At 54.2% G+C, this 70,640-nt stretch overlaps 1 protein-coding gene, 1 non-coding gene and 1 pseudogene across 3 annotated transcripts; 1 reads left to right on the top strand and 2 right to left on the bottom strand.

Moving 5' to 3' along the window:
* Positions 1-1,496: 1,496 nt before the first annotated feature.
* LOC115802954 (small nucleolar RNA SNORD112) lies at positions 1,497-1,573 on the bottom strand. Its single transcript, XR_004023542.1, has one exon. It is a non-coding gene; the product is annotated as a small nucleolar RNA SNORD112 (small nucleolar RNA).
* Positions 1,574-13,717: 12,144 nt separating this feature from the next.
* RTL1 (retrotransposon Gag like 1) lies at positions 13,718-17,807 on the top strand. Its single transcript, XM_022576075.3, has one exon. The coding sequence runs from the start codon at positions 13,718-13,720 to the stop codon at positions 17,738-17,740; it is 4,023 nt and encodes a 1,340-aa protein (XP_022431783.3). The 3' UTR covers positions 17,741-17,807.
* A 19,469-nt stretch (positions 17,808-37,276) lies between these two features.
* LOC149750361 (uncharacterized) lies at positions 37,277-68,701 on the bottom strand (annotated as a pseudogene). Its single transcript, XR_016391830.1, has 7 exons — positions 68,601-68,701; positions 65,902-68,382; positions 61,387-61,590; positions 61,173-61,294; positions 52,544-52,672; positions 52,153-52,219; positions 37,277-37,401 (listed from the first exon to the last, which is right to left on the bottom strand). The product of XR_016391830.1 is annotated as an uncharacterized LOC149750361 (transcript).
* Positions 68,702-70,640: the final 1,939 nt, after the last annotated feature.

Genomic DNA, 70,640 nt, shown 5'->3' with positions numbered 1-70,640 from the left:
CCCCTCCCCAGGGCATCACCATCACCCCAGCTGGTGGCCCTGCTGTCACATGCTACGTCATGCTCCCTCTCATGTTCCAGAACCCCCTTTTCTCTCTGGCAAGGAGCAGGTCACAGAAGATGCAATCGACCGTTTCCAGGATATAATTATGTTCTGAAAACCCATCACTGGCACTCCACCCCTGAGACGTAGCACCCCAGCCCATGCACCCCAGGACACAGGGTTCCAGGGCCTGGGGGAGCCTGGCGTGCGCACCCAGGAGGGTGGGACAGAGCGGCCCCGGGCGGTGGGGATGCCAGCCTGGCCTCCCGGGTATGCATCTGCAGTGTGACGGCGTTCTGAGGACTCACCCAGCGCCACAGAGCATACAGCTCAGTCCTCTGAAGCTGCCCATGAGCCCGGGGGAATATGAGGCGGTTTTCAGTTAGGGGAAGTTGGATCCAGGCGACATGGGAGCCAAGGGCACTGGAAAGGGACAAAGGAAAGGGGGTGATTAACATGTGGCCAGTTTCACGAATTCGAGAAAAATGTAAAACATTCTCCTAGACGAGGCAAATGTGTCAATGAGTCATCACGATTCCACAGACTATGCTTTGCTGAACTTTAGCATGAGGTGTTGGGGGGCAGCGGTGCCTCTAAATTTGGGTTCACCCTAGCGAACATTTCAAGCCTTGTCTTAAGCTCCGAGGGGAAGCTGGCTGGGACGGCTTGGCCGGAGCCCTGAAGGGTAAAAGGCAGGGCACGCACAGAGAGGAGAGGGTAGCTGGTAGGGGCTGCCGTGTGCCTAGCACACATATGTGTGCGTGCGTGTGTGTGTGTGTGTGTGTGCATGGGGAGGGGGCACGAGGCTGGGGAGCTTCCAGCCAGACCCTGAAGGGTCTTACATGCCAGGCTAAGGCTCTTGGACCACGTCCCAGACACTCCGGGAAGTCAGATGGAGGATTTAAAGCAAGACAGCGACAAGGTCAAAACGGCATGTTACAAAGATCACTCAGTGAAAATAAACTTTGCTGCAAACCATTTAATCTAGCTATCCCACCTCTAAGAAGCCGGACTAAAAGAACAGTCAGGGACGTGTTTACAGATTCAGCTACAAGAATGCTCACTGCAGGGTCGTTAGCAATAACAACAACAAAAATAAAACAGGACGGCTTAGATCTTTTTTAGCAGGCGTCAGTTCAGCAAAATCATATTAATTAAAACCTCGGTTCGTGACATGCTCTCCTCATTTATCTATGCCAGGACCTCTTTTATTTTATGTTATCTTTCTTATTTATTTTCTTAAATAATATAACGAGCACACATGGACCCGTGACCCACCCCGATGACTAGGACTTTGACCAAAGCATCTATAGGCTCACACTGGCCTACCCCAGCAGACTTACAGCTGGGATTTTCAACAATAGAGGAAGCTCTAATCAACAATGGTGCAAACACACCCCGGAATATTAAACAGCTCTTAAAAAGAATGAAACAGCCGAGACCTATTGTCTTTTAATGGACCTCAGTATTCTGCGCAGAACTGGATTAATCACGATCCTTTGTTCACAAACACTTTCTCATCATTGGTCCAGGCATGTCCTGCTTTTATTTTGCTAATTTATGCATTCATATATTCATTTGTAATAATGTCATAAACACTTGTGAGCCCACTCCTCAAATCCAGACCTTGGCAATTACTTACACCTGCTTCCACAAGCCAGCCCCGCCGGGGAAGGACCCGGAGCTTTAGTGACAGCAACAAGGTGGTGAACTCAACTTCAGTGTGTACAGATTACAGGCTACTAAGGTGTTGTTATAAGGAATGGTGTTTATCTTTTATGATCTCCAAGCACATTCTTGAGTGAAGAGAAACAAGCTGTGCAAAAAGAAATGTACATGGTGATATAGTTTACGTTAAAAAAAAATCATATATTGGAGAGGTCTATTTAGATACATATGCAAATGCACAGGGAAAAAAAAAAAAAGTCTGGAACCAGACACCTGACTCTGAAAACAGGAGTTAAAATGGTGGTGATTGCGGGGGGGGGGGGGGGGGCTACTGGGATGGAGGAAGGAGTTGACGATGGCTTTAGCTTTTATCCGCAGTGTTTGATTTTCCGTAATGAGTGTATTAATTATCAATGCATTTCTTGCATAATTAAAATAAACATTTTGTGTGTGGGTTTTGTTTTGCTTTGCTGTGTTTGTGTGTGGGGTTTCTGTTAGCTTTTAGCTTTTTCTTTTTCAACAAATACAAAAGGAAGAGCATTTTGACTGTTGGATCAGGAGTGAGCATATCTCCCCCAGACAAGGTCTGCAGACATGAGGGATTTATTGTATCTCCCAGATCATTCTTTTCAGAATTTTCTATGTTCTAAAACTGGAGCCCTGGGCCTCCAAGTGGCGTGTCAGTGACATGAGGCCAGCAGGTGTGTGCCTGCTGGCTGTGACTGCTCCACCCACAGGCCCCAAAACCCTCCAGAGCCACGGGGCGGGTGTCTGCAAGGCACCCATCGGGGAGGACTTTCCTTTCTGGTCTTTAAGAGGCCCTAAAGCTAATGCCCTGGTCCGTGTTCTCAGGGATTAGCTAATTAGAATGAGGACTCAGGAGAATGTGACACAAGACAGTCCTGGGCGAAGGGTACACGGGATCCTCTGGGGAGCAGCAGCCCTGTGGCCCACGTGCACCGGCAGCCTCCCAGCCGGGCGGAACCCACAGCTGTCACATTGCCCACGCCCTAGTTCTAACCAACAGGGGGTGTGGCTAACATGTCAGCTCCCTGAGAATGGGGTGCAAACTTGCAGGTCCTTGCCTGCCCCCCTTCACGTCCCGGGTAGCACACCGCACCCCGACTTCCCATCAGAACCCCTTCTGTCCCCCAGGCACCCCAACCCCTGCTTGCACAGTAAGCTTCAGACCCGGCTCCCCAGGTCCCCTCCAGCTGTCGCAGGCACAAACTAAGTGTGCGACTGGGAAGACCCTTTATCCGCAGATCAAGACATCAAGGCTCGGCGAGCCCAAGAACACAAAACTAAGCCAACTTGAAACCCAAAGCAGCCTGAAATCAGGTTTTGTCCTGGCCTCCCTGTGCACAGATGGACTGACTAGTTAGCTGGTTAATGTCTCCCCCTCCCTAAGCTAACACAGGCAGGACCTTCTGAGTTCTCTCCCCTCTGCCAGGCAGACACTTATTTTCAACCACGACTTTGGGCGGAAGAAATGTGAGTACAGGTTAGCCAGCCCTCTGCCGGCGCTTAATCACCTTTCCCGCACGTGAGCCTCCACTATTTATTACATGGTGTTTTATCTCAGACAGGGTTTGGTCCTGGTGAATGCTTTGAGATGCTTGTCATAGTTTTGCAGCTACAAAAGATTTTTATGATAAATAAAAATAAAATACAGCAGTACCCAGGTTACCTGTATCTGCCTCCGGACCGAGGTAATTCCACCTGCAGACGTTCGTTCCTCAGAAAGGCTACATAAATCCCACAACGCCAATAAAGTTACAGGGTTGACTCAAGAAAAGGCCCTCTGTACCCAACGCTGACCTGTCTAACCCTCCCTGTTCCCCTCTGGACTCTACAAAAATGAGAAGGGCTTTCAAAGGGACAGTTAGGGGACAGATCCACCTGAAAGAAGAACCATTTTTGCATATGCTGAGCACCTACTATGTGCCAGGCATTTTATATTTGACTTCATTAAAAGCATCAAGGCGACACTTGAAGATGGCTGTCCCCATCCTACCAGAGCAGGCGAGGGGAATTATAGTCCAAGGCCACCCACCTCCTCCCAGGGCAGCCCACCCTCTCTGCCCCCCGAGCAGACCCCTTAAGCCCCCATCACAGACACCCCAGCTGTAGGCATCCCTCTGTATTACGGTGAGAGATTTTAACACCTCCCTGGGGGGATGTATAACGGACAGACAAGAGTAACAGTGTCGTCCTGGATTTTTAATTATATTACTATCTTAATATAGGGCCCCCAGTCTTTGAGGGCCCTACCTCCCAAAGAGGCTGTCAGTGTGACAGAGCAGGGCATACGTACCTGGTCTGCTTCAAGGTCAGCCTAGGAGGGCCTCACACTCCTCTGGGCAAGTGTGCCATCCTGGGGGCCAGGGCTGGGCCACACCCTGGCCTCGGGAACGCACCGACTCACTGCCCACCGGGGGCAGTGAGCCTCAGCTGCAGAACAAAGGGCTTGAGTTAGTTCCCTCCTGAGGACTCTACACATTTACAAATTGTTCAAATGTACAAATCAGGGATTAAAAAATATCATTTTTCAGACCTTTCTATTCGATCCTGGGTCAGGCATCTACTCCCTTCCTGGAGAAAGCCGCCATCTCACCTCTCTGCCACCTGGGAGGGGAGAAGAGAAAATGCCCACCAGGTCCCCTGGCAGAGGCGCAGGCCACCTCTCTGAGCCGCTGCCCCGGGCCTCGCCTGCTGCCGGCGGCCCTACTCTGCTGTGTGCTAAGGGGGAGGGGTGAAGCAAGGAGTAGGCAGTGCAGACTGACATCAGGGGCAGAACAAAACACTACAGGGGTCCAGCAAGAACAGGGGGCTTGCCGAGAGCTGAGGTGTCACAGAGCAAAGGCAGGACCCAAGTGCCGCCAGTGTGGACCTTAGCTGGGTTGACATGCGGGCCCTGAGACCGATGAGATGTGCGGCCTGGGTCAGTCCCAGTTACAGAAGTGAGATCGACCCATAGGCTCTGAGGTTTGTCTCTGGGCCTCAGGCTCCTCTTCTGCAAAATGGGGATAATAACTAACACCTTGACAGGGTATTCTGAGGATTAGAGGAATGAAAACAGTGCCTGGCACATAGTAAGTACTCAAGAAATATCATGGAGGGACCCAAACGTAGCGATGGGGGCACTGTATCACATGACGTGATACAGTCCCATGAAAAAAGCAGGACAGAGGCTGTGAGTGGACTGTGGTTGCTACTGTGGAGAGCGCATGCACCTCCCAAACCTAGGCTTTCATACTTAAAGAAACCCATTTATCCAATAACTTTCTAGAAAGAAGCGAAGTTCCAGTTGACGGGACAGGAGCAGAGCCACTGATCGCTTGCATCAAAGGTAAGACTTGGGGTGGGGACCTCATGCTGACCTCCCCCTGGGGGGCCTGGGCAATGAACGGGGCCTGGGCCAGCGCTCAGGAAGAGAGGTTAAAGGGTTTGCTTGCCTGCAAGAAAAAACCATGACATGGAGGACTCCATAGCTCTGCTCAAATACTTGAGCGGCTATAATTAGCAGGTCCTGGGCCAGCTGTCCTGTCCCTCTGCCCACGACCAAATCAGCCAAAATGAGTCGGGGATGACCGCGTGAGTGAGATTTTCGAGGAGACGGAGGGGAGACACCGAGGTCCCCATTCCTTTGGTCTGGGCTCCCGTCGGGCCATGAAACGCAAGTGGCCCCTCCAGTCCTCAGGGGCCCCAAATGGCCACTGCCCACTGCACCCAGGGCATCGGCTCCTGCCCCTCAGTCCGCCAGTGCAGGGAAGAAAGCCTAAGCCTGGCTGTGAACACTGCCTCTGCCTCCTCCTTCCTGATCCGAGCTCTCTGAATCCCGGTTAAAGCTGTGAGACCAGAACACGCCCACCCGATAAGGAACAAAGTCAGTATTAGGGGCCCCGTGCCCAGGGTCGTGCCTGACACAGAGCAGACACTCGGGAAACACCCATTTTAATAAATAAGCGCTAATTACCCCCATCTGGAGGACACATGCCTCTGCACCCTACACCGCCCCCCCGCCCCCCATCCCTCAGTAGCTCCAGTCACGGGCGGCTTATTGCTGGGGCCGTTCAATGACCTGGATCCGAGAGCCTTCGTCCCCGCTAATTACGGCTCCTGGGCAAACCGCTCCACCCTCTGGACTCTGGTTCACACACTTGCAAGGCAGGGCGTCATCACCTCTCAGGGTTAATGGGAAAATTAAAGTTGACACCATGCGTGAAAACACTGTCTGAGTCTGTCTGACCATTCCAATTATAGCGGGTGTTCTAAAAGTAATAATCATAAGAGTCCTAATGAAAATAACAGGCCCCGACTCGTTGGTAGCATTTCACAGTTTACAAAGGGCTTGCTGCGCCCACCTCCCCTGGGAAGGCCGTGCTCCTTCCATTATGTAAATGGGGAGACTGAGGCCAGCCTCGGCCTCCCACTCCAGCCCAAGATGCCCTGCACGCCCCCAGACCCCATGCTCCTAGGCCTGAAGCCACAGCACACCAGGCACAGAGGGAGCCCACCAGAGATGCAGAAAAATCCACCGAGACCCCTCCCAGCCCAGCTGTCAAACCTGGACCAACACTGAAAGAAGCCACCCAGCCTGTGTCCCCAACTGTGGAACTAGTACGAGAGCCCCCAGTTTGTAAGAGTGGCTGGTGGAGCTACCTTCCGCCTGCCAGGGTCACCCCTCGAGCTCCTCTCAGGACCCCAGAACTACAGGAGCCAAGTGAGAAGACCACAGCCCAAGCCTCCCTGCAGATGTGGGGAAACTGAGGGCCCAGGGGGAGAAGGGCAGGCTGCAAGTCAGCGTGGGCCCCAGGCTGGCAGCTGGTACGGGCTCCTTCCCCTGCCCACTTGCCTTGAAAGGCAAGAGCAGCCTCAGGACCAACTGATTGGCCCAGCCGATTGGGGCAGCCCAAAGAAGGAGGCCACTCTCCCCGTGACCCTCTCCCGGCCCCGCCCGCAGGTGGCACTCTCCCCCTCCCCGGGTTATTCTGGGCAGAGGGATCCAGCTGCCCCCGGAGCTGTCAGTCAAGCGGTGGCAGGACAGGCACTCTGCATCGGAGGGAACACTGCTGGGTCAGGGGCACTGCCCTTCACCTCGACGGCCTGGGGAGGCGAGGGGCTGCAGGAACCCTCTCCAGGAGACCTCCACCTAGCCCAGGATGGAGGTGGAGGTGAAGCCCAGGGGACAGCCCCAGCTCTGCCATAACTCGCTGTCTTCCTGAGTCACCGTTTCCCCCTTCTAGTGTCCCCAGTTATGTCTGAGGCCCGGTGCGGCCTGACAGTCAAGGACCTCTGTCCAGGCCCCAGGGGAAGAAAGGGGAGTTAACAGAGACTAGCTGTTCTGGGCCAGGGTGAGAAGGGTCTCCTATCTGTAAGGCCCAAGTGGTCTTTAGCACAAGTCAGGGAGTTGAGTGCCAAGGCAGGGTCTCGGAAGGGAGGGACCCCCAACTTGAGCTCTGCCAGGCCAGCAGCCCCTGAAGTTCCCATGGTCCACTGGGACCCGGGACCCAACCCCAGCTACTCTTGGGACCCTCAGGGAGCCACCCTCAGAAGTCCCACCACCCTTCTCCTCTGCTCCCAACTAGCAAGCTGAATGCGGAGAGGGACCACGCCACTGGTCCACACCAGGGGAATCAAGAAGGACCCCCAGCCTCAGCCTGCTAAGGGCACAACTTGACCTTGACATTAGTTTAACAGAATAACTAACGACAGCCTGTGGCCCTCCCAGCGCCCCTGTGCGCCCACCCGCATCGTGATGCCCCATTCCATCCATGCCACCAGCAAGACTGGGGCTGTGCAGGGAGCAGCACATGAAAGACACTCATTTCCAGACGACCGAGCCCCCAAGACCCGGCAGTTGTGTCCCTCGAACCCAACTGGTTCTGAGCACAGCCTTGAGGCGGCGCAAGGCAGAGAGGGGTCTTCACCTGACAACAGCCCTGGTGCCCACCTGACGGCCTCGAAAGCCAGGGGGCTCCAGGTGTGACAGCCAGCGTCTGGGAGGCCGGAAAAGGGGAACACGAGAAGCCCTCCTTCCCCTTCCCCCCTCACCCCTCCTCTTTCTCGCTGTCCTACCTTCTCCCCAGCAACTTGGGCCTCCGCCCCCCTCCCCTGTCCTAACCTCTCCCCTAATTCCTCCACCTCCGCCCCCCGCCCCAGGCTCAACCCCGCTCCTAAACATCCTCTCAGCTCCTCTTCCAAGCTCTATTTTTAAAATCAGATTTCCTTTACTGTGCAAGTGAGCTGACGGGGAGAGGTATTCGCTGAGGGATTGGCGCCCCCCCGGCTCCCCGCACCCAACCCTTCATAGACACACGTTGGCAGCCCTGACCCAATGGGCCACTTGCTCAGAGGCGAGCGAGGAGCTGACCTGACCGAGAAGGCTCCAGGCACTGAAGGTGGTGAGGCTGGGCTGTCTGTGTATGAGGGTCGGGAGGGCAAGAAAGAGGGTCCAACCCAAAGAACCCAAACCAGGTGCACTAAATCATCCTGGATTTTGGAGGGTTTTTTTTTTTTTTTTTTTTGGTAAGGTTAAGAATTTCCAAATCAGTAGACATTTCTGAAAGAAATTTTTGTGAAGTTTGAGACTTCAACCTGTATCCAGCTTCATTCGTAGGACTGCGAATTCTACTTCCGGAGAGCCCAGAGGAGAGGCAGGGGCAGCCCCTGGGCTGCATGGGGCTGCGGTGGGTGGGCCCGTGGAGGACAGGAGTCAGAAGGAAGCCCATAGTGGTTGTCCAAAGCGGTACGTGGGTCTCCGACGATGCCCGAAGCCCTTGCAAAGGGGCAAACAGCTGAGCCCAGTGGAGCTTCAAGGGGGCGCTCGCAGGAGTACAGGGAAACCCCCGCCCTGCCCCTCCAGGACCCCGAGCTCACCTCCGGCACAGTATTGAACACAGGGGTGTGGTTCTCATCTCTTTGCTGGTGACGTTCTGCAAGGTTGCCTCCATTCCTTTATCTTGGAGATCTAGCGTAATGCCTGGTCCGGAAAAAAAGAATCAGGACATGCTGCATGAATTAATGAATCACAGGTAGAGAGATGAGTTTTAAAAAATAAAAGGACCTGGGACAATGAAATCAAGATGTGTTTGGGGGGCAAGAAGTAAGAAACCCAGTCTTTGAGGAGTGAAGGGTGAAAGGAATAAGAAACTGAAGCTAAGAATCGTAGATGGTGCAAAATGTTGGTTTTGTGCAAATTTAGGCTTTACACCCTAAGTAATAAAGAGCAATGTGAAGACTTTTCAGTATAACCAACACTTGGTCCAATTTGCATTTCATGCTCAGGCAATTGGATTGTATGTTATGGACATGCATGTGGAGGGTTTTAAACTGAGGAAACCATGATTAAATTTGGGAGCCATGCTAAGACAGGGAGACATTTTGTTAGTGATGAAAATTCATTAAAAAGATTTTAAGTGGGGGGTTTCATGAATAGATTTGGGGTTTGGGGGGAAGAAATTTGGACTTTATTTTGAGAAGTGACAGGGTCAAACCTTTATAATCATGCTAAGGAGTTTGGATTCTTGCCAGTGGGTTTGAAGAAATGTGATGGGGAGATTTTTGCTTGTGGGAGGTAAGTCTGCAAAAAAACATCAAATATGTTTTAAGGCTTTGGACTTTATATTACAGGCAATGAGGGAACATTGGAAAATTGTACAGAGAAAAGTAAGAGGCACACATTTAAGTATCATGCTAAAACATCTGGACTTTACATGTTGAAGGGTGCCAAAGTCTGACTTTAAGAGCACACCAAGGAGATCTGGTTGGTGCTGACAGTAAGGCTGAAAGGCTTTGATCAGAGGAGTTACATGATCGACATTGGGAACACGCACAGAAACGTGGAATTTATTTTGAGGCCCTGACATGATGAGCTTTGTTGTATTAGATAAAGAGTATGCAGTGACATTACAAAATAATTCACATATGATGCTAAGATTTTGGATTTCTTTTCCATAATTCCACAATCAAGAGACACTGTGAGATTTTAAGTGCAGTGACAAGATCAAACTTTATCGACCGTGCTAGAAAGCGCGAATTTTATTTTAAGGGATGACAAGATCAAATTTTTATATCATGCTAATAAGTTTGGATTTAAGCCAATAAAGGGTTTCAAAGAATGACGGGGTGAGATGTGGGGATGTTTTTATAGACCAGTCCGAGGATAAATTACATGGCAAAACGCTGTATTTTACAATGAGTAGTTGGGACTTTATGTTACAGGCTATGAAGAAACCTTGAAAAGTTTTAAACTGGGGAGTTACACGATCAAACGTACACATTTCAGCAGAGCTACGAGAGTGGATTTTTATGGTAAAGACAATATGATCAGATTTTTATAACATGCCAAGGAGATGTGATTTTATGTGAGAGTTGAAGGCATTCAAGCGTCTCATTCGGGGGAGGGATATGAGCTCATTTTTGAACCCTCATGCAGAGGCATTTGGATTTTAGCCAGTGAAGGGTCTTTAGGAATGACTGATGAGACTTTTTTCTCCAGGGGAATTAGCTGGTAAAATATATTTTATGCTAAGGTGTCTGGATTTGATGAACCAGACAATGAAGGCACATCGACAGCTCAGGGGAGGCACCCCTTGGTACAAGCGCACGCTGTCTGTACTTTATGCTGAGGGATTGGAGCATTTATGGCAAGTAATATAGAGGCAGGGCAGGACTTTACGCTTATACAGAGGTTATATGATTGAATTTGCACGGCATGCTAAGAAGTTTGGACACTATTTTGAGGAACAACAGGATCACTTTTTTGTGTCGGGCTAAGGAATCTGGATGTCAGCCATTAAAGAGGTTTTAAGAAAAGTTTCTGTGTTTGATAAGAGCAGTGTGCAGAGAAATTGTATAGTAGAATGCGTATTTTCTGCTAAGGAGTTTAGATCCTATCTCACAGGTGACTAGAGACATTGTAAGATTTGAAGCAGAAGTTACAAGACCAAATTCACGCATCTGGCAAGGAAATGTGACCTTTCATGACATGGTCAAATTTTGATATCATGCCTAATTTAGAGGTTTGGAATGAAGCCAATAACAAGTTTAAGAAGTGACCTGGTGAGATGTGGGGTTTTATATCCATGAGTTTGCAGATAAATTACATGATAAAAATTTTAATTTTATGCTAAGTGATTGGGACTTCATATGATAGGCAATGAAAAGAAAGTTTTGTAAGCTTTAAATAGAGAAGTTATGGATAACTTTTATGCCTCTTGCTAAAAGTTTAAACGTTGATGTGAAAGAGTAGCAAGAGCAAGTTTTCACAACACGCCAAGGATATCAGGTTGTAGGGTGAAGTCGAGAAAGCTGAAGGATTTAGTCAGGTACCTCATCAAATTTATAAATATGTTGAGAGTCTCGGCTTTTTATTTATTTATTTCTCTATTTATTTATTTAAACTGAGCGCCAGGTCTTCGTTGTAGCACGCAGGATCTTTAGTTGGGGTGTGCGGAATCTTTCAGTTGTGACATGCGGGCCCCTAGCTGCAGCATATGCAGGACCTAGTTCCCTGACCAGCGATCAAACCCCGGACCCCCTGCATTGGGAGCGCAGAGTCTTAACCGTTGGACCCCCCAGAGAAGTCCCAAGAGTGTAAACTTTATATTAAGAAGGGGATAATCTAGTTTTGAAATCATCTTGCTAAGGTGTTCAGATTTTAGCTAATTAAAGGTTTTAAGAGACATAACTGAGATTGTGTATTTTCCATTTTAGCCAATTTCAATTTTTCAATTGTAAATTTTAGCCAATAAAGGATTTTAAGGGTAGTAAGAGACCTACTGAGATTTTATATTTTAAATTTCAGCCAATTTAAAATTTTTAATTTTAAAATTCAAATTTTAGCCAATTTAATTTTTTTAGTTTTCAATTTTGGCCAGTAAAGCACTCTAAGGGTTTTTAAAGACATACTGAGATTTTATATTTCAAATTTTAGTCAATTTAAAATTTTAGCCAATAAAGGGTTTTAAGGGTTGTCGGTGACATACGGAGATTTTATGTTCTAAATTTTAAATGTTCGCCAATTTAAATTTTTATTTTAAAATTCAAATTTTAGCCAATTTAAATTTTCAATTTTTAAATTTTAGCCACTAAAGTGTTTTAAGGGTTTTAAGAGACATACTGAGATTTTTATTTCTAATAGATGAGTCTGCAGGTGAATTACTGTGTCAAATTTTGTATTTCAATTAGAGACTTGGAATTTTATAATAATACACAGTTAACAGGACTTTTATGAAGAGGAAATGAGTTAATTTATGCAATGTGCTATATACATAGTCTCATAACGGAGACGATGGTGATGGTGATGATTTTACCTAAAAAAATGTAATCTCTGCCTTGAGGGAATGACATGATCAGAATTTTCTATTATTCTAAGGCCTTAAATTTTAGCCAGAAAAAGATTTCGGTGAGTTTACGTGTCAGGAATGTTTATGCTAACAGGTTTGGATTTAATATCGTAGACAGCAAATAAACAGCGAAAGGTTTTAATCAGAGGGACTGCAGGATCAAATTTAACTGTCATGCTAACAAGAATGTATTTAATTTTGAGAAACGGCAGATCAGAATTTCGTATCGTGTTGGAAAGTCTGGATTTTAGCCAATGAGGAGTTTTACACAAGGGAATGCATTTTTTTTCTAATAGATTGGCCCGGTGGCTAAAAAGAAAACTGGGAAGCAACAAAAAGCGTTAAATGCATAAAGAGCGGTAACTGTAGAGCTAATTGATTGGAGAGCCAGAACTCAATCCGCTCTGGCCCAGCACAGAAGGGTACAAATAACCCCAACCAAAACATCTCTGTAAATTCAGCCTTGGCCCACTAAAACCACCCATGATCAGATTTTCAAAAATCCATCCTGAGTCACTCAGATGTCAAAGTTATCTGATGCCCTCCGCACACCCCGACCCCTTACTGAACATCCCAGCTCTACTAGATATACCGTGATGCTGGCGGGGAAACCAGCCAGCAACGGAGAAGGGGCATCTGCTAGAGCAAAGAGATTGCAGGGGCATACGAAGATTTTTGCGCAAGCGGAATGGAGGCCAAATGTTTGACGTTCCTCAGCCCCCACAGACAGCGAGGGCAATCTCGGGAGAGTGCAGGTTTTAGGAGGGGTGGGCAAATGATTTGCAGGTCTCCTCGACAGCTCAGAGCTAGGGAGAATGCTGCACTGGAAGTTGGTGAAAGACAGGAAATCAGCAAAAACTCCGAGTCAGAATCAAGTCACAAATGCACAAGTCTCTGGCACACAGTAGGTGTTTTATAAACATTTCTGGAGAAAAAAGAAAAGCTAGAATCCAGATCACTACTTCTGCCTGCCCCCGATGTCTGCTTCGAACCTGGGAGAGGAAAGAAGAGCTATTTTGGGCGTCTGAGCCAACCGACGGGATAGCAGCCAAGTGCCCATGTTCTCCTCTTGCCCTGGACTTGTTAAACAGTAGGCATCTCTGCTGGAGATCCACACCTCAGAAGCGAGGGGGCCCAGCCTGCCAGGGGCGGCTTTGGACGGCACTGAGATGTGACCTCTGTGACTCTCTGGTGACCAAGGAAGGGAAGGGAGGCTGACCAGGCCTGTGTGCCAGGGTTGAAATGAAGCAGCTAACGCACCCTGCCAGGTGCCTGCCTGCCACGGCGGCCACTCCGGGCCCATCAACTCCACAGAATTTATGGGCTGTGAATTTCTTACAGCCACGGGGGAGTAGTCAGGCCAGACAGGCAGAGTAAGCCTGGGAGAGTAGGCGGGAAGGTCAGGGGTTTGCAGATTTTTCTCTCCATGGGATGCCCCAAGTTGGACCCAGGGAGGCTTTCCCCAGCTTCTCTCTGCTCTGCCAAGTTGGGCATCTGATTTGTCCTGGAGACCCTGACCTCGTGAGACCCTAAACCACTGCCTTTCCTCGCACCCCCTCCCCACCCCCAGGTTCTGACCTCTGCCATCCCAGTCACTGACCGGACGCGTCACAACCTTACCAGTCTTCAGAGAAAACTCCTTCCCATCCGACGAAATGATAGAACCCTCTGAAGACTCATTTGAGACGATGATGGAGCGTAAGAATCCATCATCAAAACAAATGGAGTCCTCCGAGGGCTCATCCAACACCACCGTGGAGACACCAGGGAGCAGAGTGGAGGCGGCGGCAGCGGCGGCAGGGCTGGCCAGTGGCCTGGCCCGGGAAATGGAAGAGCTGCCCATTGATCTCCTCCAAGACATGGAGGAGCCATCCAGTGGCCCACATAGGGAAATAAAGGATCCACCCAATGACCTACTCCAAGACCTGGAGGAGTCACGCGATGGTTCACATCTGGAAGTGGGGGGTCCCTTTGGTGGGGCACCTGGCAGAATGGAAGAGGCATCAGTCAACCCAGGGGGAGCCCAGGAAGAGCAAGACAACTACACTGACCTGGCTGGGTGGAAAGAGGCGCATCCCGAGGAGCCGGCGGACAGCATGACCGCAGAAATCACGGGCATGGTGAGGTCCATCATCTCTCTGTACTTCCGGGTGCAGGACCTCAGAGAGCAGCAGAGGGTGGCGGAAGAGATCTTGACGAAAGGGATCAGCGCCGGCCAGCTGCCGATCCCAGGCAAATTCTCGGGCGATCGCAGAGAATACCACGAGTTCATCGTGCTCTGCCAGCTGATCTTACAGAGCTGCCCCAGAATGCTCTACGATGACCGCCTGCGGGTGGGCTACGTCATCGGCCACCTCTCGGGCCTGGCCTTGGAGTGGGCCAAAGATCTGGTGGAGAGAGAAAGCCCCCTGATTGACGACTTCCCAGCCTTCCTGGAGGCCATGTCCGATACGTTCCAGTACCGCCAGGCCCTGCGGGTGGCGGAAGAGGCCATGTTCAACCTCAGGCAGGGGGATCGCGCCGCCATCGAATACATCAACGAGTTCCAGGGCCTGGTGCCCACCCTGGGCTGGCCAGACGAAGTCCTGCAGGCCCACCTGTGCCAGGGGCTCAAGGAGGAGATCAGGCACTATTTGTTCCGCGTCCCTCAGCCGGATTCGCTGGACAGTCTGATTCTGCTGGTCCTGCAGATAGAAGAGAAGCTGGCAGAGAGAAGGGCGATGCTCAGGCTGCCCCCGGAGGCCCGCCCGCGGAACCTGACCTGGATCGACTCGCCTGCTCCGGAGAGGTGGGTGGTGAGCAGCTGGCTGCCCTGCGAGGCCCACCCCGCCATCAACCGCGACCACCTGTTCCTGCTGCTCATGGTGAGGGTGAACCCCTACCACAGCGTGGCGGTTCAGGCCCTGGTCGACTCGGGGGTGGGCGGCAACTTCATGGATGAGAGGTTCGCCCAAGAACACTACGTCGAGCTCTACAAGAAGCCCTGCCCGCGGTCGGTCCCGTCCGTGGACGGCTCGCTGGTCGGCCACGAGCCCGTCTGGCTCTACACCGAACCCCTGGTGTGCATCCACCAGAGCCACCACGAGTCCCTGCAATTCGACATCATTCCGTCTCCCAACTTCTCCGTGATACTAGGCATCGACTGGCTCCGAGTCCACGCCCCAGAGGTCGACTGGGTCAAAGGCCGCTGCACCTTCCACTCTCCCTACTGCCTGAAGAACTGCTTCCGCCCGCCCCCACCATGCATCGCTCTGGAAAGACATGCCATAAGCTTGCTGCCCGGACTGCCGCCCCTGTACTCCGACCTGGCCGACGTGTTTAACCCGAAGGAAGCAGAAGAGGAGACTTCCGACCAGCCAAGCTCAGACGGATCCGATGATCTTTCTGAATCAGAGCCCTCTGAGCTTCAGCAGGCTGGAGACAGTGATCACAGCGAGACCTATCACGAGTGTCCCTCCACCGCGCCGTGGGAACCTGTGGGAGCCGGGATGCAAGAAAGGGCCAGGCGGGAGGAATACTGGGACCCGCAGGACATGCTGACCAGCAGACACGACTACGTACAGATGATTCCAGAACTGTTTGACCAGTTACACGGAGCCACGTGGTTCACAAAGCTGGAGCTGCGCGGCACCATCGTGGAGGAAAGCATGAACATACACCAAACGGAAGATGTGTGGAAAGCAGCGTTCGGTTTGGAGCTTCAAGAGATGACGAGCTACCGGCCCTTCCTGATCTGCGCAGACCCTATCATCCCTCAGGGCGTGATTCACTTTATCCTAAAGGACATGCTCGGTTTCTTTGTCCTCTCATACGGGCAGCACGTCCTGGTCTACTCAATGAGCCAGGAGGAGCACCTCCACCACGTCCGCCAGGTGCTGGCCCGCTTCCGCTACCATCACGTCTACTGCTCCCTGGACAGGAGCCAGTTCCACCGACACACTGCCGAATTCCTGGGATTCGTCATGACCCCCAAAGGGGTGAAACTCAACAAGAGCATCGTGACCACCATAACAGGGTACCCCATCCCTGGCTCTAAGAAGTCCCTGCGAAACCTCATCGAATTCGCCTTCCCGTACCGGCACTTCGTGGAGCGCTTCGCCGTCATCACGGAGCCCCTGGTGCGCCAGCTACTGAGCGACCGGCCCTTCTGCTGGGGGCACGAGGAACAGGAGGCCTTCGAGTGCCTGAAGTGGGCTTTCCGCAAGGCGCCCCTCCTCCACCACCCCAAGCCCCAGAACCCGTTCTACTTGGAAACGGGCGTCACCAAGACGGCCCTGCACGCCTCCCTGATCCAAGTCGACGACCAAACCGGCAAGCGAGTCTGCTGCGCTTTCTATTCTCGAAACATCTCCCCAATCGAGGTGGAGGCCTCGCCAGCGGAGATGAAGACCCTTCCAGTACGGGCTGCCTTCGTGGTGTGGTGTCGCTACCTGGAGAACACCGAGGAGCCTATCATGATCCTTCTCAACACAGAGGATCTGGCCTCTCTGAATAATGACAGGCTCACCGTACTTCTCCCCGGGCATTGGGTCTTCTTCTTCTCCCACTTCCACTTTGACGTCATGGAGCGGCCAGAACAAAAGGGTGGCCGGCCCCCGCCGCCCATGCGGAAATGTCTCCGGAGAAGAGCCTTCCAGCAGCGTGCTGCCACTCGGCCAAGGATGCTTTTTGCTACGGGAGGGTCCCCCAGGGCTCAGTCCCCAGAATCGGGGGACGAAGAGGAGAATGAAGATGCCCTTCATCAGGACGAGCCGAATGGGCAGCACCTCCGGCAGGAGCTCCTGGCTCTGATACCAGCAGACCAAATACTCAACAGCTTCCTTGCCCATTTCAGCATGGCCCAGATCAGGGCAGTCATTCTGCACTTCTTCCGAGGCCTCCTGTTCTGGAAGAACCTCCTGGCCGTGGCCGCCCTCCTTGTGCTGCTGAGGTTCAGGACGCCCCTCGCCCTGCCGCCCGCACCCACCTCGGACACCGCCCGGCCGCCGCTGCGGCGCTCTCTGTGCCTGCTGCTGGACTCGTCCCTCATCGCTGGCAGCGGCATCGCCCCCGCCGTCACCCAGCTGTTCACCCAGATGCCCCCGCTCACGGGCGCCAACGCCATCCCAGCCGAGGAACCGGCCGAGCTGTTCCTGGGCCCTGGCCAGTGGCGGCGCGACGCCCTGCTGGGCCTGCGACTCACGCCCGAGTTCTGGCAGATGCTGTGCGAGCTCTTCGCCGTCAGAGTCACCCCCCGTGAGGGGACCCACCCCCACCCGCGCCCGAACCGCTACCTGGAGCTGCACGTCGTCGACGATGAGGGTGTCGTCTTGCGAGAAGCCCTGCAAGACGACCTGCAACGTTACCGTCAGTGTGGCCTGCATGACGGCCTGCAAGACACCTCGCAGGACGAGCAGGAGAACGACGTGCAGGAGAGCCTGAGCCCCGACGCCTCGGGCGCCCTCGGGCCCCGCCAGCACCTCCCCAGCGACACCGACGTCCGCCGCCTGCTCTATATCCGCAGCGCCCGACGGGGGTCCATCGCGATCAACAGGCAGCTGGCAGCCAGGGCCCTGACCCACTTCCTGACCGCCATCTACACCCAGTCTACATCCACCCTCGTCGGGGTGAGCCCCCCCGGGGAAGGAGCAACGCTGGAGGAGCTGCCCGGAGAAGAGCAGGACGCGGACCTCGACTGAAAACGCCTCCTCTCCTCCGCCCCGCCACCCCACAGACCCTCCCTCCAGCCTCCCCGTGCCTCAGCCGGCTTCGCTCGGACCCCAGGCCCCCTTCCTGCCGCTCCTGACCCAAGGGGGAAACACTTGAGAAGGGCAAACAATCGACTCATCGACCAGCAACAGTATCCGTGCCAACAGGCTACCCAGTGGACCGTCCAACCATCAGAGACCCAGAGTCGGCTCAGGGCTACCCAACTCCGTCTTAATTCTCCAGGTCCCAGGCCTGCAACTGGGCGTGAGATCAACGAGGGGAGACAGCAGTGATGAGCAGGAGATGACCCCATGACCCAAGGCTGGGTGAAGAACCAGCACAGCAGACGCAGCCAAGCAAGCAGAGGCCAGGGACCGCCCCCCCCTGGAGCGACGAGTGGCCACCTTGGGCCACCCTGGGACACTGACCTCGGCTGCTTCACTGACATCTACCTCCACCAGCGGTGCCCCCGCGCCCCCGACCCCGACCCCGACCTCCCACGCCTCGTGGGGTGCTGGGGGGCCTCCCCCGCCCCACCTCCCTGCCAAGCTGCACCCGCGCCCCCGTCTGGTCCAGTGCCCTCGACATTGACTGTCTGACCCTGAGCTCTGGCTCTCACCTGGATGGTGCTGCTACAGAGGGGCCTGCCGTGCCAGTACTCACCGGTTTCGCAGCCTCAGGCGTCCCTGCGACCGTCCAGGACACTGACGGGGTGACCTCACCCGGGGGGGCTCCCTCCCCACCCCAACACTGACAGCACAGGGGCCTGAGGCCCGAGACAAGGGGAGGGGCTCCAAGAGAGACTGAGAGAGGCCCGAGAAGCCAAGTAGCTGAGAATGCTCCTACCAGGCCACCGCTCTCTGCCACGCCTGCGCTCCTCACCGCCTCCCACCCCCAAAATAAAGTAGAGTTAAAAGATGATCTGACTCTGTGGCTTGTTCTGAAGGTGGAGGGTGGGGACAGGCGGGGTGGAGGGCCGGCAGGTGGAGTGGGGGAGGGGCGGGGTGGGGCTCCCCCTGGACCACGCCCACCAGGCGCCTGGCACGCAAGCTGGGGGGGTGGGGGGGCGGGGGGGTGGGTGTGGGGGGGTGGGGGGGCGGGGGAGGAGGGCAACACGGGGAGCTGCCTCTTCCGGAGGGTCCGGATCAGGGACCCCAGAAATCCAAGTCCCAATTCGTCCCACACGAGAAATGGGGGTGGGCGGGCTGTGCCCTGCCCCCCTAACTCAGAGGGTCTTTGAACCAAGGAACCTCGGCTTCAGCAATTCCCCCACCACCACCCCTAGTGGAGAAGGCCAAGGTCCCACCATCCTAAAAGTGGCAGAAAAGCTGTTCTGAGGGTGCACTGCCCTGGGAAGGCAGAGGGCGTCCCGGGGAGGGAGGACAGCGGTGACCGGGCACTCAGGCACTCAGGGCTCACTCAGCCCACAGCCCAGTCCATGCTGACCGAGGGTCCCTCTGCCTGGCCTCAGGGCCCACCCATCCGGCAGCGGCCTTGGACCTCCCAGATCCGCCACCCCTCCACATGGGACCACTCCTTGCGGGGGACCTAGAACCTCCACTTGGGGGGGCTCCAACACGGATGTCCATGCACGTGGGCCCTCACACACCATGGCATGGGCCTTAAGTCTGCCCTCTGGGGCACAGAATCTGCCCCTGACAGTGGCACCATGAGACCACCAAGCAGATCTCAGGTTCAAAAGTCAGGGGCTCTGCAGGGGCCTGACTCCCTACCCCCTCACAGGCCTGCCCCTCCCCACCCCTAAGGAAAGTCGTGTCCCTCACGGATCCCCCAGAGTTCCGTGCCCTCTCCGGCCCCACCCGGCGTTATGCCCGGTGCCCTCACTGGTCCCCAGGAGCGACCGACTGTCGCTCACCACCCACCCGTCTGTCTGAGGCATCTACCCCCGACGGCAGCACCGCGAGATCATGGTCAGGATCCCCAGGTTCAAAGCCGGGGGCTCGGCTACACCTCCGGGCTTCTCACCGTCCCCCTGGCCCCCTGCTGACCGGCTGCACCCCCTCTCCCAGCCTCCTCTCCTCCGTCGCTCCGAGCCATCGGAGCTCCTGTCACAAAGGAAGTCACACTCGGAGTCCCTGCCCTCCACCGCCCCCCATGCGTGGACTTCTCAGGCAGCTTATTCAGGAGAAACTTGGGAAACCGAGGCCCAGAGAGGGCAGTTGACCTGATGCTGGCTGAGAAGGGGTCAAGAACAGAGCCGGGACTGGGGTCCTCCCCGGTGGCCTCCGCCCTCTCACCCTGGGCCCCTCCATCCCCGCCACGCCCTGCACACCTGCAGTCACGGACCCAGGAACGACGCCCACAAACAGCCACCATCACTGAGGCCCCAGGAGCCAAGGGCACACTACCTGTCTGTCTGTCCACCCACTGGCAGCAACTCCAAGAAGCCATGGGCAAGCCGCGTGGGTCGAGGTCAGGGGCTCATCTCCAAGCACCCCAAGACCCCCTTAGCGGCCCTGACTCCAACTTGCTGGGTGACCCTGGCTAGCAGCTGTCTGGTCTTCAGGGCCGTTTTCCTATCATCAAATGGGGGGTGTGGTTAGAGGGGAGGGGAGTTTCAGGGGCAATGAGACACAATCTCCAAGGGCCTCTGATTCCTAAAATCCCCTCTGTTCCCAGATGACACTCTTCTGGGGGTTCCCGAACCCCTTGGCATGAGCTCCCCTGGAGCAGAGCCTTGGGGTCATGGTGGGGATGCCACGCCCAGCACTGGCCCCTCGCCCAGCCCACCCTCGGGGGGTCTTACAGGCTGAACCTCCAGGGCAAACCTGCTTGGTAGGGGCTGCCCTGGGCGATGGGATGGACGATGACCCCTCCCATCCCTGCAGCACAGGACCTGCCAGGAGAGCCACTCTTTCCAGCCAGGCCTGTGCAGGTGGAGGGGCAACGGGACGACCTCTCGGCTAAGGTCGAACAGAATTCGCCACCAAACAACCAGCCCTGCCCTACAGTGGGGAGCCCAGACGCCCAGCAAGGTGCACACACTTATCCACGGTGACACGCCTGCACACTCACACACACGTAGAGCAGTGGGGCTGCCAGTACAACAGTGCGTCTGGACACAGTGGACGGCGGGGCACTGGTCTAACTGGGTCCCCTGCCCCCGTCCAGCCAGAAGGGGCTTTATCCCCATTTACAGACAAGAGAGGCAGCTCCCAGGCCAAGGAGGACAAACTCCTGACAGGGCAAAAAAACACTGGGTGATGGTGTCCCCACCTTCCTAGAAAAAGAGGTTAGAGAACACAATACAAACCTTTTTTCTCCTGAAAGCAAGAAAAAAGTCAGTACTGAATGAGGTGCTGGGTTATGACATCATGGCACCACAACAAAGGTGGAAACTCAAGACAAAAGACAGGTTACACAACCGCCTGTGCCCAGGTCGCCCCTCCCTCCCCAAGACCACTGCCATCCAGTGAGCTCTGACAGCATCCAGGGACACAGGGGAGCCCCGGATTCCAACCAGGTGAGGCTGCCAGCCTCTCTGCCACCCCCCTGCCCTTCCCAGCCCACCCCAGCCCCGCCAGCCCACCCATGGCCAAGAGCTCCAGCCTCCAGGCCTGGTACACATGGGCCTGTTTCTGGAAACATGTAACAATACACACTCCCCGGCAGCTGGTGGTTACTCACCACTCGGATCCTGATATGCCCATCCCTCCTGCAGGCAGCCACAGGTCCAGCCTCTGTCAGGCCCCCCGACACAGGCTCCCATGTTAGGGGGTGTGACAGGAGCTTGAAATCCCCTCCCTGCCCACCAGGGCGGTGCCTGCCTGCGCCCAAAGTGAGCAAGAAGCCAGCATCACACAGAGCCCATCCCCACAGCCCGGCCCCCACTCCACCCATCCACCAAGCAGCACATGCTGTCCACTCCTCAGAGCTCTGGTTTCTATCCAAGGTCCTGAGCGGGAGGAGGCCTTTCCTCGGCCAACATCGAGGCCTCTCGCGATGGGACCTCGATCTTCCCCGTGCCACATCTCACTCCAACACACTGCACCTGACAGAGGCAACCATGACACTCCCACCACCATCTGAAGGCCCCGCCTTTGCTCAAGCGGTCCCCTGGCCAGGAGGGCCTTCCTGACCTCAACAAGGACGTCCTGAAGCTGCCAAGTGGGGAAACGTGCAAAGCTGGGCGGAGGCAGGGGAGGATGGCGGAAGGCCCTCCTGTCCTGGCTGGAGGCCTTGGCTGCCTCGTGGGCAAATGACTAGTCACACAGGGGCTCAGTGTGGTCTCCTCCCGCCACGCGTGGGACCTAAGTTAGCGGGACAGTCAAAGTCAGCAGCCAGGGCCCAGGGGGACATGAGTCTAGTGCCCTTGGGCACCAAGCTTGGACAAGGAGGAGAAGGGGGCACCTGCTGACAGCTTCCAGCCGAGAGACACGGGACCCAGGGTTAGGAATAGTGGGGGAGCCAGGGATGTCTCCAGACGGGGTTTAAGGAGAGAGTAGGAAGCAGCTACCTGTGAGGGGCCTCAGCCCCCTGGTCATGAAAGAGTCCTGGGCAGAGGCTAAGGCCCCTCGAGGAGACCCTCCTCCAGGGCAGTAAGAAGGGGCAGGCCTAGGAAAAAAGGGCACTGTCTCTCCGACGTCCACCTGTCTGTCCTAGGAGCTGGGTCCTCTCAGAGGGCTCCCTACAGGAGCACAGCCACTGCCCCATCAGTGGGAGAAGCCCCAGGGCAGGCCCTGTCTCCACCTCTGGCCTGGGCCCACCCCTGGGGAGTGTCCCACCGGGGGCATAACTTTCCCCTCCAAGGAGGAGATCTCAGAGATGGCCCAGCCATAGGCCCTCCCCTCCGGGAACTTGAGGACTGCAGACCAGAAAGAAGACCATGCCAGGAAGAGGCTGGCGGGGCAGCAACAAGCTTGAGGACACGCCCCCGTGCAGCCAGGGGCTCAGAGGATGGCTGGGGAATGGACTCCACAAAATACATGAACGAGTGAGGGACTTAGCATGCCACATGGGGGAGGGGCTCGTTGTAAAGCACGGGTGGAAGGTGGGCTCCATGTCACACACGAGTGGGTGAGTAACTCAATCTGACACATGAAAGAAGGGGCTCGGTGGGACGCATGAGGGGGAAGGGGCTCAGTGGGACACATGTATGTTGCAGGCTCTCAGTGTAACGTACAGGTAGGGGAGGGACTGGTGTGACACATGAGCAAGGGAGTTTAGTGTGACACACAGGTGGAACAGAGCTCTACTGGCACGGGAGTGGAGAAGGGGCCTAGGTGACTCATACGTAGCAGGAAAAGCTCAGTGTCCAGTGTCATACCTGAGGCAGGAAGGGACTCGGTGTCACACATGAGCAGCAAATGATCCGTGTGACTCAATAATGGGGGAAGGACTCAGTGTGACAATGAGTGGGGAGATTCGGTGTGACGTGTGGAGGAGGGGCTCCATGTGACAAATGGGCAGGGGAGGGGCTCAGGGTACACATGAAAGGGTTGCGGGGCACAAAGCGACACAGTGAATGGAGGAGCAATGTGACACAAGCGCATTAAGGGTCTAAATATGACACATGAGTGGAGGAGGGGCTCTGTGTGAAACATGAGTGGAGGAGGCGTTCTGTGTGACACATGAGTGGAAGAGAGGCTCTGTGTGACACTGATTGGAGGAGGGGCTCTGTGTGACACAAGAGTGGAGGAGGGGGTCTGTGCGACACCTGAATGCAGGAGCGGCTCTGTGTGACACGTCAGTGCAGGAGGGGTTCTGTGTGACACCTGAGTGGAAGAGGGGGTCTGTGTGACACCTGAGTGCAGGAGGGGCTCTGTGTGACACACGAGTGGAGGAGGCGCTCTGTGTGACACATGAGTGGAAGAGGGGATCTGTGTGACACTGATTGGAGGAGGGGCTCTGTGTGACACATGAGTGCAGGAGGGGGTCTGTGTGACACCTGAGTGGAGGAGGGGGTCTGTGTGACACCTGAGTGGAGGAGGGGGTCTGTGTGACACATGAGTGAAGAAAGGGATCTGTGTGACTCTTGAGTGCAGGAGGGGCTCTGTGTGACACATGAGTGGAGGACGGGGTCTCTGTGACACCTGAGTGAAAGAGGGGGTCTGTGTGACACATGAGTGAAGGAGGGAATCTGTGTGACACGAGTGGAGGAGGGGCTCTGTGTGACACATGAGTAGAGGAGGGAGTCTGTGTGACACATGAGTGGAGGAGGGGCTCTGTGTGACACCTGAGTGGAGGAGGGGGTCTGTGGGACACCTGAGTGGAGGAGGGTGTCTGTGTGACACATGAAGGCAGGAGGGGCTCTGTGTGACACATGAGTGGAGGAGGGGGCCTGTGTGACACCTGAGTGGAGGAGGGGGTCTGTGTGACACCTGAGTGCAGGAGGGGCTCTGTGTGACACATTAGTGAAAGAGGGGGTCTCTGTGACACTGATGGGAGGAGGGGCTCTGTGTGACACATGAGTGCAGGACGGGTTCTGTGTGACACATGAGTGCAGAAGTGGGTCGGTGTGACACATGACTGCATGGGGAGGTCTGTGTGACACATGAGTTCAGGAGGGCATCTGTGTGACACTGAGTGGAGGAGGGGCTATGTGTGACACGTGAGTGGAGGAGGGGGTCTGTGTCACACATGAGTGCATGAGATATTCTGTGTAACACATGAGTGCAGGAGGGGGTCTATTTGACACTGAATGGAGGAGGGGGTCTGTGTGACACATGAGTGGTGGATGGGGTTCTGTGTGACACCTGAGTGGAGGAGTGGGTCTGTGTGACACTTGAGTGGAGGAGGGTGTTCGGTGTGACACCTGAGTGGAGGAGGGGGTCTGTGTGACACATGAGTGCAGGAGTGGGTCTGTGTGACACCCGAGTGAAAGACGCGGTCTCTGTGACTCATGAGGCGAGAGGGGGTCTGTGTGACACCTGAGTGAAGGAGGGGGTCGTCGTGACACCTGAGTGGAGGAGGGGGTCTTCATGACACCTGAGTGGAGGAGGGTGTTGGTGTGACACCTGAGTGGAGGAGGGGGTCTCTGTGACACCTGAGTGCAGGAGGGGGTCTGTGTGACACCTGAGTGCAGGAGGGGGTCTGTGTGACACCTGAGTGCAGGAGGGGGTCTGTGTAACACCTGAGTGGAGGAGGGGGTCTTCATGACACCTGAGTGGAGGAGGGTGTTGGTGTGACACCTGATTGGAGGATGGGGTCTGCGTGACACCTGAGTGAAGGAGGGGTCTGCATGACGTCTGAGTGCAGGAGGGTGTCTCTGTGACACCTGAGTGGAGGAGTGGGTCTTTGTGACATCCGAGTGCAGGAGCGGATGTGTGTGAGAAATGAGTGCAGGAGGGTGTGTGTGTGACACATGAGTGTAGGAGCGGGTCTGTGTGAGACCTGAGTAAAGGAGGGAATCTGTGTGACAAATGAGTGCAGGAAGGTGTCTGTGTGACACATGAGTGCAGGAGGGCATCTGTGTGACACCTGAGTGGAGGAGGGTGTCTGTGTGACATCTCAGTGGAGGAGTGGGTCTCGTGACACCTGATTGGAGGATGGGGCCTGCGTGACACCTGAGTGGAGGAGAGGGTCTGTGTAACACCTGAGTGCAGGAGGGTGTCTGTGTGACACCAGAGTGTAGGAGGGCCTCTGTGTGACAACTGAGTGGAGGAGGGCGTGTGTGTGACACGAGTGGAGGAGGTGATCTGTGTGACAACTGAGTGTGGGAGGGGATCTGTTTGACACCTGAGTGGAGAAGGGGGTCTGTGTGACACCTGAGTTGACGAGGGGGTCTGTGTTACACCTGACGGGAGGAGGGGGTTCTGTGACACATGTGTGGAGTAGGGGGACTGTGTGACACATGAGGGTAGGAAGCGGTCTGTGTGACACCGGAGAGTAGGAGTCGGTCTATGTGAAGACTGAGTAAAGGAAGGGGTCTGTGTAACACCTGAGTGGAGGAAGGGGTCTGTGTGACTCATGAGTGGAGGAGAGGGTCTGTGTGACACATGAGTGAATGAGGGGCTCTGTGTGACACCTGAGTGGAGGACGGGGTCTGTTTGACACCTGAGTGCAGAAGGGAGTCTGTGTGACACCTGAGTGCAGGAGTGGGTCTGTGTCACACCTGAGTGGAGGAGGGGTTCTGTGTGACACGTAAGTGGAGGACGGTGTCTGTTTGACCCCTGAGTGGAGGAGGGGTGTCTGTGTTACACCTGAGTGGAGGAGTGGGTCTGTGTGACACATGAGTATAGGAAGGGGTCTGTGTCACACATGAGTGGAGAAGGGGTTCTGTGTGACACCTGAGTTGAGGAGGGGGTCTGTGTGACACATGAGTGGAGCAGTGGGTCTGTGTGACACCTGAGTAGAGGAGGGGGTCTGTGTGACACCTGAGTGGATGAGGGGCTCTGAGTGACACATGAGTGAAGGAGGGGGTCTGTGTGACACGTGAGTGGAGAAGGGGGTCTGTGTGACACCTGAGTGAAGGAGGGGTCTGTGTGACACATGAGTGCAGGAGGGCGTTCTGTGTGACACATGAGTGGAGAAGGGGATCTATGTGACACTTGAGTTCACAAGGGGGTCTGTGTGACACATAAGTGGAGCAGGGCGTCTGTGTGACACCTGAGTAGAGTGGGGGTCTCTCTGACACCTGAGTGGAGGAGGGGGTCTGTGTGACACATGGGTGGAGTAGGAGGTTGTCTGTGTGACACCTGAGTTCAGGAATAGGTCTGTGTGACACATGGGTACAGGAGGGGGTCTGTGTGACACCTCAGTGGAGGAGGTGGTCTGTGTGACACCTGAGTGGAGGAGGGGGCCTCTGTGACACCTGAGTGGAGGAAGGGGTCTGTTTGACACCTGAGTAGAGAAGGGGGTCTGTGTGACACCTGAGTGTAGGAAGGGGTCTGTGTGACACCTGAGTGCAGGAGGGAGTCTGTGTGACACATGAGTGCAGGAGTGGGTCTGTGTCACACCTGTGTGGAGGAGGGGGTCTGTGTGACACCTGAGTGGAGGAGGGGTTCTGTGTGACACCTGAGTGGAGGACGGGGTCTGTTTGAAACCTGAGTGGAGGTGGGGGTCTGTGTTACACCTGAGTGGAGGAGGGGTGTCTGTGTTACACCTGAGTTGAGAAGGGGTCTGTGTTACACCTGACTGGAGGACGGGGTCTGTGTGACACATGAGTATAGGAAGGGGTCTGTGTCACACATGAGTGGAGGAGGGGGACTGTGTGACACATGAGTGTAGCAGGGGGTCTGTGTGACAAGTGAGTGGAGGCGGGGATCTCTGTGACATCTGAGTGGAGGAGTGTGTCTGTGTAACACCTGAGTGAAGGAGGGGTTTTGTGTGACACCTGAGTGCAGGTGAGGTTCAGTGTGACAACTGAGTGGAGGAGAGGGTCTGTGTGACACCTGAGTGTAGGAAGGGGTCTATGTGACACCTAAGTGAAGGAGAGGGTCTGTGTGACATCTGAGTGTAGGAGGGTGTCTGTGTGACACCAGAGTGAAGGAGGGGGTCAGTGTGACACCTGAGTGTACGAGGCGGTCTGTGTGACACCTGAGTGTAGGAGCAGGTCAGTGTGACACCTGAGTGGAGGAGGGGGTCTCTGTGACCCCTGAGTGAAGGAAGGGTTCTGTGTGACACCTGAGTGCAGGAGTGGGTCTGTGTGACACATGAGTGCAAGTGGGGTTCTGTGTGACACCTGAGTGGAGGACGGGGTCTGTTTGAAACGGGAGTGGAGGTGGGGGTCTGTGTTACACCTGAGTGGAGGAGGGGTGTCTGTGTTACATCTGAGTTGAGAAGGGGTCTGTGTTACACCTGACTGGAGGACGGGGTCTGTGTGACACATGAGTATAGGAAGGGGTCTGTGTCACACATGAGTGGAGGAGGGGGAATGTGTGACACATGAGTGTAGCAGGGGGTCTGTGTGACAAGTGAGTGGAGGCGGGGATCTCTGTGACATCTGAGTGGAGGAGTGTGTCTGTGTAACACCTGAGTGAAGGAGGGGGTCTGTGTGACACCTGAGTGCAGGTGAGGTTCAGTGTGACAACTGAGTGGAGGAGAGGGTCTGTGTGACACCTGAGTGTAGGAAGGGGTCTGTGTGACACCTAAGTGAAGGAGAGGGTCTGTGTGACATCTGAGTGTAGGAGGGTGTCTCTGTGACACCAGAATGAAGGAGGGGGTCAGTGTGACACCTGAGTGGAAGAGGGGGTGTCTATGACACCTGAGTGCAGGAGTGGGTCTGTGTGACACCTGAGTGAAGTAGGGGGTCTGTTTGACACCTGAGTGTAGGAGGGGGTCTGTGTGACACCTGAGTGGACGAGGGGGTCTGTGTGACACCTGAGTGGAGGAAGGGGTCAGTGTGACACCTGAGTGAAGTAGGGGGTCTGTGTGACACCTGAGTGGAGGAGGGGGTCAGTGTGACACCTGAGTGAAGTAGGGGGTCTGTGTGACACCTGAGTGGAGGAGGGGCTCTGTGTGACACCTGAGTGGAGGAGGGGCTCTGTGTGACACCTGAGTGGAGGAGGGGGTGTGTATGACACATGAGTGTAGGAGGGTGTCTGTGTGACACCTGAGTGTACGAGGCGGTCTGTGTGACACTTGAGTGTAGGAGCAGGTCAGTGTGACACCTGAGTGGAGGAGGGGGTCTGTGTGACACCGGAGGGCAGGAAGGTGTCTGTGTGACACCTGAGTGGAGGAGGGGGTCTCTGTGACCCCTGAGTGAAGGAAGGGTTCTGTGTGACACCTGAGTGCAGGAGTGGGTCTGTGTGTCACATGAGTGCAAGTGGGGGTCTGTGTGACACCTGAGTGGAAGAGGGGGTCTGTATGACACCTGAGTTCAAGAGTGGGTCTGTGTGACACCTGAGTGGAGGAGGGGGTCTCTGTTACACATGAGTGCAGGAGGGGATCTGTATGACACCTGAGTGTAGCAGGGGGTCTCTGTGACACCTGAGTGGAGGAGGGCGTCTGTGTGACACCTGAGTGAAGGAGGGGGTCTTTGTGACACCTGAGTGCAGGAGTGGGTTTGTGTGACACCTGAGTTGAGGGGGTCTGTGCGACACCTGAGTCGAGGTGGTGATGTGTGTGACACCTGAGTGGAGGAGGGGGTGTGTGTGACACATGTGTGTAGGAGGGTGTCTGTGTGACACCTGAGTGGAGGAGGGGGTTGTGTGACACCTGAGTGGAGGAGGGGGTGTGTATGACACATGTGTGTAGGAGGGTGTCTGTGTGACACCTGAGTGCAGGAGGGGGTCTGTGTGACACCTGAGTGGGGATAGGCATAGCTGTTGCATGAACCTAGCAGTGCTTTTCAGCCTCCAACTGCCATGAAGTGCAGCCCCACCCTGCGAGATGATGGACATTCTCAGGTCAAAGCGGAAACCCATGGGACCACCTCATACCTACAGACCCCCAGGCAGTATGCACATGCCACACCAATTCTGGTTCAGATTCAGAGTCTAACAGGCAATTTAAGGATCGTCAACGTTACAGAAGTTCCTTCTCCAAGGGGAGAACTCCAAATAACCAAACCTAAAACATCTGATGACTGACACCCAAGGTCCCCTAAAACTGAGTCCACTCCAGGACTTGCAGAGGACCTTGAAGACATCCGCCATCACTCCCCACAAGCCGGTGCCCCTCCCCCAGCACATCCACAGGGTCCTGGTGGACACTAGAGGGTCCCAGTTTCTGACCCTCAAGACCTGGAAAATGCCCAGATGGATATCTGACAACCACCACCTGGCCAAGCAAAGACATTCAAGTCAATAGACCAAACCATCCTTGACCACCATGATGTGAGAGAACAGAAGTGCATTGTAACAGACCAAACTACAAGGACACAGCTCAGAATCTTACAATGAAATAAATTTTGCTTTACAAGAAATTCACTGCCTTGTCCACCATTGTCTGGTTTTACCCTAACCCTAACCCTCCATCACAGACTTGGCTGCCCCTCCCTGACCCCTTGTGACCCCCCGTCCTCCAATGTGGTCTAACTCTGCCTTGAAGCCACTCCAAGGCTGAGAAGTCCAATCTTCCCCACCACCCACCTCCTTTCTCTTACGTCATCAATTCATTCGTTCATTCATTCGTTCTTTCATTCATTTCAACTTTGGTGGAAAGAGCACAAAATTTAGTCCTTAACCCTCCCTCCAAGTCCTGACATGTGACACTCAGGGACCCAGTCTGAGCATCAGTTTACCATCTAAAACGTGGAAATATGTGACCAACATCGAAGGATCTGGGCAGGACTGGGTGATCCCCAACAAAGGGGACAGCAAGGAGGCTGAGTCAGAGAACAGGGTGCACAGTGCAAGGAGCCCAGGCTGCCAGAGGGGCTGGACTTGTGCCAGGGGCCTGGGAGCAAGGACCCTGCAGGCAGGCTGGGAGGGCCTGGGCTCCTGGTGCCAGTTTTGAGATGCCGGCCACCAGCAGGGAAGAAAGTGGGCACAGGTAGGCTCCCCTTGCAGAACTCACTCAGCAGGACCTGGGCTGAACGTCCCCACCGCCATGCAGTCAGACCCGCCCTTCTCTGCACCACGTCCCCAAGCCGCCCTGGCCCAGGCTCTGTGCCATCCGCCGGCTCTCGTGCGTCTCCCCGAGGTGTGCACTCCCACGGGCCACGTCCATTTACTTGCTGCCTGGCACAGGGCCTGGCACACAGTAGACCTTCACCGAATGTGCAAACGAATGAATGAAAGCCTACCATGTACAAGGCCCTGGGGGCCAGAGTGAGCCCCGAAGCGAGGATGATGGAGGTGAGGCAGAGGATGGATGGGTGATGGCCAGGTCCACAGTGACAGAGGTGAGATGCTGCGCTCAGGATGACAGAGGCCAGGTGGAGGTGATGGGAGCCCGAGATGGCCAGCCCACGGGGAAGGATGGGCCAGGCCCCGGGACCCGGTAGTTGCAGGGTATGGTGAAGTGGTGATGATGGGTGCCAGGATGATGGAGCCCACAGTGACAGACATGCGTGAGATGGACCCCAAAGACTAGAGGTGGGTGGAGGAGGAACCCAGGACCCCACGAACTGGGTGTGGAAATCTCTGAGGCTCAAGACCTGGGCGTCCTGCTCTACACCCCCGCCCACTTGCATTAACAGAATACCCATCGTGTGCAAAGCTCAGAGAGCAACTACCAAGCTGACAGCCTTGCCAGTGAGGAACAGTGGATGCCCTAGACTGGGGGTCAGCAAACATTTTTGCTTGCAGACACCATTAAGGAATTTTGCAAAGCCATCCCGCCTTCCCCCAGCCCCTTTTTAAATTGGCACCAAAGCTTTCATGCCAAGCTTACAGAGTTGCAATGATATAACCTCCTGGGTATCGCATACTAGATGTGTAACATGTAGATATACATCTGTCAAAAGCACAGAGCTCATTGGACTCATCCACTCTCAACCTCGCTGGCAAACCAATCGGACAAAACAGACTTTCATCAGCGAGCCTGTCACTTTTAGCACTTTTCACTCCAGGCCAATGCGTTCTATGCATCGCGACGACAAACGTTGCCCCTCTGGGTTCTGAGTCTCAGGTAGGCGCGTCACCTGGGTGAGAAGCGGGTGGGGCACCGTGGGGCAGGCGGGAACTGACCTGGATGGTGCAGCATCTGGGCTGAGTGCCATGGGGGCGCAGGCATACTCCGGGTCCGAGGCTCTGTGGAGGGCACAGTGCAGCTGCCAAGGTCTGGCTCCAGAGGTCCCGGCCAGCGCCCGTGGGTGGCAGCCGCTCCCAGGCGGTGGCCAGGGAGGCTGGGCAGGCTGCGGAGACCGGCACAAGACCCAGTGCACCTTGCTCAAGCCATCCTTGTCCCTCCATCCAGGAAGTGGCTGAACGTGTCCTGCGAGCTGCCGGGGAAGCTGGGGTCTGGGACCTGGCGTGGGGGAGCTGAGCAGAACCCCAGGTGGGTGGGGAGGAGGTGGGGGGCTGCGGCAGGGAAGGCACCACTCCGGGACACTGGGCAGAGCTGGTGAGTGGGTGTGTCAGCAACTCACCGGCGCAAGGTCCCCCCCACCTGTGGGCGCATCGCCAAGGAGAGGCAATGTGGGGGGGGGGTCACAGAAGGGTAAGGGGTGAGGGCCAAGGCTGCCACTTTTCTACTTGCTGTGGCTGCAGTGGACGCACAGACGGGCTGGTGGAAAGCTACGGGGGGCACGTGGCAGGGGTGGCTGCGGGGAGTGGGTCTAGAGGAGAGTGGACGTGGAATCCACAGTCAGGGCGTCTGGCATTAGGGAGAGACCCACTGTCTCTCATCTCCAGTCACTCTCCACCCTGTGTCTCTCTTTCATACGCATGCACGTGTGCACGCGCACACACTCGCACATGCGCACACACACCCAGGCGCACACACCCGTGCACACCCAGGCACACACAGGCAGGCTCAGGCTCACATCTGTCCCCACCCCGGGCCAGGACCCCCTGCATCCTGAGCACCGTCCCCCAGGGCTGGGACAGCACTTGAGCCTAACCTGGGGCAGCCACGCGACACCAACCGGGCACCTATCTGGCACTGGGGGCAGTGCAGGAGCTGTGGTGAAGGGATGCAGACTAATCCCTGGATCAGGGGTCCCAGGTTGCAGAAACCTCCAGAAGCAGCACCCGTGCAAGGTGGCAGGAGCCCAGGCTGCATGGGAGGTTTGATAAGACCCTTTGGAGTCACAGTCAATTCTAAAGAGGCAAGTTCCAGCCTGGGTAATTAATCCCAGACGGCCAAGCAGGGGTGCCCTGGGCGCTTTCTTCCTAGCAGAGTGGCCTCTGATTGCTGTGCACTGAGGCCCCGGCCAGGACATCGCAGAAAAGGCCGCTCCTGGCCCCATCGCCCCTACGGACATGTGAGTATCCTGTCTCTGAGCCCAAGGTCTCCACCGTGACATGGGGGGGCCCGAGGAGCACCCAGCCCCTGACAGGCACACATCCATCCACTCCTTCCACCATCAGCCACCACCAAGCAAACAGATAAAGTGCTTTGTGAAGTGCAGGTATATAGGTAACATTCCACAACGCCCTGCCAGCCCCTCCGGACCCTCACCCAGCCCCCCCGAGGGCAACTCGGAGTCCAGGGGAGCTCTGGCCTCGGAGCCTCCTCAGCCGCAGAAGACAGCTCCGGGACTGTGGGCTGTCTGGGAAGCACAAAGCTATCAAGTTAGCCTAAAAAATGTCTCCCTGGAGTAGGGACTCCCCCTCGTTGCTGTCGCATTTGGCTGGAATTTGGCCCGACTCTAGACCACTTGGCTGTTGTGTTACCCCTTACTGCCTGCCATCTGTCCTCCCAACCCACCTCCACCCACCCCCTGGGCGGGCCCAGCCTCTGCAGAGAGTTTTGGCCACTACTGGGACTGGCTTCCCCAGAGACCCGACATGACGGCTGAGTGCAGGAGTAGGGGCAGAGCACAAACTGTCTCCTGAGATGTACAGGGAGGGCCCCATGGGAGAATACCCCTCCACGTGAAGGGAGCTGGAGAGAAAGCTTTCCACGGGCCGCCTGCCCCTGCCTCGCTCCGGCTGCCAGCTCCAAAACGATGGCCACCAGTGTGGATAAGTGGGGAAGATTACAATCTGCTGGGAGAAAACTGCAGCCCAAGGCATCTTCATTCCCTGCTTCCTCTAGGAGCTGAGCTGGGAGTGTCTGTGAAATCTGAGGCATGGCCCGACCCCTCCTGGGAAGGAAGAAGGCCATGATTTTCCTCTCCCTCAGTACTCGTCTGCCTCTTTGCCACGAAGCCGTTTCACCCAGTGGCCACTTCTGACAAAGCGGGAGTGGGAAATCCCACCAGAGAATGTCCCTCCAAAAAGCGGGAGGAGGACAGCGTGAGTGATGGGGAAACTAAAGCCCCGAGGGAGAGTCAGAGGCCAACAGTGGCCGGGCCTGGCTCCCTAGACTCCCGGACGGGGGTCCTCCTGTGCCATCCCCCCCACCCCCCAACCCCGAGCATCCTCACTCCCTCTGGCCTGGTCTTCCAGGATGGCGCTGGGGCTGGGCTCTTGGAGAACGGGTACACAGTCACTCCGGCGCCAAGCCTTCCTACTTCTCTCGATGGGTCTTTGTGGGCAATCCACTCAGCCTTCTGGGCTCTTCCTGAATCTCAGTACCATCAGAGGCTGCCTGGGGTAGGGAACGTTGACCTCCAGAGAGGTCTGGTCTTAATGGACATTGAGTAACCAATCTTTCTCCCAGCCTCAGTGTCCTCATCTGTAAAGTGGGAGCTGACTGGGAGACCACGACGGCCGGCCATCCAGCCCTGCCCAAAGGGCAGCCCTCTACACTGAGACCACAGCAGCAGTAGCACCTGGAATTTGGTCTTTTGCACTTGGAGGGCAGGGGCTGAATCAAATTCATCTCTTCCTCCAGAGTCTCAGCACAATACCTAGCACACTCCAGAAAATCTTAAGAGTTCGGCAACCTTCCCGGGAGGGGCTGTATCATAATCTCTGACCTCTGTTAAGTCAGGAGATCCAGAAGTTCCATCTGTCCTTATTTCCACTACTGTGGTTCTACTTTGAGCCTCGCCCCCTGAAGCTGATGGTGTCATGGAGTGGTTTCACATTTTCTTCACAAACATTACAAGCCCGCTGGCTCACCCATTTTTCATTTGGCTTCAGAATTTGTTGTGGAAACTTCTAGGAAATCAGCAACGGGTGATTCTAATAATTGCTTGTTCTTGGAAATCTCCTAAAATAACTTGGCCAAATGAGAGTGTGGGGGGTGGGAGGGGGGAGGGGGGCAGGGCAGTCCTCTAAGAGGACATTTCTCCTCCATTCCATCCCAGGTCTCGAGTTCCAGTTACTCATAAAAGAAGTTTTTGTGTGCATAGTTTCAAATTCGAATGAATTTCCAGGAAATATCACCAAAATGATGTTGGCATCGTTAGGATGTGTTTTTCAGGAACGCTTGCTAGCTGCTCCCTTTTCCTGCAGACTCCAACTGCAGAAAATAAGTCCGTTTCTGGGATATATTATTGTAGCTATGTCTGAATGGCATAAATGATGATATCAGATCCTCAGAACCTCCCAGTCTAAAGATTTCAAAGTCAGCACATCCAGGCTCACGCTCAGCGTTCTCTCCTCCCAATGTTGACACTTTTCATCACTTCAACTGTGTCAACCCACGACGTTCTTACGGTTTCTGAACAAGGCGATGTTTTCAGCCTTATTTCATTCGTTGCCATCTCTCTCCAGTTTAGTGGACAGTCTGGTGTCAACCCAATGTCTGAAGGGCCACAGTGACCTTCAAGGTGCTCGGGGCAGGGTCCCAGCCCAGAATGCAGCTGCATCTGGGAAGCTGCCATCGTGTCCCTGTGTACTGGGGGGCCTCCTTTGCCGTCCATGCCATCTGCACCACCCATCGCGATGGCCTGGCCCCGTCTCAGTCCCAACCTCAGTGAACTTCCGTTGCTGGAAAGAGGCAATCAGATCTGACCAGCCCCGAGGTGTGGCTTCATGCCGGGCTGGCGAGTGGGTGTTTAGCACCTTCCCCTGGGAGAGGAGCTAAGCCGCAGAAACGAGCTTGGGTTACATTCCAGGGTCCAGCCAACTTGGCAGCCCCGTGGGTCAAGTCTGGTGTGCAGCCAGCCGTGAGTCCGGCACAACTAAAAGGCATAAAACGGCATTTTGCTGCCGAGATACGCACTCACGGGCAGGCTCCGTCAGCAGGGCCCTGCCCGCAATCCATGACTTCCGCTGTCAGGCTCTTCCTAACACGCTTCCTCCGGCCAGCAGCCCCTGCTCCACGTCTCTCCTTATGTATCTGGAACCCAGCTTCCTGCGGGCTTCAGTACCTCCAGTGTCGCTAGTGAAGAGAGCTGCAGGCCATGCGTGGAGAGCAGAGTCTCCTCTGCCACCTCCCGTCAAGTCAAACCTTGGCCACACCCAGTCGTGCCCAGGCAAGCCCATGGCCTTGAGGCTTTCTCAGCAGTTCTGCACGTCTGAGCTTCATCAGAGGCTGGAGCTGGGGTCTCAGTTCTGAAATATCAAGGGGGCCCTCATTCTGGAGGCTCAAGGTTCACTGGAGGCCAGAGCTGGAGTCTCAGTTCTGGAACATCAGTGGGGCCCCTCATCGTGGGCATCTGAGCTTCATCAGAGGCTGGAGCTGGGGTCTCCGCTCTGGAACATCAAGGGAACTTTCATTTGGACACACAGGCTTCATCAGAGGCTGGGGGCCCACCGCATGCAGGACTCTCCCGGACTCTCGGCTGCCCCCTGGCTGGCCATGGACTCATCCAGCTGAGCACACTTGGAGGCTGTCTTCTTCTCATCTCAGTGCGGCCTGGACCCTCACTCAGCACCATCCGTGTCTCCATCTTGATCAGGGACTGGGCTCAGGTCTCCTTGGCTGAGATGTGCCCACGGTCCCCCGAGGTGGTTCTTTCTTTCTGCAAAGGAGCCATGCTCAGCCCCGTGCAGTCATGGCTGGACTTGCCTGTAGTTCCCTTGAGGCACCTCCCTGTGGGGAGGGGAGGGGAGGAGGGAGGAAGGGGGGAGGGAGAAGGAGGAAGGTGGAAAAAGAAAGAGGAGGAGGTGGCCATAGTGGTGGTGGTTGTCACGGCTTTGGCGTTGACCATGGCATTGACGGTGGCAGTGGCAGCGGTCAGCCTCTCTCTCCCACTGGTTGCGTGTCCAGCTCATCTGCTCCGGCAAAGCCAGGTGCGCTGACCCCAGGACTCCTCATGGACTCAAGTCCGAAGCTCCCTTGCCCTTGCTCCCCTCTGTCCCCATTCGGCCCCAGCCACACACTGCTGGCCAACGGCCTGAGCTTCCTTGAGCTGGGCGGCACCCGGCCAGTGGGGCAGGGGCTGCATCTTGGGCTCTACCTCTGCGGTCCCTCAGGGCCTGCTCAGTAGCCAACATGTGGAATGAGTGTTGGCCCCAGGTCGCAGCCAGGCTGGAGCGGAACAGCTCGGCCGTCCGCTCCCCTTTAGTTTAAGCAAGATGACTGCTCTACCAGGCCCCCACCAGGGCCCTGGGAATATGTGAGGAGCGGGGCGGGGGCGGGAAGAGTCGCGGCTCTGGGGGCGGCCCCTCCGGGGCTCCAGGGACCAGCGCGGACTTCCTCCACCTCCTGTCTGTATTCCTTTCTGGAAAGAAGCCTGGCTTCCTAAAACCATTAGAAGAAGGGGGACCTGCCCAGGTTAGTTCATCCAAACGTGCATCCACCTCAGGATCCCCCCAGGCCAGCTCTGCTTCTGGTCATCCCATCACCCTTGAGTATCCAGTGGGCAGGGGACAGGTGGCTTCCTGGGACTGGAGCTGGCTCCCCTGCCCCTCCCATCAGACGGGCCCGAGAGGAGGAGAAGCCCCCAGCCAGATAGCATCCCGACGTTCACCCCTCCTCAGATTAGTAGCACATCCATCACTGTTTTTGTTAAGGCAAGAAACACATTTATTGAGACACAACAGGGTGTGCCAAGCCCCCGGGAGGGCACTTTGCGACCGCGTCACATGCCCCTCACAACAGCCCTGTGAGGTAGGCGTCCGATCCCATTTCACAGATGCAGACAGCGAGGCTCGGCGCTCCCCCAAGTCTCAGGGTTCATGAGGGGTGGGGAGGGGTCCAGCCCGCGTGTCTGACACTCAAATCAGTGAAGTCCATCAGTCAGAGGGTGGGGAGGCGGGGTGGACGCGCCCCTCCATGCAGGGGAGTGGCCCGGGTCCAGAGTCTTTGGGTCCGGCCTGTCCCACGGGAACGCGTGCAGGTATCCCCGTGGCTGTGGAGGCTGAGAGAGACACAGGTGCTGATGAAGGCCACCCGCTCCTGGGCTCACTGGCGGACACGAGTTCTCATGCACACAGGCACGTTGGAGGCAAGGAGCAGAGAGAGGGTTAGGAGACGGGTCGCTCAGGGGCCTGGACCACACGGGGAGAGGGCCCTGGCCCCCAGCAGCCATGGGGGCGAGGTGAGCACCCAGCCACTAGCCCATGCCCTCTACCTGCTGCCCCTCAACTCTGGCACCCCACACCTGGTCTCCTCCTCCCGGAGAGAGTTCCAGAAGCATCACACCCCCCTGCACCAGGAACCTCTGATGGTCCTCCACTCACTAACCCAAATCTAGGATGCTAGGCCTTGCTAAAACCCACGCCAGCTCTCCTGTGCAACCCGTTGCCAATTAAACTTGGGTGTTCTCTAAACTACCAGCTTCCTCCTCTTTCTAAAACTTCTCCCTGATCCTGCGCACTTGGACCTCAATCCCGTCCCCTCTGAAGCTGCTACATCTCTGTACTGAAAAGCAAACCCTTCCTTCCCTCGCTGCCCTCCAAAGCTGGCCGGGTGCTCCCCTGACGCCCTCCACTCCACCCTGCAGCCCCCTTTTGGCAGTTCCAGAAAGCCCAGGGCTTCCGCGACCAGGGCCCACAGGCTGCAGGGTGCTGTGGCCAGCCCCAACTGGGAGGCCGGGTAACGAAGCATTTATTTTCACATGAACAATCTCATTGAATCCAACAGTAACCACGCCAGGTAGATGTGACTATTTCCGGATTACAGGTGAGCAAACTCATCCAGGCCACACACACGTAAAGGTGCTTAGGTGGCTTCGAGCCCCAGACCTTGATCTCAGAGCCAGTATATATGGAGTGCAGCAAGGCACTGAGCCAGCAACCCCAGAGCGGACACTGTCATTATGTACCCATTCTACAGGGGTGAAAACCAAGGCTCGGGGTGGTCCAAGTAACCCTCCCAAGGCCACTAAGCTGGCAAATGGTGATGCCAGAACCAGAACTCAAATGGGTAAGTGTCCCGCCCCTCAGCTTGAGGGGGTGGAGAGGAGGGCGAGAGGAGGAGAAAGGAATCAAGGTCTGGGGTCCGATCCCCACCTCATTTGCTGGCTGACCAGGGCTGCATCCCAGACTGGGCATGTGCCTTACAGGTTAATGCTGATTGTCACCAATGGTGAGGACAGACAAAGACTTTTCAGGTAAAAGACCTCCCCTCCCCAAGGCGAGGGCTCCCGAGGCCCAGAGAGGGCATGGGCGGGGCCAGGACACCTCCCACTTGGGAACTGCCGAATGCCACGTCATCAAAATCGCTTGGACCACCCACCGTACAGCACAGGGAACTATGGTCAATATCCTGTGATAAACCATAATGGAAAAGAATATGAAAAAGAACATATATATGTACACGTGAGTCACTTTGCTGTACAGAAGAAATTAACACAATATTGTAAATCGACTATACTTAATAAAAAAAAAAAAAAATCACTTGGACCACTACACATAGGAGTACATTTTAGCCCAAATAAAGTTTTATTCTAGACATAAATATTTCCAACAATGTTCAGAAGACAGCTATTTCCATCAGGAGGGTCCGTCCGGCGGCCGCCCCCTGGGGTGAGCCCCCAGCGCAGACAAAGACCCTCAGGCTTTGCCCTGAAGAGTCTTTGCCAAGAAAACACACCTTCTTCTCTTACAGAAACGCATGCAGATTCAACGTGTACATCAGCCAACAGTCAATTCAGCTTTTCACATCCACTAAAACCCTGCCTTACCAGTCAGCGAGCGCCTATTACGCACCTACTAGTGTAGACAGCAGGGCTGTTAGGCAGGGTCAGAGAAGCGTAGGTCTCAGGGTCAGGGAGGGGGTGTAGGGTCAGAGAAGCGTAGGTCTCAGGGTCAGGGAGGGGGTGTAGGGTCAGAGAAGCGTAGGTCTCAGGGTCAGGGAGGGGGTGTAGGGTCAGAGAAGCGTAGGTCTCAGGGTCAGGGAGGGAGTCTAAGAGCTGCTTAGACACGACCTCACTGAGCTTCGACTTCTTACCTGCCCTCCAGAGGCAGGGACCCAGGCCTGCCCCCCTCAAGAGGACAAGGCCCTGAAAACACCAGGCACCTGAGAAAGTCCCTCCCCCTGGGTCACACAGGACCGAGGTCCATCAGGGAGCAGACACCTACACACAGACCCACAGTCTACGGAGAGGAGGACCCTACCAACCTGTCCCTACAGTGGGGCCCGCCCCTCGGGAGCTTCGGACAAGTTCTCAAGGACATGGGGTGGCCGTGGTGCAGACAGAGCCCACTGAAGCTGTGAAAGGCAGAGGCCAAACCAGGAGGGTGGTGAGGCTTCCACAGAGGGAGGGGCCGGGAGGGAGGGACTCAACAAGATCCCCAGCTCAAGCCCACCTGGGATGGAATCTGGGATGTTCTAGCAGAACACTGATGTCCCACACACGTGAGACAAGGGCCAGGAAAGGAATTCCATGGTCACGTGGAGACCCCCGATCCAAAATGACCCCTGCAGGGGTGCCTCCTGGGACTTCCTCCAGAGCAGGGCAGAGCTCTGGAGAGCGTGGCCTCCACGGGAGCACTGCCAGGCACGTGATGGGGACAGAGACACACTGGGGCACATTTGGGCTGACAGAGGCTGGCCACGGTAACCGGGAGGGCTTGTCTGGCCAAGTGGAAAGAGTGCCCCACGGCTTTTCATGGAAGACTGTTCAGTCCTGGCCCTGACGCTCCGCGGTCCCCGATTCTCAACTTGCTCATCTGTAAAATGGGCCCACACGCCAATCAAGCAGGGAGCTCGTGGGCGTGGAACAGCCCCAAGTTTGGTTCCAGGCCCATGGAGGGGGCTGAAGACTCAATTTATTTACCTTACAGTCAGGGAAAGAAGGAAGGGGGTGGAGGAAATTAGGAGCACGGGCCTCTCCCTTAAAAGGCAGAAGAAAGTGTTTTAGTCCCTAAAGATGTTACCCAGGAACCTGCTCGGGCTCTCTCGAAACTGTCCCCCCGCCTTCCTCCCTAAGAAACACCCCGGGGCACCCACAGACGTCTGCAGAAGCCCCTCCACGGACCAGGCAGCGACAGGTAGGGCAAACCCAGAGCAGCCACCCTGCACGCGACAAGCAGCAGCTCAGGAGGCGAGGGGAGAGGAAGGCAGGCTCCGAGGAAGGGAAAGAGCCATCACTCATGAACCAAACCAATATTTACCCTGGGCCCACATCGCTACACGCTTGCAAACTGCTGGGCCTCTGCCTTACACATCCCACTGACTGTTGGAAATCCAATCTTAGCATAAGATCAAGGCTGACTTTTTATTCACTTGGAACTAGGAAAGGCTTCCCTGTTCCCTTCCAGACAGCCCCCAACACACGACCATTCTCAGTGACAGCCAGCATTTCATTAGCAGCCCTGGGCCCTCACAACAACCCTGTGAGGTAATAAGCTTTCTGGTGACCCACGGCTTAGAGAAAAGGAGACCGAGGGTCAGAGAGGAAGGAGGAGTGACTTGCCCAACACCACACAGTTAGTTAAGCGCCCCCCAGATTCTCATTTCTAACACAAAACACTGACTCGTTAATCACACAGCGAAAGTTCCATCAAGTGACGCCAGAGGCAAGAGTCCTGGTTTTCGAACAACACACATCATACAAAAGTCCGTGAGATACAACAACTGTTAACAGGTTAATTAGGAACAAAATACAATCTCTTAGTAAAGGTTATAAACAACCGTCGCTTGCACTGGGTTACAATTTTGTTATTTGACCATCTACCTATCCATCCTTTCAACAGAAATGGAAGGTGACCCCTACCACTGGCCTGGCACTGTGTTAGGCACCCAGGCTGCTGACATGTGAGCCCAAATGTTGTGAATGGGGCGAGGGGACATTAGTGGGGAGAGGTACAGTGTCTTTGACAGTTGGTGCCTAATATTTTGGGGGGAGGACACTGCTGGGAGGGGTCTCTCGTGGAGTATAAGTGCCGCCCACAGGCCAGACACAGCGGTAGGCAAGACACAGATGGGGCCTTCCAACCGATTCCGATTCCGGAGACAGGTGTGAACGCGTACCCCAGGGGGTCCAGGGCATTGCCCAAAGGGGTCGTCAGTACCCAGCATGAAGGTTCCTGCCCAAATTACAACCATCTAACCTTCGAACGCCATACAAATTTAGCGTTCGTTCCCACAATACCCACTGCATGTTTGACAAAAAGATTTCCCACTAACCTGCCCAAATCAGGCTGCCCCTCCTGGCCTGTCAACCCACCCCCAACCCACCCCTGGGGGCACGCGCACACCCTTTCAGAATCGCAGTTCAAGATCCTAGTTACATCAAGCCTCACAACAGCCCTGCGAGGTGGGTGTGCCATGGTATCCCCAGGAGACAGACTCAAGCTGTCGCCATCTGTTTAAACCGCACGTTTGTCCAGCTCCAGGGTCCTGGCTTTGTCCACCACCCCCACTGTCCAAGGCGATAAAGCAACTACAGAATTCTCAGTAGAGCCCCTAGATCTACGCCTTGTCCCAAGCAGGTAGCAGTGAGCTAAGTTGGAGTTGGCAGGGGGCGGGGGGGGGGGGTGGATGCCGCCTGGCCTGGGACCTGCATGGATGCTGGGGGCTGCATCCAGGGTTCGCCAAGCGCTGTGTGCCTCGGATGCCCTGTTGTGCCAAAAGATTGTTCTGTGCAGACCCCGCATGGGGCACGATCCTTGCCATCCAAGCGAGCAATCACCTTCCCCAATTTTCTCTAAATAGAGCCCAGAATTAGCAAATCTCAAAGGGACAGGAATGACTCTAAGTTCCCCTTTGTGCAAGATCAGGGTGTTCTAATGACTTGAAAGCCTGCTCACGGGCAGAATCAGCCTTTCGTTTCAGACCCTCCAGCTCTCATTCTGGCCTCTTGAGGCTACGGGCTATGATTTCTGAGCACCAAGAAACACAGTTTGCTGATTACCAATCAACTTAGTTTGGGGAGGAACAAAGCTGGAGAGGGCTACCAAACTTTCAACAGAACTCGGGTCTAGGGGTGGGAGCTAAATCAAGGGTCCCGCCTTGTTACTGACACACAAACATGGCCCCTGGCAAACAGCTCATCTCTTCCTTGGAAAGGGGATGGTTGGAATGTGTCCTGTGAGCCAGCTCTAGTATAGCACCGGCGGATCTTTTCAAACGTTTGTGGACTGAGTGAACGAATGAAGGGATGAAAGAATGAAGGGATGAGTTACAACCACTGCCATCTGGTGGGAGGAAGCTGAAAGGCTGAGGGCAAAGCTTATGACAGGGACCATGCACCAGGCAGGGTGGCCTGGGGGGGGGACATCTCCGCTCACGGGCGGGGGAGGGGGGCCGCTCTCGGACCCCGGCCCTGGTTCCCTCACGGTGTGTGATGCATGGGAAAGCGCCACGGGGAAGGAAGCCGTGTGGGTGACGGTGGCGGATGACATCCAGCTGGGACGTGCTCAGAGCAGTGACCCCGGAGGGAGAAGCCACAAATAAGGGCGTTCACTTCATAACCACAGCCCATGGCACTACACAGCCTGCCCAAGGGGAAAAGGTTTGCTTTCAGGAAAGGGAAAGACCAAAGCGCCAGGTCAGGAGACGTAGGCCAAATGCATGGATGGATGGATGGATCGAAATCATGTTGGGAATCATCCCTGGCCTCCCGAGCTTCGATGCTGGGGCAAACACGTGGGTGAGAAATTCCAATACAGGCAAACAGCACTCGGTGCTATAGTAGAGGGTCGGTGGGAAGGTGCGGCCCTTGGCTGAGAGCAGAGCGTGTTCTGGAACGCAGGGGCAAGCCCTCCTTGGGTCACGCGCCCTCCCCGAATGGCCACGGTGACCTTTGAGCCCCGGCTAGCCTTGGGGTGGGCCGTGAGGGGAAGCCCGAGGAGAACATGGGGTCCCTTCTGCTCCTCGGCTCACGGAATTGAACTGTCCCATTTCTGAAGGATTCATTATCAGACCTGATCCGACATGTCCCCTTAATCAATTAAACCCCAAAGACCAACACGCAGGCCTAGGGGACATCTGCTCACAGGACCCCGGGAACGTAAACGGCAGCTGATCGCCTCAGCCGATTGCGCTGAGAGGTGGCAAGTGGAGGTGCAGGGGCCTGTCCTCCTCGAGGTGAAATGGGGGAGGGGGCGGGTGGGAAGTCCACCACTGAACTCTACAAGACGGTAGCACAGCTCTCTGGAGCCTGGAGGGTCAAAGAGATATTCCTGCCCCACAAGAGTTACAGAGGGTGAGGCTAGAGTTTATAAACCACGAATGCACAAGCCCACCAGGGGGATGTGGCCTTAGATACTGCTGGGCTGACAGAGGGAATATGCCCATTTCCCAGGAAGACGCAAAATCCTAAAGTCAAATGAAGGGTCATCTAGGCCAACCCCACTCCCACTAATTGAACCTCCTTAAAGCCACCCTCATCGAGTATCTGCCTGGCCTGCCCCTTGAATGCCTCCAGTGAGGAAGGGCTCACTACGTCCTGAGGACACTCGTTCCATCCTTGACAGTCTCATCACAAAGCCATGACCCGGTGGACTTGGACAAACAGCTCACAGAAGATAAAATGCAATTTTTTAACAAACACATGTGAAAATGTTCAACCGTCATTAGTAATCAAAGCGATGCAAGTTAAAATGACAGAAAAACACTTTTTAACAGAGATAAGCTAGCAATATCGTAACAAAATGCTAATACATCGCTGGACGTTACAAAATGCTGTAAGCCTTCTGCTATTAGTCAATATCCATACAAAAATTCCTGGCCTTTCATTCAACAAACTCAACCCTAAGAAGTTCATTTGTTCATTCACCAATCCTTTTATTCACCCATCCTTCCCTCCTCTCCTCTAACAGCCAACCAACCACTCACTCACTCGCATCTTCATCCATCCTTCCATCCTCGCATCTAACATTTAGCATCTACAACATTTCAGGCATTAGAGATACAAAGATCAATTCAACAAGCTTCTTGCCCTTAAGGGGCTCACAGCCTAGCAGGAGAAACTGACATACCATGAAACTGACATACCATGATCATTTCTAGGTGTGGGAAAATAATTGGTAAGAATGAAAAAAAAAAAGTGGGTGTGCTAAGCCATTAGCTGTGGCATAATTTGTAACATTAAAAAAAAAAGATGAATTATGCATAGCAATAGTAACAATAGCAGGTTGATGTGGTGAATGATTGACATAGCCTCTCAATGAGACACAAGGCAGCCAGTGACGTGATGAAGTCTATGGAAGAAAGAAAAATGTTGACGATGGAATATTAAGTGGAAAAGGCAAGATGTAAAAAAAAAAAGAAGTGTATGTGGTGAAGAATGGCAATTAGGTTTAAAAAATGAACGCTCATTTAAAAAATTAGATGTCCATTAAAAAAAAGTGTGCTCATAAACAGGAATCGGAAGGGAAGAAATAAAGATGGGTGACATGTCGAATGATGGGTGATCTCCTGCTCTAGGTCATGTGCTATCCACACCGTTTACATTAGGATCACAGGGGAGCCCTTGGCCCATCTGCCCCAGAGGCCCAGCCTCCGTCCTCCACCCTCTGGAAGGCCAGCCCCGAGGCCAAGCTTCCTGAGGAGGGAGTTGGGAGTTGTACAGAAATCCAAGGAGACTTGTAGCTCCTGGTGTCACCAGGGGAAGGATTTGTGCAAGGGGTGCATGCAAAGTCAACAGACAAAATTTGTCTTTTTTTCAAAGAGTGAGAAGAAGAAACACACACTTGAGATAAGCCCTGATCAGAGAGGAGTGCTGAGATCCCGTCTTGGACCTCATGGATCGAGCGTGGACAGAACCAGATGGGGGGCCATGTGGAAATTCCACCCCCGGCTTCTACAGCCCTCAAGCCCCGTCCTGAAACTCAGCATCTCAGAACTGGAGACCCTTAGAATGCTGGATCCCAAGCTCTTAAGAGCTCTGACCCGATGACCCTCAGGCCCTCAACATTCCTAAACAGACAGAACTCATCCAATCCCAACCCACCCTCCCCCCTGGGGCATTCTCCCATCAGCCCATTTCCATCCACGTGACCCCCTCGACAGCCCTTCGGACCTGGGGAGAAGGCTCCCCGAGAGGTTTGCTCTCCTGTCCCTCCCTATTTCCTCTGTGCACATGGCCGTGGCCCCCAACTTCTCCCCAATACTTTCTAAGTCTTCTCGACCCTCAGTTGACTTTTAAAACCACACAAGGGTTCTCCAAAAAGACCCTCCCAGGCTCTTCCTGCCCCAAGCCCCTGCCACCCCCACTCTGGTCCACACAATGACACCTGGGCTGTTTGGGGGGCTCTCTGGAGACCCTCTCTGAGCAGGTGTCTTCAGGGTTAATAAGCGTGCAGAGCCCTGAAGCCCCAGGGCCACCTCAGGCCCACGAGGCCCTGCTCACGTGGCCCAGACACATGGCACCTCCCACCCACCAGGCAAAACGCTAGCCCCAGCCGCACCCGACCCCCCTGCGCTCCCCGCTCTCCCAGCCACGGATCCTGGGTCCAGCCAAGCTGGCTCCTCCTGTTCAGGGCACTTGTTAGGAATCCAGTTTTTTTTTTTAATGTCCCAGATAGGAATCGAGAAGTCCAGAGGGCCTCTGGTCCTCATTTTTAGAGACAAACACAGGCACACAACACACAAGTGCACAAATCCTGTCCGGTACAGAGAAAGGAGACTGCACAGAACCAGGGCGTCCCTGGGGTCGGAAGCGCCAGTACAAACAGCCCCCAACCCCGGCGGGGGGGGCGGGGGGGGCGGGGGAAGGCAGGTCAGGAGGGGAGAGGACAAGTTCAACAACACACAGTGCAAACGCGCTTTCCGCCGAAATACAGAGAGTACATCGGAAAACAGTCGAGAAGACAGCAAGGCCTTGAAACCGGCTCTGGGGATGCCAAGGCGAGGGGGCCGGGATCCTGGGACCACTTCTGCAAACCCCGGGCTGAGAGGCACCTGCCCCGGGACCCCCTGACTCGAGAAGGGAAGGCAGCCTACCCCGTAGAAGACCGGGCTGGTGGGCTCCCGGGCACATTTCGGAAAGTTGCGGGAACACGATTTCTGGTGATCTGGCCCCTACTGGCCCCCTTCCCAAGCCACCTGCACAGGCCCTGGATGTGAGTGGCGCCCCTCCCAGGACAGCGCAGCGGGCGGGGCCCACACAGCCCCCAGGGTCTCCTGCTCCCTGACCCTCTGCTGCCCCCTGGCGGGAAAAGCCTCCCTCGCAGGTGACCCACGTCCAGTTCCCACAACCTTCGGCAGGGCCCGGGGCCTGAGCCCTTCCGACGGGGCACTGCCAACACGCAGGACAGCATCTGCCCCACGATCCGTCCAAGCGGGGAGCTGACGCCATTCCGAGTTTACAGATGGGGAAACTGAGAATGAGGGCAATGAAGTGAAATGGCCCCCACAGCCAGGGTGTGACAGTGGCGCTCCAAGGCAAGGGTCCTCCTGAGCCAGCTCCTCCCGCCAAGAAAGTGCAGGTAACAAGCACACGACATGCCAAGAGCCACGCCTCCCTGGTACCCACTCCCTTCGGCTGGCGGGGACCCAGGGACCCCAAACTGGAAGAGTCCTCCCTCCCTCTCTGCCTACTATTTCTTCCTTCCTTTTTCCTTCTTTCCCTCCTTCCCTCCTTCCTTCCTTCCTTCCTCCCTCACTTCCTTCCAGTCATTCATCCATTTCTTCCAGTCACTCATTCGTTCATTCATTTAGATTTGACGCCTTTATTTACCGACTTCAACAGCACGACTTTCGATTAATCACAGCCCCTCGTTCATGAAGCTCTCCCTTCTCCTATTTATTCGTTTATACATTATTTTGATTCCTTATTCCTTTCTTTTGTATTTCTCCCTTTCTCTCACTCTTCCTTCCGTTCCTTCATTCTTACAAACTCAGGTGCACAGAAGGATGAATCAGGCTCCCGCGAGCGACATCCTCCTGTCCCTGGTCCAGGCAGCACCACCTCTCATTCATTCATTCATTCACTTATGCACTCATGCATTTGCCCTTCCTTTCTTTCTTATTTTGGGTATTCTTTTACTTACCAGTCTCCTGGGAAATAATTGTATTAGTCAAAACTGCATGTGCAAAATAACCATCGTTGGCCCATGTGTTTATTTGCCTTTGCTATCTTTCTTCCTCGCCTTTAGTCACCTTTTACACTTTGCTATTTATTCTTTTATTTATGGACCTCAATTGCATATATTTTATTACATAAAGATGATAAAAGGTTGGAAGATGCAGCCTTGTCTTTGGGTCGGGTATTTCCTCTATTTTTCATTTATTCTTGGAAAGGTGTGATGTATTTATCTATTTAAGGAGTACGTATGTAAACTAATTATAATCCCTGCTCAGACAACCTCTCTTTTAACTAACCATTTATCACCTTGGTTGTAGGTTTATCATCCTTCCTTTCTCCTTTTTTCACTTCTTTTTTTTTTCATCTCTCCATCCTCCCTTGCCCTAAAAAAGGGGATTGGATGATCTCATCCATCATTAGGATTGATGACGACCTCATCCCTAATCCTAACACATCCTCCTCTCAGACACACCCATATCTTCGTTAGCTTTTTATTAGTCCCTCCCCCACCCCGCCTTTCTCTTTCACTTTGTTTCACTTTGCCTTCCCTCACCTCTTTATTTGACTCCCTGATGTTTTTTTTTGTTTTTTTTTTTCTTGCATCTTTTCACTCTTAGGAACCTCAGGTGTCCGGAGTGAGATGAGTGACAATCCCATGGGCAACGCACTCCTGGCCGTTCCAGGCATTTCCATTTCTAATTCAGTTGTTCATGGGTCCATTCATTCTTTCTGTCACTCTTTTATTTCAATATTTATTCTTTTATTTATGGACCTCAGGTGCACAGAATTGGATTAACCATAATCTGTGGTTCCTGGAGCCTTCTCAGCACCGGTCCATGTGGGGCTCGCTTTTGTTTGTTAATTCCTCATACTGGTGATTTGGTTGAGGATTTATTTAACTATCTCAAGAGCCCAGTTTTGAATCAGTCATAATTCCTGGCTCGCGGTGCCATCTCGTTTTTTTGTTCTAACATGGCCCTCTCTCTCGTAGAATTATGTACGTATTGATTTATTCCTTCAATATGTTTTTATTGCTAATATCCATCCTGTCATAATTGTCTACGCCCCTCCTTCACCGCTCTCTTTTTTGCATTCTTTTATTCCCGTGAGCCTCGGGTGCAGACGTGAATTAATCAAAATCATCCTTCTCATTCATTTGTTCACACAGCCATCCCTCTACTTATTCTTTCTTTATGATGAACCTCAGCTCTTACTAATTATTGTATTTAATGAATAATATTTGTTTATTATATGTAAGTACTTATCCAGGAAGTGCCTCTTCTTCCATAGGTCTATTTTCTTTTCTTTTCTTTCATCTTTCTTTCTCCCAGTCCCTCCTATAATTTTTCAAACTTTTTCTCACATTCTCATGGAATGTGTGAATTTATTCCTTCAGGCATTTATTTATGTGATTGTTTTTATTATTTATCAACTTCGGGGCCGGAGATTTGAATTAATGTGGATGGTCTGTGCTAAACCAGTCCCTTCTCACAGACTTCACTGTATGGCTTACTAATTTATTACCTTCTTTACTCCTTTTTTAAATTGTTTTATTTTTTTCTCCAATCTCAATTGTTTTTTTCTACCAGTCTCTCAGCCTTTTTTTTTTTACCACCTTTCCTTCTCTTGGAGATCAGGCACCAGGGACTGGATGAATCCTAACACCCCTGCAAGACCGGCCTCCTTGGTCACTGCAAATCTTTTTTCTCATTCACTCTTGCATTCATGCATTCATGCATCCATTCAGGTTTTCTTTCTTTTTGGTGATTGTTTTTACACTTCTGGCTGGCAGGGGCACCTAATTGGATACATGATAATCTACAAGCAGTGGGCCTTCCCCTCCCTGGCCTCACTGACGTCCTCCCTTATGCATTTCAGCTTTGAACTGCCTCCTGGTTGGGTAGGTGGAGGCCCATCTCAGAAGCCCAGATGTGAATTCATCACTGTGCTTGGTTCAGGCCCCCCTCTCATTCTTACTCCTAGAGCTGCTCTCTCCTATATATGTATTTATCTATCTGTCTGTTAATATATTACCTTTCTCCTTTTTTCCTTTTTCATTTCTAATTTAATCTCTGATTTATCATTTCTCTCCCATTTTCACCGTTTCTCTCTTTTGCTCTCTCACTCTTTCTTTCTTGCATTCTTTCATTCGTCAGCGCTCAGGTGCCATGAAGTGATGAATCCTATAACGTTACCTGCAAATGGCATCCTGGGGCCCTGCCTCTCCACGTCTCATTCGTCCCTTCCTTCCTTCCTTCATTCATACCATTCTTCCTTCCTGCTGTGTTTCTCTTCTTATTAGGTATATACTTCTCTACTAACGGAATGAGTGCCCAGATTTTGACCCATTGTGATCTACAGTTTGGGCTGGTCCTTTATTATCACTCTTAACCTAACCCTCTCCCAAGAATATACCCATCTACCACCTCTTAACTCTTTCTTTCTCTCTTTTGTTGCAGCTTTCCAAATCTCCTCCTTTCTCATCTGTCTTCTTGCATCCTCCTGGATCTTTGGTGCCCAGACAGTGGCGAAGATTAATTACAACCTTCCAACAGGCCCCTCAGGAGTGCCTGTGGCCATGGCCCCTCCCTGCCTCACTCCATCATGTCTTTGTTTCTTTAGATACTCATTCACTTGTTTCTGGAGATACTTATTATGTTTTGATAGTACTGTGGCTTTTAGAATTGGACCAACCATAACCCTTGATTCACGACAGTCTATTACTCGACTCCTAGCATTGCCTTCTTTTATATGTTTATTTATTCACCCACTAATGTATTCCTGGACTGAACACTTGTTACTTTTTCTTCCATATTTCTTGATTTTTATTTAGATGTTTTATTTTGTTCTCTCTCTTTTTTAGTCCTTTCATGGAACAGACCTCAGGTCCCAGGACTGGATGACTCAAAACCCCTCCTGCCACGCTCCCATCTGGGTCCACGTACGTCCACTACTTATTCATCCCATCCTTTCCTTTCTCCTTTTTTTTCTTTTTTTTTCTTTTTTTTTTTTTGGCTTTCTTTCATTTCAGTGTTTGTTTATTTATGTGTGCCCAGAGTTAGAAAAATTTGGTTAAAGTTAACTCTCATCTCTGGTCCCCTGGGTCCTTTTTCGGTTTTGACTATCTTTTGAACTCTTCCTCTGTTGTTTCTCTTTTTTTTCTATGGCTGGAGCATGTATCTGGACTAATCCTAATGCTTGGCTCCTAATAACCTGACCCAGTCCTCCTTATATATTTTCTCACCCCCTAATTTTAAAAGTTATCTTCCTGCTTAGTTATTATTTTGCGTCTTTCCGTTTTTCTTCTTCCTTTCAATCATTTGTGCCCTTTCTCTTGCATCTTTTCACTTTGACGGGCCGCATAATCTCACCCTCACCACTGGTTTATGTATCTCGACTTCTTATTCATTCTTTCATCTAGGCTTTATTCTTTTATGGACAAACTTCAGGCGCTATATACTTGAATTGCACGTGTTCCCTTAGTCCACGATGACCTGACATCGGTTCCTGCGTGGCCCTATTTATATATTGATTCAATGCTTTATTGACTTATCTATCGAGCTCCTGTGCGTCAAATTGGATCTCCTTCAGGGTACGCTTCTTTACCTATTTATTAGTTTCTTCACTCTTTCATGCCTTCATTCATTTATTCATCCATTCACTTATTTGGACCAGGTAACAGAGCCCAGCAAAATGACCTCCCAACCAGAACAATAGAACATTCACAGTATATTTGACCTTCCAGCTTCTTCCCACCAAGTTAACCACCAAGGTGCACACAACCCACAGTCCTTGACACATATGCATGGCGGATGCAGGCACAGGCAGAGTACATGTTAGTGCAGCCAGAACACCCGCCGCGCCCCCGGGGGTCACATCCTACACAGATGAGGGTCAGAGTCCCCAGGCCCCTTTGGTGGGGCAGGTGCTTCCCCGTGGACCCCTGTGAATGGCCATCCCCATGAGAAACCTGTTTCAAGACCCAAGAGTGCACAGAGACACACACGGTATACACGATCTCCCCGGTGGGAAACGACGGACATAGAGTTCATCTTAAAACAGACGGCTTTGTCTGTAGCCATATAAAAATATTTTGGCCTTTCAAGGCAAATACAAAAGGAACTACCCATTACCATTGCTGAGTGTCTCAGTCCCAAACAATAAAGAACTTGAAGAGGTTTAGCCGGAAACTTTGAAGACAGAAAATCTGTCCATTCCGTTTTCCAGACATTTCAAGGGGGGGAAGGTAAGTGAAGGTCATTGCAGCTCGAAGCCCGTTTGAGAGGCTGGTCTCTTGGCCCGCGTTTTCTCCTTGGCCCTTTGAAGGGCCCCCCAGCTAGGCCACTTCCATCCTAGTCTACCCTGCGGCATAAGAGCCAAAGGGAGACTCAGCAATGAAAGGGCCATTCATTTAGAGGAGTGAAAGAGGAAACATTCTTTGGGGGTCCGGCACTTGAAGCCGCCTATAGAATTCTTTTGCCACAGAGACGACACGAGGAGGCTGGGGGGGTCCTGCCTCCGAACACAAGCCCCCCCAGGTCCACGCTCAACTGGGCTCACCGGGCACCCCTCTCCCCGTGAGCGGACCACGGACCAGCGCTCACCAGCCCCTCCCACGAGGCTGCTCTGGGTGGCAGCCGGCCCCCACTGGTGACCAACCACAGAGGTGCTGCCCACGGCCCAGCAACTTACGATTTTGGAGCTGGAGGGTACTGGGGTGGCGTGTCCACGGTCCTGTCCCACGGAGGATTCGAGACGGCTTCAGCTGGAATGAGAAAGCACTGGGTCACTGAAATAGAATCTCACCCAACGGAAGCAGGGACGCCCCAGCTTCTAGCAAGCGTGGAATTGGTGAAACCAAGCATTTCGCTTTTCATTGCACTGGCTCACTCTCTCACCCGCCAAGCTCCCCACCACAGCTTCCGGGGGTATTTGAAGCCAATGGGGCAGGTGTGGCGGTGTGGACACGGCTCTCAACCCAAGAGCCCTTGGGTTGGTTGGTGCCACCCATAGTGCTAAGTGCCCATTTATGGAACCCAAAGGCTCAGGGCCATTTCATGAGTGAGAGCTGAGCTGTACACACCCGAAGGCTGGGTAGAAGGCTTCCTGGCAGGACATTCCACCATGAGGGAAGGGCACCGCGGGGCACAGCCAGGCCAGCATTAGCATGCGCTCAGGCATGATGGGAGTGCGGTCAGCTGGGCGCCTGGCCCTGGATGAGACAAGCGAAGTGGGCTGTGGACCACACCAGGGTTGTGGAATCTTGAATGGGCAGTGTGTCCTAAAACCATGGGATGGAAGATGAAGGATGATGTTGCCTGGACAGACACCTTCACTTTAACAATTACATACAAATTTTCATCAGCACCATATAAAAGCCTGACCGGTTACATCAAGTCTTTGACTTCAAGTATTTGCCTTAAAGTTTTTTTAAAAAGCGTTGAATAATGATAGACACATGTCATTATATACCTGTCAAAACCCACAGACTGTAGGACACAAAGAGTGACCCCGAATGATATAAACCATGAACTTCAGTGAATAACTGTTATCAAGGTCGGCTCCTCAGTGATAACAAATGTGCCACATTAATGCCAGATGTTAACATCAGGGGATGGGGGGGCGGGGTATGGGACTTCTCTGTACTTGCCACTCACTTTTTCTGTAAATCTAAAACTGCTCAGAAGAAAAAAAAAAGAGGCTGTTCATTTATTAAAAATATTTTGAGGGACTTGGTTTTGAACATACATTCAGTAGGCTCTAGTGAAGGTGGGCAGGTGTGGCTGACAGATGGTCTGTGGTGGCCGAGGTTTGAACAGCCCTGTAAGGGGAGGGGCTAGAATGATAACAAAACCTAGAGAAAAAGGAGAATGAAAAAGGAGCGCCCCATGGTCCTCCAAGGAACCCCGAGGAAGGAAGAGACCCTCTCCAACCCCCCTGCCCTGACTTAAGCCACTTGGGTACCTGCCCCGGCTGCCACTGCCCCCCTATTGCCAGTGGTTCACTCACTGGGGTGCCCAAGACCTGGCTGGGCACAGAGGGCTCACCTCTTGCTTCCAATCCCTGTAAGAATTCCTTCCCTGGCCCTGAGCTTCCCAAACACCGTTCTCCCCTAATTGGCTGCTTTTATAACCAAGAAACAGAAAGTCTTTTTAAAAAATCAGTGTTAATCAAGCAGTCATCAGCCCATGGGTGACCGAGGGTAGACTGGTTTTCTAAGGGCTCTCTGGGTGCCCGTGTTGCGCTGGACGCCCCCGGGAGAGTTTCCAGCCCTACCCAGGAGCCTGTGAGCGCCTGGGGAGGCCAATGCAGCAGGACCACAGCCACTGCCTCTTCCCGTGGGACAAAGAAACACGGGAAAGGGCTTTGGTGAGTCGTTCCGGTTTGGTTGCCTTTGGTGTCTTTTAATAGGACCCAGGAAATCAAAAGCAGCTCAGAGCATCTGGGTTTTTTCCTGCTTCTGCCCAGGGGCCCCAGGAACCCTCAGAGTTCCTGATTGTCCGTAATTAACTTTCATGCAGACCCCAGGCTGCTCCTTGAAGACGCAGCCCCGGCAAAGTCGTGCCTTGGTTTCCGAGCTGCGTGTCCCAGCCCTGGGTCTGCCGTGATGTATGAGCACCGCGGTGCCAGGCTGAAATCGTAACAGATGGAGACACTGCAGAGATGAGTCAGTGTCTGGAACCAAAGGAGAACACAAGGCCTCCTTAGAGGGTCCAGAGGAACAATTGTCGCAAGCGACTGGTCGAAGACCTCATAAAGACGTGTGCTGTGTCCATAATCCACGCAGGAAGCACTGCTGTTTACACGGAAAACGTCCTCTGGAGCTTAAGAGGATTAGAGAATTCTAGCTCTGCCTCTCAACATTTTTAAAGTTCCCCTCTTCTGGGGGCAAATGGGGCCTCATTGACCGGGCATGTCTTTGGTACAAATCATTTGTGGGTGTTGAGAGCAGGGAAAGGTAGAAAAGGATGATTTTTAATAAAACGGTGATTCTCAGAAATAGAGCCTGTAGTTTATACAAACAGCCATGAGCCTCGCCTCGGATCTCACGCTCCCTACCTGTTGAGTAACGAGCACCCTCTTACAACTTTCCCCGACAAATGCAAGCTCTTTGCGGAGTTAATTTCCTGTACCTTTGTGAAGGCCAGGGCCCTAGACATTATGGGCTCATTTATGAAAATGGGACAGGTAATTGGGACAGCTTTGGAAATCATGTCCTCCTCGCTCTTGCTGGCCCCCATCAGCCCTCTAATTTCAGCTGGCCGGGCTATGGAGGATGTTTACATACGCCTCTTCCTGGAATTTCACTCTTTGCTTCAGGAGTGGGCAATTAGAGAGAATTAAGGCCTATTTGGCTTATGTTTACCGTTAATGGATAGAGTGGCAGAGGAAGCCTTGGGAAAGGCAGTCTGCCGGTCTAATTGAAGCGGGCAACTTTTCCATCCCTCATTTCAGCTTGCAGGTATTGTAGCAACCAAGGTCACAAAACAAAGGCTGCAGCCCACCGTGGTAATCACCGGGCGCAGGCCTGACCGAGGGTTTTGTGAGCGCTTTATGACCACACTCTGAAGCACAAAGAGACAGCGAGAGATGTTTGCAAAACTGAGTCTGAGATGGGCAGCCAGGGCAGGCCCGGTGACTGATGGCTTTTCCAGAACTTGCCTCCCTGACGGCTTTTTCAGGAAGTTCTCAGCTGAGCAAAGCCGGAGCACCAAAAGGCCCAGGGTGAGCCACAGGGGATGGTGCGGCCAGGCCCGCCCTCCTGGGACTGCAGCCACGGGGCCAGGCTCATTACACAGCCCAGAAAGGTGTTCCAGGCCTGGCCGGCAGCCCACCTGTGTGGAAGAATGTTCCATAAATGCAATCCCTGCACCGCAGCACGCAGGCAGCCCCTTGGAGCTGCTTTGGAGTGCGAGTCCTATTAGATCTGCGTTCACAAAAAGCTGACCACGGAGACAGGCTGATGACTGCTCCCGCACTGCCTGGCCATGGGCGGTGGGCTTCACATCCACAGCCTGCCACCCCAGCCCTCTCGGGTCTCTGGTTTCCTTGTCTCTAAAGTAGAGGGGGGTTGTGGGACTTCCTGGGCGGTTCAATGGTTAAGACTCCGCCTTCCACTGCAGGGGGCCAGGGTTCAATCCCTGGTTGGGGAACTACAATCCCACATGATGCTCAGCACGGCCAAAAAAAAATAAAAAATTTAAAAATAATAGTAATAAAGTAGGGCTTCCCTGGTGGTGCAGTGGTTGAGAGCCCGCCTGCCGATGCAGGGGACACGGGTTCGTGCCCCGGTCTGGGAAGATCCCACATGCCGCGGAGCGGCTGGGCCCGTGAGCCATGGCCGCTGAGCCTGCACGTCCAGAGCCTGTGCTCCGCAATGGGAGAGGCCACAACAGTGAGAGGCCCGCGTACGGCAAAAAAAATAATAAAGTAGAGGGGGGTTGGAAGGCAAAGGAGCAGAGATCTCCAGCCCTCTGATTCTAAAGACCTAGCAAACAAACCACCCACAGATGACCACTGAGCAACTGGAAGGAATCCAGAGCTCCAAAGACCCTCAGATGACCTCGAGCCTGTACTGTCCCATTTCACAGATGGGAAAACAGGCCCAGAGGGCTGGAGACAAGGGCCAAGGTCACACCCACAGTGTGAGCTGAACATAGGCTGGAACCAGGTCCCAGAGGGCCAATTCAGGGCCGCTGCCTGACTCTCAGGTGCCCGAAGCACCCGATTTGAACTCTCTCCTCTGACTGACAAGGCCTGAGTAGCAGGGATGTGCCCTGCTCTCAGCCAGGAGGCCAGTGGGGGCCCAATCTGGACACCTGGGGCTCTCCCTCCCCTCTTCTGGGGAAAGGGCCCTTGCCTTTCTAGCGCTGACACCCCATGCTTCTCCTGCCTCACAGAATACAGAGAACTGATAGGCTACTGCCTCATTTTACAGACGGGGAAACTGAGGCCCAGCAGCCAGCAGTAACAAAGATACTGGCCAAGACTGAGACCCAGGACTCCTTCCCCTCATGGCAGGGACTTTGCCCCTGGTTCCTCTGGAGGGGTCTGAGCCCTCGGGGCTGTCTGGGGCAGTGGTGGTGCAAACTGTTTTCCCTCCAACTCAGAGGATCCCCTTGCTGAGGGCTGCCCCCAACCCCACAGGCCCTGCCGACTCCCCCTCCCTTACCCCTTCTAATTGCAAACACCAGCCCTGTGATCTCCGAGCCCCAAAACCCCCAATTTCTCAACCCGGTAGGAATGCCTCTATCCCCACCCACAGGACAGCACTGAGAAAGGGCTGGGAAGGCAGAAGGACCGGCACAGCCGTGGTCCCGGATGGCCGGCACAGACGTGCAGTCAGTCTCTGGCCCCCTGACTGGCCTCCTGCCCCAACTTTCCACCCCTGAGTTACGTCTCCTTGGCTGTCTCTTGGGCATCAGGTCTGATTTGATCAGCTTCTTGTTTACAGGCACAGCTACCCCGATGCCTCCTCCTGAGAAACTCACAAAAAGAAAGCCCTAGAACGGGGGAGCACGGGCGAGTCCAGGGTCGCGCCGACGGGGTGGCTGGTTAGACGTGCATCGTGTCACCTCTCGCCTGCGCGCCTCGGAGCTCCCGACACACACACAAGGGCGAGGGGCCCTCGGCAGAGCCCCAGCTCCCCCCACCAAGAGGGAACACACACACACTCTGTTTCAGGGGAAGGTAATTGAGGTTTCCTTCTTTTCATGGGAAGAAAAGGTACCTTCTATTGAGAGAATGTATTCACAGAACCTGGGAAAACTCATCTGCTCTCAGCCTCCCAATTATCCCCAGGTGGCTGTTCTCCATGGGGGGCTCCCCACATTCCTTTCTGCTGGGCCTTTGTTTCCATCTGCACCGCCCTGGGAGCTCCCAGGCTAAGTCTCCTCCTTAAGCCCCTGCCAAAGACCCCTATTCACTCCGCAAAGAGACGCCAGGCAAAAGGTGGTGGGCAGCCTTCCTCCCCCGCTACCCCGGCCCCCCGACTCCCAGGAAGGAGGACTTAAGAACTCTCCATCTGGATTTTTTTCTGAAGCCCAAAGAAATTGGAGAGCAATTAAGAGAGTCATGACTACACCCTCCACCACCCTCCTCCCCCATAATTAATTCCTCTCTCACACACCCTTCCCCCAAGTCAGGGCCAACCCCGGCCTCGGCTGCCCGGCACCTGCTCTGCTCTGGACAGCCAAAGCCCTCACAATGAAGACTGGGATAAGGGACCAAGTGTCTAAAATCTGGAAAGCACTAGGAATTCCAGGCCGTGCGGGAATCCCAAAGACGGGCCTCTCGGGCCCTTCTCTGTGCTCACCTGGGCACAGGATCCAAATGAACTAGGGGCCTCTCCCACTGGCATTGCAGGGTGTGGGGATGACTGGTAGGCGATACCGTCGGAGGCCGGTGTCCTCCCGTTGGATTCCCAAGGGCACCCTGGTCCCCTCCTCTCCTGGCTCCAAAACACTGACTCACTCCATACCCAGGAGGGGAGGCTACCTCTGCAACACCCCCTCCTGCAGACCCCTCCCCCCGAAAGGGCCTGGCTTCTTGAAGACACACTCAGGCAGCTGGGACTCGGGGCTGCCCACTGGAACTGGGCACCAGAGTAAAAAGCCTCCCCTCCTTCCCTACCCAGACTGGCCTCTCCCTCTCAAAATGGGGACCCCACGCTTGAGATGGCCTCATTCGGAAAGATACAACTCTTTTCCAGAATTTTCCATCTGCTCAAACCAGGGATGGGAGATCAGGCTGGACTCAACTCCCTTAGCTCCTTGAGGACAGGGGACAGGGCTCAAAGACACAGAAGGAAAAGGCAACCAGTTCTTGGGACTCATTTGCAACTTGTTAAATGTCAGTCTTCTGAAAAGAAAATGCTCCCAGTGCCCCAAAGCCTTCCTGGTTCAGCTGACAATGCCGGATTCGACATTGTCCACTGCCCTTTAACCCTTTGGGGCCTTAATTTGTCTCCCTCCACACCCCCTTCTGTGTAAAGCCGCCTTCCTCTTTTCAAGGAAAAATTCATTAGCAAGCTCATTAAAGAAGGGTGATTTTTTTTTTCTTTCTGGAAGTCAGATTGCTCATTAAAAAAAACCACATTTAAGTTCCTTCATGTAAATGAATGAATAAGAAACACATGCATCCTGTTGCCCTTAAGTCTTGCCAGTTTTGACATTATTTGGAGAAATGTACTTGGAAATACATTTGGGGTTTGAATCACAAGTCAGGAGGCTCTAGGTCAGGGGCCCTGCAGGTGGGAAATTGGAGGGTGACAGAGGGGGCATTTTCTTTCTTTCTGGGAGCGCAGAGGCTGGGCTACGCTCTCAGGCCCCTTCCTCATCCACCTGGGGGGAAGCAGGTGGGACCCGAGGGCCAGCTTTCGGGCAAGACCACCAATCTCTTCCCTGATACCTGTGCCCACGTGGAAGCATTCAGCTAGAGGTGGCCCCGGGGACCAGCTCAGCACAAAGACAAGTGGCCAGAGAACCCCTCGTGCCAAGAGGACAAGGTCCTCTGCCTGCCTGGCCAGCGAGGGTATCGTTCCACCCCTTACTGCTCAGGGATGGGCCAATCCATCAAAACGGAATTTTCCTGAAAATGATCATTTCTTTCAACACTTGATAACGGCCTTTCTGCAATTCTTGGGCTGATCGGCTGCGAAGCTGATAGATGATGTTATGTTTCGACTTCTTTAATGGAGAACTTGACCTATTTTTCTCTGTTTTCTGCGTAATAACACGCAAAACCCAGAATATGTGTATACCTGAGACTGAGCATTCACAAGTGTCTCTAAAGTACAACACACCCCAAACACAGGCCACCCCAAATGCTGAGGATGAGGGGCGGGGGGCTGGCAAAGTCTGGGGCTGGCTGGGGGCCTGCCTCCACCTTGACTCTGCCCCTCGGCCCAGCCCACCTTGAGGGGGTCCCGAGACATCCCCGAGGGAGAGTCCAGGAGCCGTGGGCATTTGGCTGCATCCAATGAGCTACACGGATCTTTCTGGTAAGCTCTGGATATGACACCCCAGAGCCCGCATCCTGCCCTTTGAAAAGCTCCCTTCCCGGGCCTCTCTTCCACGTCACTGTGTTTGCAGATGGCAAAGGCCAGCTGCGGAGTAAATGTCACGGGGCAGAGTCTGCCCGGTGCCCCTTCCCTGGAGTTAGACCTGGGCACACCCTCTCCACCTCTCTGCAGCCTGATGGGCTCTCCGGGGAGTGAAAACAAGCAGACAAAGGCATCGGCCCCCGGGTCTGGATACCTCTACCTCTCTTTACCTGCACTGCCAGGTGTTATTAAAAAATACCATCCCTACCCCATTTCCGATTCAGGGGAGAAGGGCAGGGCTACATAAGAGCTGTCTCCAAAATCTGGTTGACGAAAGAGCCTTATGGAAGCTTTGCTGGAAACCGGAGACCCTCAGGGAGTGCAGGGGGTCCAGCCGCTCTGCCCACTGGGCAGCAGGTCACACACAGGCGGGCGTACCCCGAGGCAGGGCCCCCGGCTCTGACGTGAGCCCCGTCCATCAACTTCCCTGTCACAGAGACAGACGCCGTGTATGAGCATCAAGGTGGTTTTGGGGGGGTGTTGGCATCGGGGCCAGGACAGTGCTGGGCCCACTGGAGCCTCCATAAACATCTGGGGAGTTGAGTCAACTTCGCCCCCCATCATCCAGGCCTTTCCCATCTCCCCCCTGGACCACCCCGGCCGTCTAAGTGCCCCAGTAGCTACCCCGAATGTCTCAGTTGTGGGGCACAGAGGCAGCCACAGTCCACTGGGGCTGCTGGCTCTGAAAACACCCCCAGGCCCCTCCGTGAGCCCTGCCATGGGCTCAGTCGCCCGGACCGTAGAAAGCAAGATGCCCTCGGCAGAGCCCCCTCTCTCCCTGTCCGCCTTGCTTAGCTGCCACACAGCCACGTCACCGCATGGGACCTCCCGGGGCACCCGACTAGACCCTCTAGTCCTAAGGCAAAGCTCGTCCTGGGCACCCAGAGAAGAGTCCCAACCCTGGGCCTCCCGGGGCTCCATTAACGCATCTTGAATAAGTGAACCCCAGATAAACAAATGAGGAGTCCCTGAGTGAATCGTGGGGCTGTAATCCCCTGCTTTCTTCTGCTCTACCATTACTGATTTTATTTAAACAAACAAAACGTTCCCCTCTCATTGCAATTTCAGGGGTGAGGAGAAGAGGCCAAGAGAAGAACTCACTCAAAAAACCACTACTTGATTAAAAGACATTATCAAGGCCTCATGTGTGAGAAACCAGCTTTCTCACAGCGACTGACGTTACCATGGCTCGTGGGGAGAAATGTTTTTCCAGCACCACAGCAAACAAGCATTCCTGTTTCCACATCTCCAAAGCAGCCCACTAGCCGGGATTAGGAGGGCAAATGCACCATTATTCATTTCATTAACATGCTCAGTAAAGCTTTGTGAGGACCTACTATGTGCCCTGCCCGAGCTGGTTCTCAGGGGCCCAGACCTGAGGGGGACGCTCCCCACTTACCATGCTGGCCCACAGGGGTCTCAGCTCTAGGCAGCTTCCAGAACCCCAGCCCCATGTTTGGTGTAGAAGAGGACTTGCCCTTGGAAGTGACCCCTCCCAGGTTAAATGTGTACATCCTTGAACTGAGAGATGTGAGCTGAACCTAATGAAATCGTAGTGTCCCAAAACAGCAAGAAACTCACCCCAAACCAGGAGGGAGTCACGGGGCACCAGGTGGGCATGAGATGCCAGGTGACCGTCCTGAAGGAGCGCTGGTCCAGGGCAACTCTCCTGCCTCTTCCATCCAGTTCTTCAGCCGACTGTCGCCGCCAGGGTGTCGAGGACGGGCTGACCTTGGGGAGGGGTAGAAAGTTAGAACGCCGGCAAGGCGAGACCCCAGAAAAGCCACACACACCCCTAGAAAACACACGGAGCCCAGCCTCACCTGCAGCCTGGTTTTCGGTGGAGGGAGGTGGCTCGTAGGGATGGCAATGACAGGAGAAGGTGCAAGAGAAGCGCAAGAACAGAAGCGACAGGCCAGGTGGCAGCCCCCAGACCGGCCATGAGGCTGGGGGCAAGGCAGAGCCTGGGACTCGTGGATACAGGACGGCCGTACAGGCAGGCCCGGTAGGACATGATGACAAGCAGTCTGGGGGGATTGGGGTGGGGGGAAGGGAGCAGGACAGAGGTCTGGCCGCAGCCCACAGGCACTCAGAGCCTGGGAGGCCAGGCCCATGGGAGGAGGCCTCTGTGGATGGTAGGGGAGGGGGGCCACGAGCACTGGAGACCAACCGGAAACTTGGGTGACCCTGAGGGGGAGGGCCTCCTTGCCCTGGGGGAGAGGCAGGCGAAAGGCAAGCAGGTGGGAGGTGGGCGGGGCAGCAGGCAGGGCCAGGTAACCACAGGTGTGGGCTCAGCGAGGAAAACCAACCTGTTAGGTAGAGGGCTGGATGGGTGAGACCCAGAGGGTCCCAAGCCCAGTGACTGGGGCACAGAGAAGGGGAAATGGGTCAGGTGGGGAAAGCGGAGCCCCAGGTGGGCAGTCAACCTAGCAAGGGGGAGGGGGGAGCCAGGGGAGGAGCCGCCAGGGAGAGCAGAGCAGGTGGGCAGCTAGGCAGAGGCGGGGCCTGCAGTGCTCCCTGGAGGTTCCCGGCCAGGGGCCCTTGACGTTGGACACGCCCCAGCCCACAAGTGGGGGGCAAAGGAGCTGGACTTAGCCCCAGGGGGAGGAAGGCATCATGGAGGGAGGGGTCCAGCTCACGGACCCCAACTCAAGAGGGAGACCTGTGTGGCCAGAGCCCAAGGGGACATACACCACAGCTGCCCGTACGCCGCCACCTCAGTCCTGAACTTCAGGTACAGGGGTCCAGCTCAGCCACGAGCACTCAGCTAGGGGATGGGGTGGGAGGCCGAGAGGGCCGGAGGGGCTGGCTGGGACCTGCGGTGAGCCCTGGAGAAGGGCAGGTTCCAGGCCCGCCCCCGCCCCCCGGGGTGTGAATTAAAAGGGGGCCAGCCGGCCAAACCAGGCCCGCCCCTCACACCCCACCCCACCTGCCTTGCCTGCAGAGCGGAAGTCCGCTCCTCCCGCGCCCGGGAGCCACGAGGCCACCCTGGGCAGAAGCAACCCCCTGGCCCGCCACCCCCCGGGGACGCAGAGGCCATCAAGGGATGCGCTAGGGTGGCAGGTGCCCAGCCCGGGGCCGGACTGTGGGCTTGCTCAGTAAGGATCAACTGTTGGATGACGGGATGGACGCATGAGTGAACGAAGGGGTGAGACTGGTGAGGCCCCCACTCAAATGGGGCTGGGGGTGGGGCAATGCCCACTCCTCTCAGTAAAAGGACATCCACCCTCCACCCTTTTGACCTAAAACTTCTTGCATCCTCAACAACTCCCGCCTAGCAGCTCAAGTATGGCAGTCAAGTTCCTTCATTGACTCACCTGTCCAAACATACATCCCACATACTCTTACTGAACCCCACTTTGTGCCAGGCTGGTGCTGGGACACCCAAAGGAGGAGTGGCTGGCCTAGGACACCCCCCCCCCCAGAGGACCAGATAAGGAAATGGTGATGAAGTAGAGAAGAAAAGGTAGATGGAGAATAGAAAGGGGCAATAAAAGCAGAAAAAACAGGAAATCAGAAGAATTGGGGTCGCGGGGCTCTCCTGAGCCTCTGGGATTGACTTAATGGGGGATGCCGAGACCAGTGGGCGCTGGGAGCCTGACAGGACCTCTGGGCTGGAAGCGTGGGGCACAGGGGTCCCGTGTGCATAGGCAGCTGGGAGCAGCATCCATCCAGGCGCAGAAGGGGGACCACGGAAACAAGGATGCCGGTTAAAACAGGCTGCCATACACTCAAGAGCAAGTAGCACAGACCCCTCTGCTGGTGGCCCCAGAAGTTGAATTCAACTGCCTTCCACCCCCTCCCCAGGTTCTCAAGTGCTGGAATATTGATGACTTTGGGACACGTATTTTAATTAGTATGTATGTGAGGGTGAAAAGGGTCCTATGGGTTATTTTTTTTTCCTATTTAAAATAAATCCTCTTTTAGAAACACCAGGAACTGCTCTATTATTTTACTCTCCCAAAAGTGCACGGAGGAGTGTAGGTGGGATCCCTATTCTCAGAGGTGCTCACCCTCATCCAGTCCCCAAGTCCAGGCAACATCTGGGTCACTGCCACCAAAAGGAGTGGAGTTGCCCCAACTGGCCACCTGGGCCTCCTTCAACATTTCCATTTAGGGGGCTGGACGAGGGTTGGTTTTGTTAACTTGGAAAGAGCATCAAATTCTGATCCATGAATGCCAGGGAACCTTTAGCCAACAAGTAAGTTAAGGAAGTTTTCAACTAAAAGTTTTCTTGCACCAAACACCTCACTTTTCCCTTAGTTGTTCCCCCCGCCCCCCATTTGGCTGAAGGTCTGGGTAGAGCCTGAAGTTTAATTGGAGTGATCTCATCTTGATTGATCTGTCTTGGGGTGAGAAACATCCAAAACTCAGGATTCGTAAGGGCAAGTTTCCAACTCAGGCACACTTGCTCTAAAAACATTACTGGGAGACTTCCCTGGCGGTCCAGTGGTTAAGACTCCGCGCTTCCAATGCAGGGGGCGCGGGTTCGATCCCCGGTCGGGGAGCTAGGATGTCACATGCCGCAGGGTGCGGCCAAAAAAAAAGGTAATAACAATTAAAAATAAAGACATTCATGGGCTCCTGGGAGTCTAAGAATCAGGACAGAAAGGGAGAATTTGGGGGGGCGGGGGGGCGTGCAGGACATATGGGAGGGGCACATTTAGGGGGTAAAAGGAGTGACTACAGGTTCTGGTGCTGGATCTGAGTGGTCCTGACAAATCGCTGGTCCTCTCATCCCTCTCATCCTATGTGGGGGCCAAATGTGAGCCCCAACCATGCCCTTCCCTTGGTGGGGGGACTGGGGTACCAATACCCATCCATTTCCTGACCTGGAAGGAGCGTTCCACGGGCACTGACCCTGCGATCATTCTACGGGGACTATGCCTAAGCCTTGGCTTTCCTAGCATTTGAGGACCTTAAAGGCTCAACACCAGTGAGTCCTAAAAACAAGTCTGGTGTGAGGCAGAGTTGGAAACGTGCACCCCCATCTCTCTGCTTTTGGAAAAACGGATCCCAGAGGCCTGAAACGCCCTGGCCCATTGCTGGTCTGCATGTAGGGTCGAACAAAGGAACTTTCTGCAAAGCAGCCCTATCTGTGGCCCAAAGCTGCCTACAACTTTCCACCCCGCTCAATGGATCGCGAGCTGGGACAGAGGCAGAGACTTGAATGGGAAGCAAAATGAATCCTGGGCTCCAGCACCAAAATTAGAAGTGTGGCTTCAGACCCACGTAGCCCGTGCCCTGCGGCCGCGGCCCTGCGGCACTTATTATGATAATCAGTGTGTTTTTCCTTCCCAGACAAAGAAGCCTCCTTATGAGGCGAATACTGGAGTCCAGCAGCTACCTCATTAACGTCTGCAGCCTCTTCCTTGACAAGGCCCAAGATTAGCCCTGTGTTCATTAACGGAAAAGGGCGGAAAGTGGAATAAAACTGAAAAACACAGCTGGGGGGAGGGGGGGGGCTCTTTCTGTTGGCCATTCATTCATTGAAAGACTCCGTGTAGCTTCGGGATTTAATCAACAGCCGAGGGGGCGTTTAACCAGGATGGAGGAGGTAAAGAGGTTAAACCTGATAGAAGGAGTTAAAAACCCGAAATGGGGCAATTTGATTTGAAAGCTTCCTGGGATTTGTCACTGGGATAATGAATTTTAAACCTTTTTCCTGTTTACTTTCTTTTTGCCTAACCCAAGAAGAGACTCCTTCCTCTGGATGTGGTTTTTTGTTTGTTTGTTTGTTTTGGTGGGTTTTCATATTTTCTAAGTCTCCCTTTCCTACTCTTTTTGTCTTTGGTGCCCTTTCCTATCCTTTGCTTCTTTCTCTCCCACTGCCCCCTCCCCCCGCTTCTTTCTTCTCCCTTTGGTCCTCCCTGTGGGAACTTAACCTCCAAGAAAATCTGGTGATGACCCCAACTGTATTTTCTCATGAACACTTTATTGAATTTATTTCAAGTCCCTCAAAGAGTGGGACTTAAAATCTTACCTGCAAGACTGCCCACCTGACCTGCCAGGTAAAGACACCCTATACTGCAACTGAGAAAAAGGTGGCTTGGAAAAACTGACCTACCCCAAGGCCTCAGCTCTAGGTGGTTTAGACTCCAACCCAGGGTGAGATGCTAAGAGGCAGATTCCGGAAGGTGAGAGGTCTGGATACTCCAGTTCCTAGCAGAAACTAAGGAGGAGGAAAGCCAGGAGCAGGTGACTCTGTGAGGTCTACAGGGGCGTGTCTGTCCATAGAAGTGACTGGAGCTGGAAAATGTGAAACACTGGATACGTGTCTGCGTGTCATGTGCCCATGAGCGTGTCCAGGGTTAACCTCCAGAAAAGTCATTACCTTAGTGACAGCCGATCAGCGGAGTAGAAGAGGTCAGGAAGCAGTGGGTTGGAGAGGAAACTGGAGGTGAGGAAGGAAGACAGCAAGTGTAGACAGGCCTTTCGAGAAGCTTGGCTGTGAAAGGAAAGAGAGAGTGGCTAGAAAGCAGGGCAGGAGGGGCCCGGAGGCTCAGAGCTGCCGACCGAGCAAAGTTAGGAATTCGGAGGGAATCGCTGCTGGCCGGAAGGCCAGGTCTGAGACAGGAGAGGCCAGGGCAGGGGACGCCTCTCCCTTGACTGTGTCAGATGCCTCAGACGCCCCAATCTGAAGGCCACTTGACGGCCTCTTCCCCTAGGAGGCTCAGGCCAGCCCCGGGTCCGGACAGGGAGTTGTGAGGTTCAAATGAATTGATGGTTGCAAAAAGGTCTTTGCCAACTGCAAAGGGAGACATAAATGCTCCCTGTAATTACTCACTAGGCTCAATTTTACAGCCCACTCAAATCTCACTGGGGCCTGGGTTTTCACTGACCATAAATTATGCGTCCTTTACATTAAGGATGTAAAACCCAGTGGTAAAAGCTCCTGCCAGCCTCTGGAAGACAAAAGGTCCCTCCTAATAGCCTGGATTAACTCACAGGAGATCTCCGCCCACTTCATTTGTCACCTTCCAAGTCATCCTTCCACCTTCATTTGCCACATAATCCAATCAGCCCCTTTCAGAAGCCCGGGAGCTATTGTCTACACCAAGCCGGGTTTCTCTAAAGCAGCCCAAGTTGTTTTTGTCTCGTCCGGACAAAACTGGTTGGCTTAAAAGGGGACGAAAGAAAGTGCCGGTCAAACGAGGACCCCAATTAGCTTCCAAGAGACTGTTTTCGTCATCTTTGTATCACATACCAGGCCTGGTGTGCGGGGCATATTGTAGGCGGTCCAGAAAATGTTTGTTGAATTAATTCTGTTTTTATTTCTTCTGGAATTTATTTATTGAGCGCAAGCACAGCACCTAGTGGGTGCTAGCTGTTATTAACTGAGGGGGGACAGGGCTGGGCATGCGATAGTCAGGGACAGCTTCCTGGTGTTAGGTATCTCGCAATTTCCACAGCAATTTACAAAGCACTTTCGTAGTGGTTACATCATTTGGCCTTCAAAAGCACCCTGTGGGGTAGATAAACGCGGGTGTTTTTTTGTGTTGCTTTTTTTTTTTTTTTTTTTTCCCTAATCCCCATTTAGGCCATGAAAAGAACTGAGACTTGGAGAAGTTAAGCAACGTATTTAAGGTCACACCATTATTGAGAGGTGAGGCCAGCACATGGCACCAGCATTGGGGCCACCCAAGACCCCCGAGACCACCCTGGGCAGCTGGGATTTCAAACAGGCTGCCCCATTGTCAAACATTTGATTGGAAATCAAAGGGCTCTTAGTGTAACTCTGGGGCAGGGGGTAAGGGGCAGCCACAAATGGCACCCAGGGTCCAACTCTGACCCCTTCTCTTGCCAGCAACGACGCTCCTCCAGACTCAGCGACCTCACTGTAAATGTGAATCAGTCCCGTCCCCTAGGGAGGGGCACTCTGTTCAAATATGTCTTCTCGCTCTCCATCTTTTAGAATTACTCAAATCGATGCCAAATTCATCCTCACCTGTAAATGAGGCGACCTCACTCACATGGACATCGGACATAGAAATAACATAGGCACAGAACATCGAAAGTGCTCTGGAAATGACCACGTGCACCATGCATGTCCTTACTCAAGTCAGCCCAGCACCCATCTGGGTGCAGCCCCTACCTGGTGCAGGGAGAGCCCCGTGGACTAGGGCTGTCCGGAGCGCTGTGGGAGAATAAATAAGAGGTGTAAGACAGGTGAGAGGGGTAGGGATGGACTGGCCAACCAAACTGTTTCAACAAACATTTGTTGACTGCCTCCTCTATGCCTGGCCCTACGCGAGGCTGCTTGGACTCATTCAATACTCACAACACCCTGGGAGGTTGCTCTTCTCAACCCCGTTCCCCAGAAAGGACAGGGTGATCTCAAAGGTGGTGGGGATGCCCTTGGCAGTTCAGTAGCATGGCGTTGGGACACATGCTCATTCCAGAAGCCCACCCTGGGCCTTGGAATTGCCAGTGAGATGCTGGGCAAGCCCTTGGCCCAGGTCCCCCTCCTGAGAAGTTCCCGCAGGGACCCTTCCATTCGAATATCACGGGGGTAACAACGGGGTGGACTGAGAAAGACTGACACCTCCCTGGGGTTGGAAACCCTCCAGGTCGCTGACATGTTAACACAAGCAGAGACACATAGAAAAGCAGTCATAGCATCAAGGCAGAAGCATAGCAAAGGTCCGGCGTTAATGACCAATGCCCCCTCACTAGGGCATTGGTTTAAGCCGCTAGCCAAGAGGGACAGCTGGTCAGTTCTGGTCCTCTTCATCCTTCGTCGTCCTGGTCCTGGGGGTCACTGCCAGTGACTGCTTTGTATGCTGGTGGCATCCAGGAGTCCACGCTCCCAGCATCCTCTACAATAGATCAAAGGTTAGAGGACCCACTTACAAGCCCAAGTCTCAGTATTAACTAAACTTTAAATGAATTAATTGCAACTAAAACTAATTCGTTAAAATTTTAGATTGCCTTTTAACTGCTAATGGGTCTGGGGGTGGTGCAAGGAGGGTGGCAGGGGTGAGGGATTCTGCCCACCATGTTGTGTGTAAATTGCCACAAGGAGGGGTTGAAGTACCATGAGGTGGAGGTGAGCAGCAAGCACCTTGGCATCAGCTTGGCATCCAGAGGTGGTCCTTGAAGACAGGGAGGCAAGCGGGTGATGTCATCCTTGAACAGAGACCCTATGGCAGGGAGGGGGTGGGATTAGAAACCATCTTGATGACCTCTAATGGCCAGCACAGGAACAGCAGAGGGAGGGAGGGGGCAGTCAGAGGGAGAGGCAGGGGGTAGTGAGAAAGAGGAGGAAGGAGGGGGGGAAGAGGGAGAGGTGGAAGGGGTGAGGAGGGAGGAGGGAATGGGAGAGAGGGAGGGGACGGGAAAGGAGGGAGGACGAAAATGGGAGGGGAGGTGGGGGAAGAGGAGAAAAGGGAGGGGGAGGAGGAAGAGAAGAGCAAAGGGGAGGAGGGAGAGAAATGGGAGGGGGTAAGGAAAATTTGATTGACAGGGCACAAGTGTTCGCTGTGTGCGCATGCGCAACCTGAAGCCCGGTTTAGCGGGCCGAGAACCATTTTCAGACACAGACCGCTAGGGGGCGCGCGGCCAGCACCCAGAGCCCAAGAGCACAGACACCTGCGGCGTGCGCGCGGGAGACAACTTCTGCACCGCCACCCGCGCCTGGCCCGCAGCTGCCAGGGGCATATATGGCATAAGATGGGGGGCCCAACAGGTCTCAGGCTAGGAAGGGGGACAGGGGCCACCCCAGCTCATCGCGCAGGGCCGCTGTGTCCCCTAAACGCCACGCCTGCCATCACCAGCCAGAATCCACCTGTGGACATCAGGCAGCACGCCCCCATACACGTCCTGGGGTCCTTCTGCGCCCCCCAACTGTCATCTTGCACCAGAGAGATATGAGGATTTCAAGGAGACAGTCGCCATAAGGGTCTTTCCAGGACAAGATTCCACTTTTAATAGGTAAAAACACAGAAATCTTGGCTCCAACCTCCAGAAAATGCAATTAAACATAAATTAATTAAAATTATAAAGCCCCAGTTCTCAATACACTATTTTCACTCACTTATGGTCTCTGGACGCATGCTACAAAACATGGTACCACTAGAAAATAATATAAAGGCGACCAAAACCGCCTAAAATTATCCAGACCACCATCGAGCCCCCCACCCCAAATCTCACCTCCCTTTCACGTCACAGTAAGAATTTCAAGACCCCCGCACGATGGCGCCTAATGAACCATCTTAGAGCCTCTACATCCTACCCAAATGAGCCACATCTTCCTAAGACCCTCAAAACCAAAACCGACCGAAAACAAACTAATCTGCGTCCACGCTCTTCCACGACACCCTAGGTCATGCAACCAGTGCCGATCCCGGCATCTCTGCCCAGCGCGAAACCTGCAGCTGCTCCCCAGTGAACCCGGGGGTCTTAAAACATTTCCCCCTTAGGTAAATGAATTCAGAATTCTCCAGTAAATCCCGCGCCCGACCCCCTCCAGCAGGAGAACAAAGGCCACCTCCCCTCCCCACCCCGCCCCCCAAAATTCCGCAGTGCCACCAGCGCCCTCTGGCGGCCAGCAAGAAAACCTTCCAGAAACCTGCCACGTAGCAACCCTCTCACGCTCCCCTCCCCAAGCCCGCCGGCCCACAGTGGGGAGGGGGCGACGTGGGGGGGGGAGCTTGACAGGGACAAAGGAAATGGCAAAAGGCGACTTTATCAAAAGTCAAAAGCCCACAACATGTCAGAATCTTCCAGCGACCACCACGCAACACTGAAAAGACCCCCGACCCCCAGTTCTCAGCTCCCAGTACCCAGACCCCCCCAACACGCCCCCTTTTCTGTATTTCTCTCTTCCCTCTTAATTAGCCTCTCCCAGACCCAAGGACACAGCCTTATCTCCACCCCAGCCCACCCCCTGCTTCTATTCTGCCTTCGCCCCCTATTACTTGACCCTCCCCCCAGCCGCCCTTCTCTACCGAACTCATCCTAGGGGGGTTTCTGGTAGGTTTGCACTTGAGCGCCACATCTCCACTATTTAAATAAACAGATGATACCAGGTAGCAATTTTACTGTCTAAATTTTGACTGGAGTAGGCTTTGCACTA

The sequence above is a fragment of the Delphinapterus leucas genome, chromosome 2, assembly GCF_059928025.1.
Source record: "Delphinapterus leucas isolate spDelLeu-1000000601 "Yukka" chromosome 2, BTC_Dleu_Yukka2, whole genome shotgun sequence".
Lineage (NCBI taxonomy): Eukaryota > Metazoa > Chordata > Mammalia > Artiodactyla > Monodontidae > Delphinapterus > Delphinapterus leucas.
This window is presented reverse-complemented; position numbering and strand designations above follow the sequence as displayed.

What these genes read in the sequence shown, in the direction of transcription:
- RTL1 (XM_022576075.3), top strand. Translation starts at nt 13,718, where the DNA reads ATGATAGAACCCTCTGAAGACTCATTTGAGACGATGATGGAGCGTAAG.